This window comes from Myxocyprinus asiaticus, chromosome 24, assembly GCF_019703515.2.
Source record: "Myxocyprinus asiaticus isolate MX2 ecotype Aquarium Trade chromosome 24, UBuf_Myxa_2, whole genome shotgun sequence".
NCBI lineage: Eukaryota > Metazoa > Chordata > Actinopteri > Cypriniformes > Catostomidae > Myxocyprinus > Myxocyprinus asiaticus.
In genome coordinates this window covers 43,569,941-43,625,203 of record NC_059367.1, presented here as the reverse complement: position 1 = coordinate 43,625,203, position 55,263 = coordinate 43,569,941, and the positions used below count along the sequence as shown (strand labels likewise).

Here is a 55,263-nt window from a genome sequence, read left to right as displayed (position 1 = left end):
ATGTGCATGTGGTCAGGGCAGTAACATTTAGTAGCAGGTAAGTAAGGTATTTGCATTATTTCACTGAATATTCAGTATACCGAATATTCAATCGTTTGAAGCTTCACACGTCATGGATTATGCATATGTACTGTTGGTGTGACACAGGCTTCATCAGAAGCCTCTGTATCAAGCATCACATCATTATTTTTTTTGATCTGCATCTTATGGCATTCACCAATCCCATGACCTTTCGATCATCTAAGATTTAAAATAGAAAGAAAACAATTTAAAGGCATTTTCCATTCCTAGGACTCCATTAATATTTTATAAGTTTGACCTTAATGTTTACTTTTCATAATATATCATAGTTAACTGCCAAAATGTTTGCCTACTGCAGGGATATTGCACAAATTACATCACCCTTATCGTAGGGCTCAACGCAAATGTTTTTTGTCCTTTTGCAGAGATATTGCACAAACCATGCTCGCCTTTTTGTAAGGGCTCAATCACAATGCAAAGGCCAATCACAGGCATTTGTTACCCTTCAAAGATATTGCACAAACAAGGCTCACCCATTTGCAGGGGCTCAAACATTCTCATAAGCTAGCCTACCCTTCTGCAGGGTTTGGCTCAATAGTGGTATGTTTGTATAATCATATACAAATATGTTCACATCAATCATTTATATTTCCTCTTCTCTCAGATTTGTCCCTCACCTTCGGAAGACTTGGTTGTTGTCCTGAGTGTAATTTAAAAGTTTTGTGTTTTATTTTTGGGGGCATAGGTTTGAAATTAGGTTTTAATTCCTATTGGAGTAAGCTCCTCTTCTCTGCTGTCATCGCCTTCTGGCAGGAGCTGACAGTTCAAGCAAGTTGTATGTGTGACGAGGAGGAGGGTGTGACCAGGCCGAGAGGATGCACGCCCGGCACTGAGTTGTTCAATCAGCGGGAGAGAGATAAAAGGAGGAGCCAGGGATGCCAGAGAGAGAGAGAGAGAGAGAGAGAGAGAGAGATGCACACGAAGCCGAGTGTGTGTGCGTCAGTGTTTTATGTTGTCGTGTTTTCAGTTTAATGTTGTGTTGTAATTAAAGTTCGTTGAATGTGGATTCGGCTCCCGCTTCCTCCTTTCCCAGAAGAACAGAGATCCTTTACATTGGTGCCAAAACCTGGGAAAGGAGGAAGGGCACACTGTCCGGGAGAACTCGCCGCTGCCGCCCACCAGGAGATGGAGGAGCTGCTGCCATCCGTTAGGAGAAGGAGGATCCGTTGCTGTCCGCCAGGGGACGGAGGAGTCGTTGCCGTCCGCCAGGAGCCTGAGGAACCGCTGGCATCCGCCAGGGGGCAGAAGAGCGGCTGAGGACCGGGTGGGTGGCGTGCCCGCGGGAGCCGAAGAAGAGCGTTTTCTTTTCTCTCACTCTCCTCTATCTCTCTCTGTCTCTCCTGCTCGCTCTTTCTCTCTCCCCTCCCTCTCCTTGTCTCTCTCAGATTTTCAGGAGGCGGGGAGGACCATTGGGTGGCGGAATGGCCAGAAGCCAGTCTGGATGGTGCCCCGGCCTGAATCAGGCGGTGGAGGAGTGTGACAAGGAGGAGGGCATGGCCGGGCTGTGAGGATGCACACCGGCATTGAGTTGCTAAATCAGCAGGAGGGAAATATGGGAAGAGCTGGGGACACGCACGAGAGAGAGAGAGACACGGAGGTGTGTGTGTGTATGTCGACGTCTGTGATGTTATGCTTTCAGTTCAGCATTTGTCTAATTAAAGTCTTGTTGAATGTGGATCCGGCTTCCACATCCTCTTTTCCCAGATGAACAGAGATCCTTTATATTGGTGCCGAAACCTGGTACTGGTGGAGGAGAGCGTGGCTGGGCCGAGAGGATGCACGCCTGGTGCTGTGTTGCCCAATCAGCAGAAAAGAGATAAAAGGAGGAGCCAGGGATGCCAGAGAGGGAGAGAGAGAGACACGCGGCTGCTCTGTGTGTGTTTATATTGCTGTGTTTTCAGTTTGATATTCTATCTAATTAAAGTATTGTTGAATGTGTATCTGGCTCCCGTGTCCTCCTTTCCCGAGTGAACAGAGATCCTTTACAGTCTGCTTTTTTCTCACAGAACAACCTATTTGACAGACATCAGTCTGGATTCAAAAAAGGACTCTCAACAGAGACTGCCCTCTTGTCAGTAGCTGAAACCCTGCGACTGCAAGAGCTAACGCCAAATCATCTATCCTTATCCTCCTTGAGTTGTCTGCTGCCTTTGACACAGTGAACCACAAGATCCTCCTGTCCACACTCTCTGATCTGGGCATCACAGGAACTGCGCTAGGATGGTTTGAGTCATATCTCACAGGCAGATCGTTCAAGGTCTCCTGGAGAAGAGAAGTGTTCAAGACACACCAGCTGACCACTGGGGTTCCTCAAGGATCAGTGCTTGGACTCCACCTCTTCTCGATGTACACAACATCACTCGGACCAGTCATTGAGGCACATGGCTTTTCCTATCACTGCTACACAGATGATACGCAGCTTTACCTGTCGTTCCAGCCTGATGACCCTACTGTCTCAGCTCATTTCTCTGCCTGCCTCTCGGACTTTTTGGCCTGGATGAAGGAACGACACCTTCAGCTTAACCTTGACAAGACTCCTTGTGATCCCAGCTAACCCATCTGTTGACCACAACCTCATTTTTCATCTTGGTTCAACTACACTAACACCAACCAGCTTAATTTCACTGCACACATATCATATATTGCCCGGTCTTGCATATTTGTGCTTTACAATATCAGGAAAATCAGACCTTTCCTGTCTGAATATGCTATACAGCTCCTGGTCCAAGCTCTGGTCATTTCTTGACAGGACTACTGCAATGCTTGGTTGGCTGTGCTTCCAGCTAGCACAATTAAGCCACTGCAGATGGTCCAGAATGCAGCAGCACATCTTGTCTTCAATCAGCCAAAAAGGGCTTATGTCACCCCACTCTTGATTTCACTCCACTGGCTACCTGTAGCTGCCCGCATCAAATTTAAGGCTTTGACTCTGGCTTTCAGAACAGCCAATGGAACTGCACCCTCTTACTTCAATTCACTTCTTCAGGTCTATGCTCCAACTTTCTGTGGTCTATGAATGAGCAACACCTGGTGGTCCCATCACAAAGAGGCTCAAAGTCCATTTCACGATTATTCACTTTCTCTGCTCCTTTGTGGTGCAATAAACTTCCAACCTCCACACAATCTGTTGGTATCTTATCAACATTCAAGAACCAGCTGAAAACACATCTGTTCCATGAGCACTTAACCAACCTACACTAATTGCACTTACTACTGCACTTAACCTGCACTTACTGTACAAAAAAAAATCCTTGTCTGTCTCTTTCTTCTGTGCTAGCATCTTTACTACTCAAGCCACTGTGAGAACTTGGCAGTCCTACACTGCAGATGTTGTTAATCTTTGTATGACTAATTGCTTGCTACGTGTCTCATTTGTAAGTCACTTTGGATAAAAGCATCTGCTAAATGACTAAATGTAAATGTAAGTATCTGAGTGCTGAACCGTAGGACAGGGCTTACACTTAATGATCTAAATATCTCTACATTTGTATTAATTTTAATCATCCTGAGTTTTTTTTTTTTTATAGAAATGGAATCATAAACTGTAGTTCTATCAGGAAGACTCGGGATTTTTATGCTTTCATTCAATCAGGCATCTCATCTAATCATAATCCAGCCTCTGCTTTATAAGCTCTCACAGCTGCCTTTCATCGCTCATAATGCCTCATAGTTTTCACCCCCCACCATCCCAACACTACCAGTTTAGGTCCCATCCTGCCGTAGGGGTAAGCTCCTCTCCCCTGCTGTCATCACCTTCCAGCAGGAACTGACGGTTCGAGCAAGTACCTGAGCGCTGAACCGTTGGACGGGGCTTACCCCAAATGATCTAAATATCTCTACATTTGTATTCATTTCAAATATCCTGAGTCATTTCTGATAGATTTGACTTTATGATTTTTTTTACTAAAAAATGTAAATCTTTAGAAACAAAATTGGAATTATGGAACCATCTGACACAGCACCTCAGAAGACAGTGTCTCATACAGTATTATTAAATACAAGCCACTTCAGTAATTCGCTGTTATAATTCACAAAATGCTAACAAAAATTATTAAAGCACCAAAAGCAACAACATATATGCTAGATCCTATACCCACTAAGCTCCTAAAAGAGGAGTTTCCTGTAATCTCAGAACCTCTTCTCAAGATTATGAACTCCTTACTATATTTAGGACATGTCCCAAGAAACTTTAAAGGGGTCATGACATGAGGAATGAAATTTGAACATTTAAAGAATTACAGGTGCATCTCAATAAATTAGAATGTCATGGAAAAGTTCATTTATTTCAGTAATTCAACTCAAATTGTGAAACTCGTGTATTAAATAAATTCAATGCACACAGACTGAAGTAGTTTAAGTCTTTGGTTCTTTTAATTGTGATGATTTTGGCTCACATTTAACAAAAACCCACCAATTCACTATCTCAAAAAATTAGAATACATCATAAGACCAACAAAAAAAAACATTTTTAGTGAATTGTTGGCCTTCTGGAAAATATGTTCATTTACTGTATATGTACTCAATACTTGGTAGGGGCTCCTTTTGCTTTAATTACTGCCTCAATTCAGCGTGGCATGGAGGTGATCAGTTTGTGGCACTGCTGAGGTGGTATGGAAGCCCAGGTTTCTTTGACAGTGGCCTTCAGCTCATCTGCATTTTTTGGTCTCTTGTTTCTCATTTTCCTCTTGACAATACCCCATAGATTCTCTATGGGGTTCAGGTCTGGTGAGTTTGCTGGCCAGTCAAGCACACCAACACCATGGTCATTTAACCAACTTTTGGTGCTTTTGGCAGTGTGGGCAGGTGCCAAATCCTGCTGGAAAATGAAATCGGCATCTTTAAAAAGCTGGTCAGCAGAAGGAAGCATGAAGTGCTCCAAAATTTCTTGGTAAACGGGTGCAGTGACTTTGGTTTTCAAAAAACACAATGGACCAACACCAGCAGATGACATTGCACACCAAATCATCACAGACTGTGGAAACTTAACACTGGACTTCAAGCAACTTGGGCTATGAGCTTCTCCACCCTTCCTCCAGACTCTAGGACCTTGGTTTCCAAATGAAATACAAAACTTGCTCTCATCTGAAAAGAGGACTTTGGACCACTGGGCAACAGTCCAGTTCTTCTTCTCCTTAGCCCAGGTAAGACACCTTTGACGTTGTCTGTGGTTCAGGAGTGGCTTAACAAGAGGAATACGACAACTGTAGCCAAATTCCTTGACATGTCTGTGTGTGGTGGCTCTTGATGCCTTGACCCCAGCCTCAGTCCATTCCTTGTGAAGTTCACCCAAATTCTTGAATCGATTTTGCTTGACAATCATAAGGCTGCGGTTCTCTTGGTTGGTTGTGCATCTTTTTCTTCCACACTTTTTCCTTCCACTCAACTTTCTGTTTACATGCTTGGATACAGCACTCTGTGAACAGCCAGCTTCTTTGGCAATGAATGTTTGTGGCTTACCCTCCTTGTGAAGGGTGTCAATGATTGTCTTCTGGACAACTGTCAGATCAGCAGTCTTCCCCATGATTGTGTAGCCTAGTGAACCAAACTGAGAGACCATTTTGAAGGCTCAGGAAACCTTTGCAGGTGTTTTGAGTTGATTAGCTGATTGGCATGTCACCATATTCTAATTTTTTGAGATAGTGAATTGGTGGGTTTTTGTTAAATGTGAGCTAAAATCATCACAATTAAAAGAACCAAAGACTTAAACTACTTCAGTCTGTGTGCATTGAATTTATTTAATACACGAGTTTCACAATTTGAGTTGAATTACTGAAATAAATGAACTTTTCCACGACATTCTAATTTATTGAGATGCACCTGTATATTTTGACATATAAGAGGTCATTGTACTATAAAAACATACTGTACATTTTAATACTCAAAGCTTCCTCTCCAGTTCAAAAAGAGCATTTATTGTTTCCACCCTGCAAAAACTACTCATTTTGAAATCGGCTACATTGTCACAGTACAACATCACAGTAGAGTGTCATTTGCATAGAGAGAAAGCAGCTGGGGTACTGCAACACTGAAAGTGGTACTATTTTCACTGTAGTTTGCTTTTAACCAGTGAAAACAGTAAAGTTAGGTCCACAGATTTTGTTGTGTTACTGGTTGTGGAAAAACTGTATCTCTGCATTGCCTTCAAAAGAATCCCAACATTAGGAACGAGTGACTAATTCAAACAAAGTTCCTGAACGTGTAAATGTGTGAATAAATGTTTGGATTCGTTGGATTCATGGATGATTCTTCTAAGAAAAAAAGGATTCAGGCTTTTCTAAGAAACTTGTATTGAAAAATGTAGCAGTGTCAACAATACTGGACACAACAGCAACACTTGGACAGAGGGCCAAAGACAGGGTAAAAAAAGGTAATGTAATAATATATTTTGACTCTTATTTTTGTGCAAAAAACTGTACTAAAATTATAAGTGAATCTCAAAAAAATATTAATGTAATGACCTCTTTAAGCTGGCAGTTATCAAACCCCTTATAAAGTAACCACAGCTTGATCCTGAAGAGTTGGCTAATTATAGACCAATATCAAATCTCCCATTTATGTAGGAAAGACTAGAAAAGTTCCTAGTGCATTCTAGTGTCCTCCCAACTATTTGTTTTTACAGAGAAATGGTATCTGTGAAGAATCTCAGTCAGGATTTAGGTCCCATCATAGTACAGAGACCACACTTGTCAGATTTACAAATGACTTGCTCTTATCATCTAAACATGACTGCTTTTCTCTTCTAGTGCTTTTAGATCTTAGTGCTGCCTGCGACTCTATAGATCACGACATTCTCTTGGATAGGCTTGAGAATTATGTTGGAATTTGTGGGCAGGCATAAGCTTGGTAAAGGTCCTATTTATCTGACTGCTACTACTTTGTGTAAATGAGGAATTGTCAGAACAAGCTAAAATTAAGTATGGAGTGCCACAGGGATCAGTTTTAGGGCCTCTACTTTTCCATTTGTATTTGCTTCACCTGGGAGACATTATTAGGAACCGTGGAATTAGTTTTCACTGTTATGCCGACGATACTCAGCTTTACATTTCTTCAAGAACTGATGAAATTCCCCAGTTCTTCAAGTTAGCCAAGTGTATCAACGATATCAAAGACAGGATGGCTGAAAATGTCCTTCTACTCAATTCTGACAGAACAGAGGTATTGATTATTGGATCAAAAATCACTTAAAATAAGATATAAGCTTAAGCTAGTACATAATTTGTCTCTCGACAGATGTGGTTACATCTTTTTCTAAAGTTAAAAACGTGTTTTTTTGTTTGTTTGTTTGTTTGTTTGATAGAAATCTGTCCTTTGGAAATTACATTTCCAATGTTTGTAGAACATCATTCTCCCACCTCAGACACATGCTCTGTGTTTCTGATGACAAAAAACAAATTCATGTGTTCATGATCTGAAGACTAGATTATTGTAATGCATTACTGGGAGGACGTCCTGCAGGTTCAATAAATAAACTTCCATTTGTTCAAAATGCAGCAGCTAGAGTGCTGACTAGAACCAAAAAATATGATCATATCAGCCCCATTTTATCTTCGCTACACTGGCTACCTGTTAAGTTTTGTATTAATTTTAAAATTGTGCTAATTACTTACAAAGCTTTTAATGGTCTAGTTTCACAGTATTTAAGCAACCTTCTGTCATGGTATAATCCATTATGTTCACTACAATTGCAAAATTTCTGCCCGTTTAAAATACCTAGAATATCAGAATTCACAAAAGGAGGTAGATCCTTTTCTTATTTGGTTCCTTAACTATAGAATTGTCTTCCTAGCATTGTTTGGGACTCAGACACACTATCTCAGTCTAGACTAAAGACTCATCTCTTTACCCAGGCATACTCCTAATTTATCCCTCAACTGATAGTTATGCCGCATTAGACAGGTCTGCTAAAACCGGAAACACTTCTCATATTCTATAACTCTGCTTTAACCCTAAAAAGGGCAAGACCATAAAGAAACCTTTTTGACACATTTGGGCCCAAATAACACAATTTCATGTTTTTTCTTAAAAATATTGCTTTTATTTTAAATTTTACTGTTTGTATCCCCCAGGACATGCTGCCCCTTTAGGGTATTAAAAAAAAAAAAGTTAATGTTTGGCTGAGCTTCTTACCAGATTTAAACCCATTCACAAACATTTTTAAAACATTCGTTTGATGTAAATGTAAATGGTGTCAGAGCCTTTTATAATGCTTACAAAAAAGTACCATGGTATTACCTTGTTTCTTGGAAATGGTAGTATGACTATGCTTTTTTGGACATAGTGTTATGGTCTTTCATTGAACTGGTATCAGCCATTTCACAAGTTTCACCTCTTAAAGTGATACAGTACAATACAAACATAAATGTGTGGTGGATAAAACACTGGAATGATCATACTAAAATATGTAATTAAAAGTATTATTTATCTCCCTCAAGGCAAGTAATATTTCTGTTGTAAATGTTTAAATGAATAACATAATATCAAAGTGAAAATAGCACATCATGACTCCAGCTCTGCAGGTGAATATTTCCATATTGATCGTATACAAAGTCCGGGTAAGCTCAAACCATGAGATGCAGAAGAGCGGTGCAGAAACACAACTCACATAAAATGTTCCTCCGCAAGTTATTTGCAATTTTAGGTTTCAACCACAGATGTCGCTAGAAAGTTTTATACTGCAGCTTTAAATTCAACAGTGTTCCAGAGATACAGTAGGTTAAAGAAGAGCAGATCATTGGCGCAAGTGGTTCTGTGATGGCTTGTGTCACACTTGCACAAAAACCAGGCAAATCGCACCTCATAAATGCACGTTTTAGATTAAAAATATATTTAGCACATATAAAGCACAGAACGCAAGATGAATATAATAACATTTTCCTCATTGGCCCAACATTTCACTTGGGTGGCTGCCAAAGAAATTTTAATTGAGGAAGAACCCTGGCATTCTTCTTTTCCAAGACCCTATCCGAACAGAACTGTGACCCATTTTTGGGTCGCTACCCACCAGTTTTGAAACACTTTTCTAATATAAACGCCCCCTAAGAGACATGTCCGATTAGGGTCAGGTGAAACCGAATCTAGCCTACTTCTACATGGTTTCCTCAAGACCAATTAATCATTTATTTGTTCCGGTAACCCCCCGACTACTCAATTTTGAAAATGTGTAGTTTTGGCTACATGCAGCTGATTTAGACTCAGCCTTTTGTGCTGCTTTTGGTGTAAAAAGTAGGGTTGACTGGTGTGGTTGACTGGTCCGGTTGTAGTGGGACACTTTCGCAGGCATCTTCTGTTCCAGACTCTACACGCCCTGCACATGTGTGTCCTGTGAGGTCACAGAGTGCCCCTGATAATACCAATGATGCTGCCCTCATTTCCCTGGCTCGAATCCACCGTCCTGCTGTGCCCTGTCCTTTGTGAGCTCCACGCGTGAGCTCCAGCAGGAAGCCCATACTCTCAGAGGGCAAAATGAACAACGGCAGCCCCCGGAAAAACTCTGGGAGGGCTGCTATTGCTCCATGGGACCCAGGCGATCTCGCTTCAAACTCGGCCAGCACAAACCGTTCACCAACACGCCCCAGTAGATAGTCAGCGAGAATGCAACTCAACGATGCGGTAAAAACATCTGAGACCATTGAGGATCGCAAAAATTTGTTTATCTTCTTGTCTTCTTTCAGGTCTTTTCCTGCACCTCTGCAGCTCCATTCCTCGGCCCGTTCGCAGGCAGCTGGTGACAGAACAAACACGGCCTTGCCTCCGCAACGCTGTACATGGTCGAGACGGGAGCGCAGCCAGGGAACGGGACCCAACGTGTTGAGCTCTGAGCGGCTCCACAGGTCCAGGAACACACTGAAGCCGAGATTGGACAGACTGGAGCCGAGACGACACACTTGCTCCATGATGTTGTCCTCTGCATCGGGCGGATACACCAGAAGCACCTCAACACCACCTGCCCCACCTGACAGAGCACAGATACATTTGCACTAAATAACTACTATGACTGCACCAACTAAAGGAAGTATGCAGAGTAAAGTCATAAAAACAGTATAAGATGAAAAATTTGATTGTGGGAAAAAGAAACTCACTGTTCAAATCGTCCACCTTCAGCCATCTGAATACCCAATCTATTACGAAGAAACAATTAATTTCTTATTGTATTGCATTTAATTTAATTTTGTTTGTTTGTTTGTTTGTTTGTTTGTTTTTTAGGGCTGTCAATCGATTAATATTTTTCATCAAATTACATGGCATGGCAATTAATTAATTTTATTTATCGCAATTAATTGCATATCAATATTTTCTGAGAAGCCCCCCCCCCCCCCCAAATATAATGTAATATAAATAATAAATAAATAATAATTGAAATAATTTTATAAATATATAAGAAATGTATATATTGATATATTACAATTTAAATATATTACATTACTGTGGCAGATGTGTAAAGCATTGATTATACAAGCAAAAAGTGTCTTAAGAAATCAATATATTGTTTGTTTTATTGCCATATCACTGAACATAAGACTACAGTCGACAACAATCCATTTTGCAATTGATTTCGTCAATCTGTCCTGTTCTCACAGGGCGCATTCTATTGTTTAATTGTCGGTCTACGTACATATGCGTAAGCTATTATATGTGTAAAAATGAATTGCGTTAATATTTAAAGGTGAAGTGTGTAACTTTTTTATATCAAAATACAGTATGTTTTACTATCCCAGTTTATTGTTCACTGACAACTATAAGTAAACCATTCGTGTGTTTACCTTCCCCAAAATTATGGTGGAATAGTTCACCTAAAAATACAATTATGTAATCAATTACTCACTCTCATGTTATTCCAAACCCATATGACATTCAGTTACCATTCATCTTTTTTCATACAATGTAAGCGAATGATGACTGAGGTGGTCATTCTGGATAACATCTCATTTCAGTGAATAATGATTTAAAATTGAAGTCTAATCCTCACAAAGCATGGTGAATTGTATGAATTCAGAAGATATATATAATAATACAGTGGTGTGGACTACTTTGCATTTATGATACTGTTATGGTCCTTTATGGAGCTTCACAGCTCCAGTCCTCATTCATTTTTATTATATGAAAAAGAGCAGTCAGGATGTACTTTTAAAAAATCACCTTTTATGTTCCACAGAAGAAAGTAGATCATACAGGTTTGGAACAAACCTCATGAGGGTTTGTAAATGTGACAGAATTTATTTATTAATTTATGGGTGAACTATCCCTTTAATTGTCATTCTTTAATGGCACAATGCAAAAATCTTAATTGTCCGTAAAATAAAAAAATTATTTTATATATATAAAATATAATTTGTTATTGTTTTTCTTTCTGAAATTTGGGGTGAACTATGACCTGGAAATGTTCTTGACAGTTTTTGTGAGATTTCCCTGTATGCTTGTGTCAGTGTGTTATGCTCACTTTTTAGCGTACCCTGTACGGCATAGACTCCCAGCACAGACAGACACATAAATATGACACACACCAGCAGCGGGAAACTCCAGTGTGTCCTCTTCACTACAGAAGAGAAACAGAACACAATATAAAGAACAAAGAGACATACATTACATTGTGTCACAATCTGAACTGCATGATGTTCTACTATTCAATTATTACAGCACATTAAACATTGTTTACATGATAATGCCATCAAAAGTGAATTTGCTCCCTAATCAGAACAGTTCTTGCCTTCAAAAGGACATACTGGACCCAGATTACCATCCATTCCCTTCACTTTAACCTAAAGAAGAGACAAAATACAGTCAGGTTACCAAAACACAGTCGGAAAATCAGTCGGAATATTACTGCAAATATAGTAAAACACTTATTAAGTACCTGCACACATAATGAAGGGTGATGCTTCACTTCCAAAAACTCCCCTTGTAATTGCTGCAACAGATTAAATAAAAAACTAGTGTTAAGGCAAGCATCAGTATTAATATCTAGGATTTGAGAATTTTAACAAACCTATTACTCTAACTTTAGAATGTAATTTGTACCTTTTGTGATAAAGACACACTGGCGGCCAAAGGTTTGGAATAATGTACAGATTTTGCTGTTTCGGAAGGAAATCGGTACTTAAATTAACCAAAGTGTCATTCAGCTGATCACAAAGTATAGTCAGGACATTACTGATGTAAAAAACAGCACCATCACTTTTGAAAAAAGTCATTTTTAATAAAAATCTAGACAGACCCCATTTCCAGCAGTCATTACTCCAACACCTTATCTTTGAGTAAATCATGCTAAATTGATCATTTGGTACTAGAAAATCACTTGCCATTATATTAAACACAGTTGAAAGTTATTTGGTTCATTAAATGAAGCTTAACATTGTTTGTTTTTGAGTTGCCACAGTATGCAATAAACTGGCATGTCTTAAGGTCAATATTTGGTCTTTGAACACATGCACTTTATGTAGTAATGTGTTGGTCTTATTTAGTTCTGTGTATTCTCACATAGTTCTGTGTTTGTTTTTGTGTTGTGTTTATGTTGTTTTATGTAGCACCATGGTCCTGTACTAGCTGTATATGGTTGAAATGACAATAAAAGCCACTTGACTTGACTTAACTTGAGGTCAAAAATAGCAAAAAAGAAACAGCTTTCTCTAGAAAGTCATCAGTCAATCATTGTTTTGAGGAATTAAGGCTATACAATGCTTGAAATTGCCAAAAAACTGAAGATTTCATACAACGGTGTACACTACAGTCTTCAAAGACAAAGGACAACTGGCACACACATCTATGGCAAGTGCTACAGGAAGTGTGGGGTGAAATGTCAACTGAGTATCTGGACAAACTGACAGCTAGAATGCCAAGGATCTGAAAGCTGTCATTACTGCACGTGGAGGATTTTTTGATGAGAAATCTTTGTAGTTTAAGAAGTTCTGAATATTTTTTTCAAATTGTAATAGTAATTTTTCATGTTATTAATGTCCTGACTATACATTGTGATCAGATGAATGCCACTTTGGTGAATAAAAGTACCAATTTCTTTCCATAATTTGCAACATTATTCCAAACGTTTGGCTGCCAGTGTATACTGTGTGATATCTCAAATTATATGGCCTGTTGCAGAGAGTTGTGCAATTATTTTTCTAAGGAATCAGACTTTCGCCTGGCGGATGACAAACGCACATAAAAAAATAAATAAATAAATCCAGTAGACTTAAAGCAAAGGAGGGACCCACCTAGCAACCTCCCTGACCACCCTAGCAACCTCACAACAATGTGCTAAAAACACTTAAAACTATAGAAGCCTATTTCCACGACACTGAAAAATGTTTTGCTTAGGTAAGTCATATTTATGAGATAAAAAGTAATAATCATTAAATTCAAAGTCATTTTTGTGAAATAAAAAGTTATAATTATGCAATTAAAAGTCAAAATAATTAGAAATTGAGTCAATTATGAAATTAAGTCAAAATTATGAGATATTAAGACACAATTATAAGTTATATTTATGAGATAGTAAGTGATTATCACTTCACCTGTTTATCTCAATTAATGACTTATCTCATAAATATGACTTTTTATTTCATACTTATGACTTTTAATCTATTAATTATGACTTGTTTCCCATGGGCTGTTCTAATACTCAATTCTGATTGGCTGGAATGCGTGCGGTTCAAACCGTTGAATGCACAGGTAGTTCTGGTCAGTTTTAATCACCATTCGATATTAATGCGCTGTAGAAACATAAAATTACAGATCAAGCAGAGTGAGCTGTAGCAATTGAAAACATTTCCTAACCACTTTCATCAGCATAGCTAATTTAATGGAATTCAGCTCATTTTGCACGGAGGATGAAAAAGGAAATCAGGACCTATTAAATGTGTCTTTCATGTCCGGCAAGGTGATGCAAGATGATTTCAACTATAATGTGTTGTGTATGTTATGTTGCTGTACTGAAGTGCCGCTTATAGCCACTAGAGCCCCCAGTGCTCACACATCTCTGACTCAAACGCTGAAGGAGAAGCGCTGTTTGTTTGCATTTTGCGGTGAAGCGCTACTGTCCAAGGACAAATTGCGATTTCATTCTTAATTCATTCAGTCTTGCAGCCTTGATGGATACCATACCGATGTCTCAGAGGTCAAAAACGGCAGGAGTGTTTTGAATTGTTTTCCCCTATGATACAGTAAGTGCTACTGTCACTGCCACATTTGTAACATACATTTTTCCACATTAATGTGAAAATGACAATGAATGCAAATTAAATAATACATTTTCTCTGGAATGCCAACCCCTCTGCATTCTGTGGATATTATTATTTCTGGATTGTGCATTTAAATTCACAGTTTCAAGTGTGTTGTCGCACTACTTTTTCTCTGCGCTTGAATAGGCGGAGCTGTAGATCTAATGACCCTTAGATAAACTTACCTGTTATTTTTTACAAAACTGTTAACTGTTTACAAAATTTGCACTGCAAAAAATCAATGACAGCTGTTACTAATCAATTCTGGCAAGTGACCATGGGATAATCTACACTAGGTGTGCATTAAACTATTTTAAATGCACTTCGCGGAGGCAACCTTCTTCACCTTCACGTCGTGCATTTAAAAGTTTAACGCACACCTAGCTGTGGATTATCCCTTATTTATCTCACAGTTATTACTCAGTATCTGTTAAATATGACTACTATTTTGTAATATCTCAACATTTTTAACTTCTATATATATATATATATATATATATATATATATATATATATATATATATATATATATATATATATATATATATGACTTTGAATGTAAGCACTTTTTTTAATGTGGCTAAACGACCTGCATGAAGTTGGCCCCCCACCCAATGCAAAACGATGGCAAAATAGTGTCAATCGTTTGTGCTTCGTTTGTGCTGGTTTGTGCCAGAAAAAAAAAGTTTCATTTTTGCGACTGTCTTTTTTTTAACAGTACAGTTGAAGTAACAAGGTAAGATCCAAATGGCAAACCAAATCACATAAATAGTCGCATTCACTTAACTGTTACCTATCCACTGTGCGTTTTCAACTTTTAACGGACACAGCGGATCACAGGATGTGTGGAATGTAACACAAACTCCAAGGTAAGTGTTTTTACTTATTACTGTATGTAGTTATGTGAATAACAGTAGTAATATTAACATTGTCATAAATACAGCAACCATAATCTGTTTGCTGTAGCTCTGTGTTTATACATACATAGGCTGTGTGTGTGTGTGTGTGTGTGTGTGTGTGTGTGTAGGACTATACAGTACAGGTCAAAAGTTTGGAAACATTTGGAAACAAGATTTTAAATGTTTTTGAAAAAAGTCTCTTAATCTCACCAAGGCTGTATATATTGATAAAACAAAATACAGTAAAAACTGTAATATTGTGAAACAATACACTTTAAAATAGCTGTTTTCTGTTTTAATATAATTTAAAATGTAATTTTATTTCTGTGATGTCAAAGCTGAATTTTCAGCATCATTACTCCAGTCTTCAATGGTTTGTTTGTTTGTTTTGAATTTCGTTTTTGTTTTTCTTTATTTTACTTGTATTGTTTATTTTATAGATTATACTGTATATTCTTTTTTCTATTTGTAGTCTATATATATTTTATACTACGTGTTGGAATGACTATTGTCATGTTCATTGTTTGTAATATGACTGGCATAATAATAATAAATATAAAAAAAAAACTCCAGTCTTCAATGTCACATGATCCTTCAGAAATCATAGTAAAATGTTGATTTTGTGCTCAGCTATTATCAATTATTATTGGTGCTCAATTATTAAGAATGGTTCTTATTTTTTATCAATGTTGAAAACCATTTTTACATGCTTAATATTTTAGTGGAAACCGTGATGCATTTTTGAGTGGATTCTTTGATGAATAGAAAGGTAAAAAGAACAGCATTTATTTGAAATAGAAATCTTTTTAACAATATAAATGTCTTTACTCTCTCCTTTTGATAAATTTAATGCATCCTTGATGAATAAAAGTATTATTTAATATATATATATAATATATACAGCACAACTGTTTTCAACTGATAATAATAATGAACGTTTCTCAGCATATCAGCATATTAGAATGATTTCTGAAGGATCGTGTGACACCGAAGACTGAAATAATGATGCTGAAAATTCAGCTTTGATCACAGGAATAAAAACAACTGTTTTACATTGGAATAATATTTCACAATATTACTGTTTTACTGTATTTTTGATCAAATAAATGCAGCATTGGTGAGCAGAAGAGACTCCTTTCAGAAACATTAAAAAACCTTAATGTTTTCAAACTTTTGACTAGTACTATATATATATATATATATATATATATATATGTATGTATGTATGTATGTGGAAACTCGTGATCAATGAATTAAGAATGAAGCCAAAATGATTTTACTTTTGAAATTTAATTACTGTGTACTATCGAACATCCATTAACACAAATAATGGACCTTTAAAAACTTAAACTTAAAAACATGTGATGATTTATCACATGTGTCCAGATGCCAGGCTTAAAATTGTGTATTCCCTTTTTTGTGTTTTAAAGAACTTGTTGTTGTATTTAACCGTTTCAGGCATGAATTCAATCCATTTCTGAAATGGAACTTCAAGATCAAAAGTCTGGCAACCTGGAACCTGGCTCAAAATCAGTGTCATCACTACTGCCATTTGTTTCATGATCACATTCATCAGTAAACCCCAAAGCAGTCCAGATGTTGTGTCTATTTAATTTAACAAAAGTGTATAGAGCCTTTGTAGTGATCTTGTTTTCTAGCTGCTTACTAAGCTCTGTCCAGATGCTCTGATTAGGCGTAGCTATGTTGCCATTTTGGACTGTGGCCTCTTTTGATGAACACAGGACAGTGAAAATGGAATCTCTGTCGACTGCTGGTTTCTTGGGCATCTGGCATAAGCAAAACGTAATTACCCAATTAAATAATCCTGACTCAAAAAATGTCATGTTCAGTATAAACTTGTTTTCATGTATTACTGAATTGGTCAGAATATAAGGATAATATAATATAGTAATAATATATAAGGATAATATATCTTATATTAGGACCAATATGGTAATGTTGACCTCTAGATGCACAATGTATTCCAAAAATTTACATGGGTCACATGTGCAACTGTAATTAGCATATATTAGTATTAGCAATGAGTTTTCTGTTCAATAAACATTGACAATCTTAGCTCTCTTGAATATTGTACCATTATTCTTGAAGTTAACAAATAATATTGTAACTGACAGTGTTAAAACATTGTACTTACATTGGCCAGAAATTTGATTTAGTAATGACTTTTGTAGTTTGATTTATATTGACTTTTTCTCTACTAACTCTACACTAATTTCCACAAGAGCATCTTGAACAGAAGTGTCACTTGCACCTAGTGATGGCAGTGAAGTGTAGCAGATGATACTCCATGTAAATAAATCAAAAGTTCAATCAGGAAAGACCAGTGAATGAAGTAAAGATAATTGTTTATTGAACAAACAATGTGATGATTAGTCTTGACAGAAAGTCTTCGGCAATTGGACTCTAAAAGTGTGTTCACATCGAGGAGATTTGCGCTTTTGTTCTCGTGTCCAGAGCTGAGCGAAAGTGAGTGACAGAAAAAGAGTCCGACAGACACCAGATGAATATTGAGCTGCTGCTGTCTGAACACCAATAAGTTTTTAATGAACACCATAGCAACTACAAAAACATCGATAAGAAGGAGTTGTTGTATTAAAACATCTTCATCCAACATTTTGGTAAGAGATTGAAATGACAAACCCGAAATAAAATGCTCACTGCTCATAAATCGTACTGACTACACACAAAACAAGATAGACCTGTTTTACAAATATATAATATAGTAGCCTAATATATAGTAATCAGAATGACCGAGACTGCTACTAACCTATATTTGATTTTTGTGACCATTAAGTGATCTATTTTATTCTGTCAGTATTGTATTCAATAAATATCAGCATTTATAATTCGCCTGTAATTCAATGTCTAATATTTAAAAAACCGAAGCAGCACAAATGAAACTTTTACCGGCACAAACCAGCACAAATGAAGCACAAACTAACGAGACTATTTGGGGTGAATTTGGAGCATGTGGGGGGGCTGAGTGACCTCAGAATGACCTATAAATATTATTTTAATATCTAAAAAACCGAAGCAGCACAAACGAACATTTTTACAGTACAAACCAGCACAAATGAAGCACAAACGATTGAGACTATTTTGCCGACGTTTTGCGTTGGGTGGGGGGCCAACTTCACGCAGGTGCTGAAACGGGTTTGCATACAAAAACACCTTAGAAACCACATACAGAAGTAACGCCCTGGCAACCACCCTCAACAAATTAGCAGCGTGGTGGAGAGTTTTTCATGTTCAAGAACCACTAATCATTTTGCTCTGTGATGTGAAAATGACAGTTTACATTTCAAGTATTTCATTACATCATTTTAATTATAAATATTTCATATTTTGGCAAATAAATAAATGAATAAATATATTCGTTTTGCACCTCATTTATTTATCTGAGCTCACACTTTAGTGCATCTCAGTTCCCTTTTATGTACTGATTGCAACATTTCCTGATGCATTTTATTATTTCATCATATATTATTTTATTTAATTTTGTCAGTTATATCGCTCCATAGTAAAGGCTTGGTGAGAGATGTCTGCTCTATTTTCCATTTCAGTTTCATGAAATCACAAAATAAATTTGGCACCTGAAAAACATTCTTTCTAAAACAACTTCTCACCCAGAGTCTGTGTTCGGTGTTTGTCCATCGGTCATTCTGGTGGTGGTGAACATGAAGTGTGTTATTGATTTGATGGCAGCTGCTGCCGGGCGCTGAGTCTTTCATACACAGCCACAGTTCAGTGTGCAGCCTGCAGGGGGCGATAACGTTCCAGATCAGAGCTGTTATGTCATTGTCCGTCGCCTTATTATGAGTTGCAGTCTCAGCCACAGAGAGTGACACATTGCGGCTTGAGACAACTGACAGAGACAGAGAAAGATACAGTAAAATACATGTTGTCATCAGAGTTGGAGTCTTGATCTTGTGGTCTTATATAAACGCAGTCTTGGTCTAGGTCTGGGTCTCAACACTTAAAGTCTTGGTCTGGATCTGGGTCTCGGCTTATTGTTTTAGTCAAGACCTCAGTGTATTACCAGTGCACTAAATGTGATAATTATTTCAACCACAAGTTGGCATCTTCACCAATCACTTATGTTCAGCATGAACTCACTGACTGAGTTCTGCACTCTCTCAAAAACTCCCATTATAATCAATGAAGCTGTCTCCACTGTACAATAGATTTCTTATTTACATAGTTTCTACACCTTGATGTTTATAATGAGATCATTCACGAGAGTGCAGCTGAAGAACTCAGTCTGTGAGCCCATGCTGAGCGGATTTCTTCTGCACCCGTGACTTAGGGATAGTTCATCCAAAAATGAAAATTCTCTCATCATTTACTCATCCTCATGTCATCCCAGATGTGTATGACTTTCTTCTGCTGAACACAAATGAAGATTTTTGAAGAATATTTCAGCTCTGTAGGTCCATACAATCCAAGTGAATAGGTGCCAAAATTCTGAAGCTCCAAAAAGCACATATATCCATCATTAAAGTAATCCATACGACTCCAGTGGATTAATTAATGTCTTCTGAAGTGAAATGCTAAGTGTGTGTACGAAATAGATTTACAACTTTTTTTTTACTATAAATGTTCGCTTCCAGCCAGCTCATTGACAAGGGTGGAGTTCAAACTGCCTCTCGCATGACATAAGCGCATAAGCCTCTGCATAGATATTCATATGTAGATACCTTATTAGCAGCTGTTCCTATGGACTGCGATACTGTTTCCACACAAAAGCAGTTTATCTGAGCAAGGAACTCGGTCTGAGGCATATCCTCTATTCACCTGCATTCAAACCGATTCAAACAGCTCCAAAATATGCCGCAGTTGACGTATCCAAACCAGCCGAATTAGCCATCTACACTGTAAAATGTAATAAGCTGACTTTACTTAAATAAAGTGAGGAAACCAATTGCCTTAAAAATCAAGTAAATATACTATGAATAGTCCACTTTCCTTGAGCCAAATATGTACATATACTGCCAATTTACTTAAAGCAATTGGTTTACATGCTTTTTAAAGCTACGCTATGTAACTTTTGGCCCTGTAGTGGTTAAAAAATAAAACTGCATGCGTCTTGCTGAAGGACATTATGATGGTTGTGGTTCGGCTCTGCTCCTCTGCTCAAATGAATGTGGTTCGAGGCACCGGTGTTCACACGGATTCAGGACATCTTATCAGAGCGAATGGACAAATAAATAGCGAAAGAAAGGAAAAGACAGATATTCGAAAACATGTCATCTGAGCAGGTAAGTGCCATATCTTATGCTGTTGTTTTGACTTAATTGAAACATTGATGTTTTTAAATAAATTACGTTACAAAAGTTAGACAACATTCGTTAACATTAGACACAATGACTGCTATTCTGATAAGGTCAAACATTGTAAAGTATTTATAACTGCAGGATATTCTGGCCAAACAGACCACGGTAGGAATGAATTTATAGATTGTCATTGTTACCAACCAGTGGTCAACATAATTTCAATACTCACATGTCCTTGGCAAGCCCAGGACTAAAGGATTTATTTATATAAATGTTTGACTTTATAAAGAAAAATACACACGTGTGCTAGCAAGTGAAAAGTTCTGCACCGATTACAGTAAAATTATTGCATTTTACTACACACACACACACACACACACACACACACACACACACACAGACGTGTGTGTGTATAAACCATAATCAATAAAATATCTTACCTGTTGAGTAAGAAAAAAGCCATCTCTGGGTCGCTTTTAAATCCTTTCAGATCTCGGAGTGAAAAGTCAAGCCGATGTTGATTCAGGTTTTATTACGGACTCTGTCGCTTTCCCTTTGTGCTTGTAGACTCTGCTCTGTTCGGGGTTTCTTTGTTTTTACCACCGGTGATTCCCTGGAGGTTTGCCATTTTGAATGACCCATGATCAAACTTTCAGCTTCAGCTACTCCCACACATGTGCTACAGTAGCCGGATCTTATTTTCTCTGTGTACTGATATGACCCTCATGAATTTTTAGTAAAACATTTTCAATATTGAGTTATTTCTGACTATTTTGCTTCAGAAGACATTAATTAATCCACTGGAGTCGTATGGATTACTTTCATGATGGCTGTTTGAGCTTTTTGCAGCTTCAAAAATTTGGCACCCATTCTCTTGCATTTTATGGACCTACAGGGCTGAAATATTCTTCCAAAAGTCTTCATTTGTGTTCTGCTGAAGAAAGACACATCTGGGATGGGATGAGGGAGTAAATGATGAGAGAATTTTCATTTTTGGGTGAACTATTCCTTTAAACTTAAACACCTCTGATTGGCCATGCATTCATGTGCTAGACATACATGTCTGTGACTTTTAAAAATAAACATTGTTATTTTGTTATATTAATAGTGCATATGAAACAAAATTCTCAGTTACCCGTGGTTTTAGGAAGTCCTGCGAATCAATTCTTTCAAACTGTTCTTTTCAATTATTACATCAGATTTGTTGATATTTGAAGAAGTTTCTTCAAATATAAATTCAGCATCTTGGTTAACTAAAATGTACTGCCTGGTTCTTGGACTGACATGTCTTGGTCTGGGTCTTGGTCTTGAAGGGTCTAGTCTTGGTCTGGGTCTTAGAGGATCTGGTATTGACTACATATCTGGTTGTCATACAGGGCAGATTAAGTTGACAATGTTTGCAATAATCACATTGATATTTACAACTTAATGTCAATGGACAGCATTTGTACTTTTGATTTCCGAAAACATGTTTGCGCAGTAATACACTTACAATGGTAGTCCATGGGACAAGTGTACTTTGTATTTTGTAAGTAAAGAAAATGTTACTTGAGGTAAACCTTCCTTTTAAAGTAGAAGTGATTTTCTAGGTGGAGAAATGTATGGTTATGAGTTAGGCTAATAATGGCTTTATTTTCTAAATAAAATAAAACAAATCTGTAACAATGAATACATCTATCCATCTATCCATCCATCCGTTCATCTGTCTATCTATCTATCCAAAATATACAGTATATGTATTTTTTATTTTCTTTGATTCTGGGATGAAATGTGACATGTTTATGTAAGCTTTACCCATTAGGGAGTAAATACCATACCTGTTTCATTCAAAAATGGACAAAATTCTTGTCGAGGAAAGTCCCCCCAAATCTACAAAAAGGTAAAAAGCAAATATAAGCGTGTGTATCAGCTAAAGAAATCAAAATGCTACCAGAATAACCTTTACTTGCTTCCCACTTTACTACATTTATTTGCATTCTTGGCAGACTCCTACATGAGTGAACAAATATTGTGTATGTAAACATTACTTAAGTAGGCAAGTGTACTGAAAAACAGACAATGTTACTGTTTACTATCTATGTAGTGTCACATCTTTATGTTTGCATGCATGATTTTAAATGTGATCAAATTAAAAATTGTAATTGATAAAAAGTACAAAATTTGTTGGCCCTACCTCAAAGCACAGACAGGGGGCGACAGAGCCGAGAGAAATCTCAAACTCACGCCTCGCATCATCCTTTACATGAGGAGAAGGCAGAAATAGAAGTTAATTGTCACAAAATAATGTAGGAGAAATAACCAAATTTGTTAAGTTGTTTTGTTGACGTACCCATTCCACCTTTTCACAGCCTCCTTCCCGTTCCAACTTCTGGCACGTCTGGAATTCTCGGAATCTCTCTTTATCTGCATCAGCCACATACAGTTTCACCGCTCCTGTTAAATGGTCAGTTTCTTTGCGCAGTTTGGGACCGACTGTAAAACAAGCAGCCAATCAGTTGAACTCACAGTAGCCCATTGAAGGGCAAGATGGATTTTAATTAATTAGATTATGAGCTACAGATCTATTAAAATCTATGGGGGAAATAATGTGACTGAAAAAAAAATTAATTAAACGGTTTGGCAAATGCTTTAATCCAGATTGTAGGGACTGTGAGGGAGGTCAACAATTTGAATCTTTATGGATAATTTTAACAATCTGATCAGTTTGTCTTGTACAACCCAAAGGAATGTAGGTTTTGCTTTCATTCAACATGTTTAATTGCATTTATTTGATACGGAAGCCCTGAACTGCACTGTGAAAAAAATAAAATAAAAAATGTCTTATTGCCTTCCTGTGCATATGACCTACATATATTTCGTTTTCTCTATCATGATGAAAGCATGAAATCTTACAAGGTGACAGATGACAGCTGTGGTACTTGATCTATTGATTTATAGTTGAAAACACTGAAACTCAAAACACAGCTAGTGTCATCGAAACGAGCAAAGACATCTATGTAGCACATGTTTACATGGGCCAACAAATTAAAAAAGCACATTATCAATAGCAGCATCCATATTCCCGATGGTGAATGTCATCAGACAACTAGAAATAACTCCTGTTGAGAGAGAGAAAAAATTTAGATTTTGTTTTCTTCTTTTCTTTTTTTTTTCAGAGAGAGAGAGAGAAAAACACATTTGTAGGACAGGCTTAGGAAGGCACCCAAAAAAATTAAAATAAATTGCACATATTGAAATTATTTTTTCACAGTGCGGTTCAAGGCTTCCGTAGTGAGAACTCTGGCATGATTTTTCAGCAACCTCACAAAAAACTCTGGTGTAATCTGACTTGATCACAAACTGTTGCTATGACCATGAGGTAACCATTAAACAAGTACACAGACCATATATCGTTACTCACTATTTGGCATGTTTGACATTTTATTTTTGAATGTGACCTGAATGGAAGGAGATTTCAAAGCTTCAGCAAACTTAAATGTTAACTTACCATTACAGAAGATGATATCTAAATTCTTGGAACACACTGAAAGAGGAAAACATGTTAGTACAGTACTGTCTATCGTTTAAATCAATTCAGTTTATCACAAATAACAATGATTACAAAAGTGAAGGATGCCTATGTTTTAAAGCATGTTTACCTTTCTCTTTTGGAGGAATAATGACTTGTTTAGTAGATTTTGTGTATGAAGAAAAGACTACAACAGGACTGCCAAGATCTGCCTCCCTGATATCCACCAATAAAGACGTCCGCACCTACAACACATACGCATTAACCAATCAGTTGATAAAATGTTTTTTATTTATTTATTTTTTTAATGTTTTTTTTATGGCCAATTAAAATGAAAGTTTTGTTGGCTTAACAAAGCCTGGCCTACAGACAAATGGACAGGATATAATTAAAAAAAATTCACCTTTTGTGTTCCACAGAAGAAAATAAGTCATATAGGTTTGGAACAACATGAGGGTGAGTAAATGATTACAGAATTGTTATTTTTGGATGAACTATACTTTTAAAAATACAACCCATGTTACCTGCAGTGTGGTGCTGTCTTTAAATGCTGAAGAAGGGAATGTGAATTGCAGAATGTATGAATCTGAGTGTGAAGGGCTTCTGTAGCACACAAAAGTGGAAGCAGCAGTCATGTGATCTTGGTCTTCATGATGAGCGTTTCCATGTATTTCCTCTGCATCTTCACTGCTGGCATCACCTGGCAGTTCAACATCCACAGGTTGACCAGCATCTAGCACAGAATCAATGCACCATATGAGGTTATCTTGTTGGTCAGACTGGAGAGATATTTAGACTAAAGGCCAAAACATACTCTGGACAAGTACGTGAACGTAAATGCGTCTAGCTCAACAAGCTTGATTTTGTTGCATTTCGCAATGCGTCAGACCGAAGTTCATAATGCAGTACAAGTATGCATTATGTTCTCAGCATAGCTGAGAGGGGCACTTTGGACAAAAAAACTGTATAGAGCTGTTCAGGTTGTAGTCCACAAACCTGGAAGAGAATTCGCCATGGGTTCCCTTGGAATTTTCCTATAGGTTTTTACAATGGGGTTTTTGATCTTATCAGTAAAATAAGGTCTGTGGTAAACATTATTTGATGAAACGTTTGTTCTACAACATAAATTACACACAGTTATACCTCAACCGTGAATTTTTTTCACATTACGCCTCTTTGGACAGTTGGATGCCACATTCAAACACTGTTTGTTGTGTTTATTTGGAGTCCCGCAGCAACCATACACCTACACCTATCCATAACTCTAAATCTAACAGTAACCACAAAGATTTAAAAAATGAAAAGTTATATAATAAAATAATAAAATGTATAATTATACCACCGTGTCACTAGGTGACGACAGTGAGGAGAAATGTGATGAAAGTGAAGAGAAGAAGAAGCTAGCGGTATGCTAAGCTAATGCTGCTTTCCATTCAAAGTCAGATGTTGGATATTCCTACTTGATATCTCCAATCTCCGACCATAAATGCATTACATTGCCAGATGCTCAGAAGATAACGTGTAAGGAAACAAAACTGCAATGCTCCTGTTAGCCTAGCAGGGGTTCGACTGTCACCAGAGATGTCTCCTAGCAACCCAGTTGATAAACAATGCTGCAACGCTAGCATTTGTTTTACATGTTTACTAATATCAAAAGAGAGTATAATTGACCATGCTTTGCACACCTGTTTTAATATCATGTAATGTAGAATCTTTGACTCATTGATTGAAATTATTTAATAAAAGTGAATGTTTATCACTTAATTTGTATATCTCCATGGGTGCCGACAGGTTTGTGTGACATCACGCACCTGCATCTAGGCGAAATCGGAGTTGAAAATTTCCACACGACTTTCCAAGTTGGAATTCCGACTTCAAGTGGTGTTCCATTGCACTTTTCCTAGTAGGAAGTTGGAAATTCCGACTTTCCAAGTTGAATGGAATGCAGCATAATAGGCTAACTAAGTAGCTTGTGAGCTAACTGGAGAAAACAGAGCAGAGAACTGTTTATCTTACCATTTATATCTTTTTTATCATTGAACAAGCAGAAATTGTGCAAACACCTTCAGGAATAGAGTAAAGAACACTTCCACAAAATTCACATTAAACAAGTAAGTTCAGTTTACTATTTATATCTTCCGTTTAATAATATGATATGTGACATATAATTTAAAAGTTATTCTTTGTCATATTTAAAGAGGAAATTAATCATACAGCAATTGCATGGGATTTTAAAAGTTCTTGTAGCCAATAGAATCGCTTGATGATCCAAGGGGGCCGTTACGTGTAGCTGGTGTGTCGTGAAGTGGGTGTTCCTTGTAGTCTTGTGGGACGCAGACAGATACACTTGGAGCCAGATGCATAGTCCAGAAACAAACGAAAAAAAAAGGATCTTTTTTTATTTATTTTAATTAATTCAAATAAATGTTATCTTATCGCACTACTTTATCTCTGTGTCTAATTTAGAACAGGCAGAATGCTAGATCTAACAACCCATAGATAAAATAACTAACAAAAGTAAATTTAACCGTTATTTTTATTCTTCAAATCAAAATTTATGCTGCAAAATCAGTGACTTTTAAAAATCAATTACTTTAACTTTTCATTGTTGGCAAGTAGCCATGGTATTAGCGGGATAATCCTGGGCAAGGTGTGCATTACACAATTTAAACACACTCCGAAGATTATGGTACATTTACCTTTGCAAATTTCTACAAATGTACCTACTCTATACAATATTCTGTCTTTTTATATATGTCATTTTGTCTGTGATAGTCACCTGCTATTTCTACCTCGTTTACTGTACACTGCGCCATCTGTAATATATACTTGTCATTTGCACTGACTGGTCTCTTACAAACTGCACCTCTTAACACTTTTTACTATCATTAAAGGTGCACTCTGTAATTTTTTCCTCATTAAAAAAGTTTAACTCCTAAAGACATGAATTGTAATTTTAAAACATACACTATATTGCCAAAAGTATTCGCTCACCCATCCAAATAATTTAATTCAGGTGTTCCAATCACTTCCATGGCCACAGGTGTATAAAATGAAGCACCTAGGCATGCAGACTGCTTCTACAAACATTTGTGAAAGAATGGGCTGCTCTCAGGAGCTCAGTGAATTCCAGCGTGGTACTGTGATAGGATGCCACCTGTGCAACAAGTCCAGTTGTGAAATTTCCTCGCTACTAAATATTCCACAGTCAACTGTCAGTGGTATTATAACAAAGTGGAAGCGATTGGGAATGACAGCAACTCAGCCACGAAGTGGTAGGCCACGTAAAATGACAGAGCGGGGTCAGCGGATGCTGAGGCGCATAGTGCGCAGAGGTCGCCAACTTTCTGCAGAGTCAATTGCTACAGACCTCCAAAGTTCATGTGGCCTTCAGATTAGCTCAAGAACAGTGCGTAGAGAGCTTCATGGAATGGGTTTCCATGGCCGAGCAGCTGCATCCAAGCCATACATCACCAAGTGCAATACAAAGCGTTGGATGCAGTGGTGTAAAGCACGCCGCCACTGGACTCTAGGGCAGTGGAGACGCGTTCTCTGGAGTGACGAATCACGCTTCTCCATCTGGCAATCTGATGGACGAATCTGGGTTTGGCGGTTGCCAGGAGAACGGTACTTGTCTGACTGCATTGTGCCAACTGTGAAGTTTGGTGGAGGGGGTATTATGGTGTGGGGTTGTTTTTCAGGAGCTGGGCTTGGCCCCTTAGTTCCAGTGAAAGGAACTCTGAATGCTTCAGCATACCAAGAGATTTTGGACAATTCCATGCTCCCAACTTTGTGGGAACAGTTTGGGGATGGCCCCTTCCTGTTCCAACATGACTGCGCACCAGTGCACAAAGCAAGGTCCATAAAGACATGGATGAGCGAGTTTGGTGTGGAAGAACTTGACTGGCCTGCACAGAGTCCTGACCTCAACCCGATAGAGCACCTTTGGGATGAATTAGAGCGAAGACTGCGAGCCAGGCCTTCTCGTCCAACATCAGTGTCTGACCTCACAAATGCACTTCTGGAAGAATGGTCAAAAATTCCCATAAACACACTCCTAAACCTTGTGGAAATCCTTCCCAGAAGAGTTGAAGCTGTTATAGCTGCAAAGGGTGGGCCGAAGTCATATTAAACCCTATGGATTAAGAATGGGATGTCACTTAAGTTCATATGCGACTAAAGGCAGATGAGCGAATACTTTTGGCAGTATAGTGTATATATAAAATCATGATCACTCACATTAAAATGAAGACTTCAGTCATATCAGTAGCCTTATAAAATCTGTTTTATTCTACATGGAGAGGGTCCGCACATGTTAGAATCACATGACCAGTTGAATACTACTCACTTAATCTCAGTAACTGTCCTGTTATTGGACACTTTCACTCATTGATTAAAGTAATCATGGCTGACTGTGAATAATACATTTCTACAATGGCATCAGAACCTGAAAACTTTTGATTTTGAATGATGCTGCATTCAAGCCGCTAGGTGTCACTGCAAGTCCTAAATGACACAAGCAAAAAGTTATTGAGTGCACATTTAATTTAAATAATATATTATTATTTGCACCTTTGGTTTATGGAAGCCCATTTATGCCACAGGAAAAATAAATGTTTTAGTAATTCATATTTATTTAAACTGTGGACATGTTTTTAGCTAGCTAACTGAATAAGAACACATCCAGTTTACTGCCACAGACAAACTCTATCGCCCCCTTGAGTACTGAGGCAATGCAAGAACAGATATTAAGAATGCAACAAGACCCTGCACTTGCAATGTATTGGCCAAGCATTGGCATCTGTGTTTGTGTACTTGATTAAAGAATGTTTCTGGCCTTATTGTGAAAAATTGTCAGCCGCACAAAGCCACTGTGATGAGGTACCTCTAACAGTGAGGTTCACCAGGATTTTCAGGCACAGACTCAAGATCTTCTTCTGTGTTTCGCATGGCACAATGTATGCATCTAGACTGCTCACATATACATGATCATCATGACCAATGCAAGTAGGGCTGCCTTAAACAAACAGACAATTAAACAAATTAAGTCGTTGTTGTGGTGAATGTTAGCTCAATAAATCAGATGCAGTGAATGTTTTGTTTTCGTCTGTCAAACAGTGATTTACACATTCACACATTTCTTACCTTGTTTTACTTCACAATGAATTATACCCTATCGAGAGATATAAACACACAAGCATGAATGATATTACATACATCAGTATAGAAGTGCATACAGTAAAAGAGTGTTGTGAAGGATTGAATATGCTTATTATGCATATTAGACCATAACAAAACTGAGACCCTATTTTCTTTATACACACAAACCTGGTCTTATTGTATTCATCAGTACACATTTTTCCAAAGAAAAAAAAAAGTTTGTCTGGTAATCAAAATGCAATAACTTGCTCAGTCTCAGAAAGAACTTTCCTTTTCGACCAATGTCAATCAATCCATTTTATTTTCAGCACCTACCTATGTAACGGTAGCCAGCTGGTACGTGATAGCTGTGCAGTGTGTAAACCTCACTCTCCTGGCCTTAAAAGACGCCAGCGACCGAGGCTAGAGGCCATGGCTTTTATAGCTTCCTTGCTAGCATGTCTGATTCCCATGCCAGGGATCAAAGGTTCGAATCTTGCTCGGGGCTGGTCAAGTAGGACCGCTGACACATACAATCATCAGTCATATAGAGCTGTTCAGTCATGACGTCGATTTGTAGGTCAACCCAGAGGTCTGAGTCCCCATGGGTTCCCTTGGGAATTTCCAATGGGTTTTTCAAATATCGGTTTCAGATTAATAGGTAAAATAAGGTCTGTGGTTAACATTACTTGATGAGATGTTTTGTTGTACAGTATACAGTAAACTGCACACAGTCATACTCAAACGTGAATTTGAAAACCATTGTGTGCTTTAAAAATAGAAGTCAAAAAACGTATGAGTGTAATCGCAATTAAATATTCAAATTGAGAGCCCTAGTTTATGTACCCAAAAAGATAGATGTTTTTTTAATTTGATTACATAATTTGCAATTATTCATGGGATGAAATATACATGGATATACTTAATTTTGTTTCAAATGAAAGTTTGTAATGTTGTGATCCACCTCAAAGCTAGTTGGGTTCATGGCTTCCAACTTTTTAATCTCTATGAAGAAAATGAATGGGAAAGATATTACTGTGCACTATAGAGACCACTTTCCTTGATCCAACCAGTTCCAATTGATAAATAAAAAACATAATTTCTCATAGAATATCCTGTCTCACAACACTGTCTCGTTGACATCAACAGCCATTCACCTTACAGTGAAATCTTTTTTGGCATGATTATGTTATTCCTCAAAGCAAAGAGGAAGACATTTTGACTAGAATGTTTTTATTTTCTGCTTTGCAGATGCAAATCTAGTGGTATTTATGTGATGATGTGCATAGATTGTTGAAAGATCAAAGCATGTATCAATGGCTTTTGCATGAGAACACGGAATACCTTCAGTCTATAAAAATGACATGCATGCGTGCGTGATACAAATACAAAAATGCATGCAACTGAAGCAAATAATCAAAATAATCAAATCATTTGTTTAAGTTCACAATGAGATCAAAACATACAGCCACCCACTCTATAACTGACACACAAACACACCCACACACACACTCACGCACGCACACACACGCACACACACATGTTGGTGCAGCTATCATTATGAGGACTCTCCATAGACATAATGATTTTTATACTGTATGAACTATAGATTCTATCCCCTAACCCTAACCCTACCCCTAAACCTAACCATCACAAAAAAAATTTCAATAAAACATTGTTTAGTATGTTTTTTAAGCGATTTGAATTATGGGGACACTAGAAATGTCCTCATAAACCACATTTATAGCACAATACCCTTGTAATTACCAGTTTGTAACCTAAAAAAAAGTCCTCGTAAACCACTTAAACCTGCCTACACACACACACACACTCACACACACACACACACACACACACACACACACACACACACACTCACACACAAACACACACACAAACACACACTCACACACAAACACACAAACACACACACACACACACACTATACTACACCTCAGCAAACAGCCAAATTCCCTGTAACTGTGTTTTCCATGCAGAAACATGCCTGGGCTGGAACACCTGTCAATCTACTGTACTATATTAACTGTTAAAGCATAAAACTGACAAAAAGATTTGAAACAGGATAAAACATTTACAATGTTGTCAAATAATTAATAGTTCATTAAAAATAAATAAGCAGAAAAATAGACAGACAGACCGACCGATAGATAAATAGACAGACAGACAGAAAGAAAGAAAGAAAGACAGACCGTCCGAAGGACGGACAGACAACCAGACGGATAGATTAGATAGATAGATAGACAGACAGACAGAAAGAAAGAAAGAAAGACAGACCGTCCGAAGGACGGACGGACAGACAGATGGATAGATAGATAGATAGATAGACAGACAGAGAGAAAGAAAGAAAGACAGACGTCCAAAGGACGGACGGATGGATGGACGGACGGACGGACGGATGGATGGATAGATAGATAGATAGATAGATAGATAGATAGATAGATAGATAGATAGATGGATGGATGGATGAACGAAATGGAAACTCCTGCTCAAGAACTGGAGATGTTTCTTCTGCGTTAGACTCCTGACAAAAACTATTTCAAAAAGTGGTGGGGACAAAAGTGGCCTAGCCTAGGCTAAAAGTTCTGGGTACATGTCCCGCAAACAATGTCTGTTATCAAGTTAAAAATCATGTCATTTTTAAGCAAGTTTTCACTGGTGTTTTGATACTGGTCTTACCTGTCCACAGGTGTGTGTGTACTCCTCAAGAGGTTGATTTCTCTCCAGTGTGTGTGTGCAGATGGACAGCGGCAGAGAGAACAACAGCAGCAGTGTGCACAGACTCATGACACACACTCAACTGATCCTTCCATGCGGATTCTCCAGTGAAACTCCTCAAGAGTGCATGAGAGTCATCACTTCACTGGATTCTGACAACAAACACATCATTCCAGTGAACTTTCAAACAATGAGATTCCTACTGAGAGAAAGAGGAAGTATGACACACCTAAACGAGTTACTCAAGATCTTTAACACATTTTGATCAAAAAGTACTAAACTAACATTTTTATTTGCTTCCATATAATGCCTACATATGAATATCTTTACATTTTTTTAATTGGTAAAACTGGAGTGGATAATGAAGAAAAAACAGCCAACAAGTGTCCAGCATACATGAGAACTCCTTCAATACTGTTTAAAAAGCATCTCAGGATATAGCCAGTTGAACTGACTTTTAATCAAGGATATTAATTATAGATATATACAAATATATATTTTTACTAGTAAAAACGTCAATTCTTGATATAAAAAAACAACTTAATTACTCTCAGAAATACACATTCTTGATATCAAAAATGGAATTTCATCTAGGAAAACGTGTAATTCTTGATATGTGCAACTGCATTTTTTACAAGTAAAATTTCACAATGATGTGTCATTCACTCCTGTTAAACACAAAAAACACAATTATAGATATCTATCATTAATTTCTTACTAGTTGAAATTCCAGTTTCACGTATTAATAATGCACTTCTTACTAGTAAAAATGATATTTTTTATATCAATAATTACATTGTTACTAGTAAAAATCTTTATTTTCTCATATCACAAATTGAATGACTAGAAAACAAATTATATCTGTAATTTTATTTTCACTATGACAATGTTAATTTCATTATTATGTAATGTTATTGTAACTAGTAAGAAAGCCTTTATAGATATCTTTAATTACTCTTCTTGATATCTGAAATCTATTTTCAGATATCTGAAATACCAAACGGGGAAATACATTTGCAGATATCAAAATGTTTTCCTTTTCACTAGTTGGAATGGATATTTATACTATTAACAAAAAAATTATTGATTTTAAAAAAGGATCATTTTTACTATAGTAAGAAGTGCATTGCTGATGTGTGAGGTTGTAATTTCAACTAGTAAGAAATGAATTATAGATATCTGTAATTGTGTTTTGAACATGAGTGATTGACAGATCACTGTGAAATTTTACAGGAGAAAATACAGTTACAAATATCAAGAATTAAGTTGAAATTTAATTTTTGATAATAACATTTTTATTTTTGCGAGTAATTATGTAATTTTTGATATCAAGTATTACATTTTTTACCAGTGCAAATATAATTATTCATTAAAAAAATTAGCACATTTATTAGTAGTAATTCCATGGAATTGTTGATAGCTATAATTCATATCCTGCACATTCGGCTTGCCATACTCAGGATGCACCTTATGAATTACCAGAGTGTGCATTGCATTAGTGTTGCTACTTTGAAGAAGCTCTATTATAAGATTTTTTAAACACTTTTTTTGTCACTACATACTTACTATACTTTCATTTGTGTTATTTCATAGTTTTGTTGACTTTACTATTATTCTTAATCATCTTATATTAAAGGTCATATAGATGGACGAAACACTAAATGTTAATAAAATATTATGGTTCATCATTTGAGATTTGAGTTGAGAGTTATAAAAAGTAAAATAACTTACCAGTGGCTGTCTCAGAAGCATGTAAATATCTCTAATGTGTTGTTCAGGAGAGAATGTGATGAGGTGTGGAGATCATGTTACAGAATAACAGCTGTTTTACATGCAAACTGTTCGGAATAACAAATACCCTCCACCCAAAATCACCACAGCAGAGTAAACACAGTATAGGGTTACTCTTTTCAGTGTTTCATATTAAGTATATTAAATGTTAAATTAATTCATTGTTATAAGAGTATCAATAACAACAAGTAATTACAAGCAGCACCACAAAATAAATATTTTTTAATTATTGTAACTCATTATTTATTATGAACACTGTAATGTAAAGTGTGAGCGGTTATAGTCTCTCATCAACTATAAAATTAGTAATATAGAATTTAAAAGAAGCTCCCTTCAATGATTAAATAAATATAAAATACACAAGCAGTCAATGCATTGCACACAAATGTTTGGAGATGAAAAGAAGTGAGCTACCATGCAATTTTATTACACTCTAACAAACTTGTAAATGTAGTTGGTCATATAATGCAAACATTAAAATATATCAATTTACAAGTCATGTGCTATATTAAAAGTGTTCAGATGTCATGAGATAGCATTGTATGAGGAACAGGGTGAAAAGTATGTGATGAACTGATACTCTGACATTTTAATCGTGATTTTTGTGAAAGTGAATAAATGTAATTTTTGTTTTAGAGCCTCTAGTGTTCTAGTATTTCACCAGGAAACTGCCCAGATATGTACAACAAGCCACATCAAAATCATTTTGCAAAAATATAGGTATAGTAATGTGACTCTATGAGACCAGGTTGGTTTAAAAACAGAGAAGGTAAGTACATTTTGAAGGAAATATAAAGCTGATTATCATCAGCATAGAAGTGAAAAAATTTTTTGATTACTAATATCACTAATAGAATTAGTGATTCTAATTAATCACTAATTTCCCGATGTCTCCTAATGAAAGCTTATAGATGAAATTACCATGACATCAAACAACCGCGCTTCCGGGTTTTTCAGAGCAGCTGATTTCAATAGTGGATATTAGCAGCTCTGCAGTTTTAAGAATCTTTTAAGAATCATATAATGTAATCATGTTTGTTTATGTTAATAAAAGCTATTATAAATGGATTTCTATGGTTTACAGTGAAGAAATATGTGCAGGTTCTTTCTGAACTTTCGACAAGACAAGTTTTAACTTTGTTCAAAATGCCTTTGTGATTATGTTGGACATGTAACAACAGAGACTATTTAGTCCGAGACAGAGCACTTGTATCCACTTATATATCCATGGAAAATTGTTGCTCGGGAGTGTTCATAAGATGCCAGCCGAGTGGACTGACTTGCATTGAAAGGGACTTTGATTACAGGTCTTTTTCATATAAGATCATATTAAGATCATATTTGGCCTCATTTTTGTCGTAGCAATTGCTTTTAGAAAATTGTCGTTTACGATCAGAGTTTATGTGATTCCTTTGTGAAAAGTTCAAATCTGCCAACAGCAGCTGCAGGACAAATGGTCAGTAACTTCATCTATACAAGGAGAACAGCAGAGGACCCAATACAGAGCCTTGTGGCACTCCATACTTAACTTGTGTCTGATCTGATAGTTACTTATTTACGCAAACAAATTGGTAGCATTTTTGTAATTTAACCAGTCTACATTTACAGTGCATTTATCCATTATCTGTTTTGAATGTGTTTCAGTAGTGTTACATAAAAATAACAATAGTGTTAAAGTTATTCATGAATTTACACAGTTCTGTTAATAAAGTCCTTTTCTGTGTAATTTGATCAGTCATCTGAGGAGGTTTGTTTGTTCCCTAAGTATCCATTTATAATCGATACTGAGGTATAAGGGCTGGTATCGTACTGAAGACAAAATGTTGGTATCGGAGCAACCCTATGGTCTATCTGTTGTGTCAAAGGCAGCACTAAGATCTAATAGGACAGGAAGAGAGATGCAGCCACGGTCAGACGATAAGAGCAAGTAGTTTGTCACTCTGATAAGAGCAGTCTCTGTACTATGATGGGGCCAAATCCTGACTGAAACTCTTCATAAAGGGGTGGCTGTGGCTCAGGTGGTAGAGTGGGGTTGTCCACTAATTGCAGGGTTAGCAGTTCGATTCTCTGCCCACATGACTCCACATGCCAAAGTGTCCTTGGGCAAGACACTGAGCCCCAAGTTGCTCCCAATGGCAGGCTAGCATCTTGCATGGCAGCTCTGCTGTCATTGGTGTGTGAGTGTGTGTGTGTGTGTGTGTGTGAATGGGTGAATGAGACCCAGTGCAAAGTGCTTTGTAGAATCGCTAAGGTTAAAAAAGGCACTATATAAGTGCAGACCATTTACCATAAATACCATTCCTCTCCAAAAATAAAAATAAAATAAAATAAATAATAGATCAAAATCAAATGATCATAGTTGGGAGTACACAGATTTTTCTAGTATTTTTAACATAAATGCGATATTTCAGATGTGTGTGTTATTAATCAATTCACCAGGATGGAGCTGTGGTCTCTTCAATAGGGGGTTTGATAACTGCCATCTTGAAAGTTTTTGGGACATGTCCTAAAAACGTAATTTTCATTTTTGGGTGAACTATTATTTTAAGGTAGGGAGAGTCAGCAGACACCACAAATGGGGCCTCCCCTGGTAGTCGGGAGCCCTGGGCTTAAGCCATGCATTAATCTGGCCCTGTGTGGAGGAATATCAGACTGTTTATCTTGTTCACACAAGAGCGTCCTCAGTTCTGTGTCCTGTGCTTTGCATATTTGTGTGTGTTTGTCACGCAAGTGTCATGCCAAAAAGTCTTTATGGATCCTATGCAAATTCATGAACACATTTTGAGACGCACATGTTACTTAGGGGCTGCTGCACATTCGAGCTCAAATGGTCTTAAGAAGATAAACTTGTCTTTCCAGTAGCTGTATTGTGCAAGGCACCAATGCATGACATCATAACTGCCGCCCCAAACACTAATTTAAACCAACTGAAAACTTCAATGTTTACATCAGCAACACTTTGCAAGTGTTTTTGCAATTGTTCAGTGTCACAGTTATTGGTTGACTCTAGATAATACCTTCATGTACATTTTAACAGACTTACAAAAAATTAAAAACCCAGACAGCATGTTCGATATGGACAAATCGTATGTTTTGCAGTCCCTACCTTTCATTTTCAGAACAAACATTAAGGCATAGTGAAAATTCTGTCATTATTTACTCACCTTTTTTATGTATTTATTATTTAACTAGGTTATTCCTATTGAGATTTGAATCTCTTTTACAAGAGAGACCTGGCCAAGAAAGGCAGCAACCAGAGCTAGACAGTATACCACATAAATACATAAATGAACAGCTTATGAAACAACATATAAAAACACAATCATTAACAACAGTTACAATCAAACAATTGTAATTCATTGGATTTAACAATCATTTTAAATTCACTAAGAGTAATAAGATAACTTGAAGTTTAGCACAGATTGCAAATTCAAACCATTATGTTGTTCCAAACACATATGACTTTCTGTCTTCCATGGAACACAAGGGGATGTTTAGTAGAATGTCAAAGCTGCTCTTTTCCATACAATGAAATAATATAGTGACCAGTGGCAGTCCAGCTCAAGAAAGGACAAAATATCCACAATTAAAGGAATATTACGGGTTCAACACAAGTTAAACTCAATCGACAGCATTTGTGACATAATGTTGATTACCACAAAAATACATTTAGGCTCTTCCCTCCTTTTTTTTTTTTTTTCCCTGTTTCACCCAATTTGGAATGCCCAATTCCCAATGCACTTTTAAGTCCTCGTGGTCATGTAGTGATTTGCCTCAATCCGGGTGGCGGAGGACGAATCCCAGTTGCCTCCGCGTCTGAGACCGCCAACCCATGCATCATATCACGTGGCTTGTTGAGCATGTTGCCACGGAGACATAGTGCATGTGGAGGCTTCATGCCATCCACCGCAGCATCCATGCTCAACTCACCACGTGCCCCACTGAGAATGAACCACATTAAAGTGACCATAAGGAGGTTGCCCCATGTGACTCTACCCTCCCTAGCAACCGGGCCAATTTGGTTGCTTAGGAGACCTGGCTGGAGTCACTCAGCACACCCTGGGATTCAAACTAGCGAACTAGTGAACTCCAGGGGTGGTAGCCAGCGTCTTTTACCACTGAGCTACCCAGGCCCCCCTCTTCCCTACTTTTCTTGTAAGTGTAAGAGACACTTACAATGGAAGTCAGTAGGGCCAATCCGTAAACATTAAAATACTCACTGTTTCAAAAGTATAGACACAAGACATAAACAATATGTCTGTTAACATGATTTTAGCAGCACTTACTAATCTTTTCTGTGTAAAGTTATATCCAAAATTGCAACTTTGTTATCATGATGACATAATGATGTAAACCTTTTAATCCCGGTAAATGATGATTTAAACAACTTTACAGCTCAAATAATACACACATTTTAATAGAACTATTCTAAAATTATAAGCTTCACATTTCTGCCGTTAATTCTGCCTATAAGTACCTCACTGCAGTTTTTTTTTTTTTTTTTTGTGCTTTTTTTTAAAAGGCAAGGCAAGTTTATTTATATAGCACATTTCATACAAAATGGCAACTCAAAGTGCTTTACACATAAATTTTAAAGAAAATACAAGATACATAAAATCTTTTTTTAAAAAAACAAGTAAAATGAGAAAAAGTAAAATAATAATAATAATAATAAAATAAAATAATTAAAATGAAAGAAAGACAAAAGCAAAATTATTCAGTGAAATCAATAAGTGCAGCTCAGTGCTCAGTGAATAAATACAGTTGAACAGATATGTTTTCAGTCTGGATTTAAATGTGGCTACTGTTGGGGCACATCTAACCTCTTCTGGAAGCTGGTTCCAGCTGCGGGTGGCATAATAGCTAAACGCTGTCTCACCTTGTTTTGAGTGAACCTTTGGAATTTCTAACTGACTTGATCCTAATGATCTGAGAGGTCTGTTAGGTTTATATTCAACAAGCATATCTGAAATATATTTAGGACCTAGGCTATTGAGCGATTTATAAACAATTAATAGTACTTTAAAATCAATTCTAAATGTAACTGGAAGCCAGTGTAAAGACCTGAGGACTGGAATAATATGCTCAGATTTTTTGGTTTGGGTGAGAATCCTGGCAGCAGTATTCTGAATGAGCTGCTGGTGTCTAATGGTCTTTTTAGGAAGGCGAGTTAGGAGTCCATTGCAGTAGTCTACCCTACTGGTGATGAATGCATGAACAAGTTTCTCTAAGTCTTGACTGGACACAAAACATCTTATTCTGGCTATATTTTTTAGATGATAGTAGGCTGATTTAGTTATTGTTTTGATGTGACTACTGAAACTAAGGTCTGACTCCAAAATGACACCAAGATTCCTTTATTTTAAGGCCCTTGGAGTCAAGGTCTGTGTTCACCTTTGGAATTTTACCTTTGTTGCCAAATACAACGACCTCTGTCTTGTCATTGATTAACTGAAGGAAGTTTTGGCACATCCATCTGTTAATTTCATCAATGCACTGACACAGAGAGTCTATGGGGCTGTAGTCATTTGGCGATAGGGCTAGATACAGTAGATCTGGGTATCGTCTGCATAGCTATGGTATGCAGTTTGGTTCTTTTTCATAATTTGGCCTAGTGGGAGCATATACAGGTTGAACAGGAGCAGTGCAAGAATTGAGCCTTGTGGGACTCTGCACATCATGGATGTCCACTACCTTCTAGATATGACCTGAACCAGCTGAGGACCGTCCCAGAGAGCCCTACCCAGTTTTCCAATCTGTCTAGAGAACGTGTCAAAAGCAGCACTGAGATCTAATAATACCAGCACTGATATTTTGCCTGAATCAGTATTTAGCCAAATATCATTTAGGATCTTTATGAGCACCGTCTCTGTGCTATGATGCGGTCAGAAACCAGACTGTAAATTGTCCAAGTAGCCATTCGAGATTAAGTATTTGTTCAGCTGATTGAAAACAACTTTTCAATGATTTTGCCTATGAAAGGAAGATTTGAAATTGGTCTGTGGTTGTTCAATATCGAGTTATCTAGATTGTTCTTATCAAAAAGGGGCTTGACAGCTGCAGTTTTCAGGGACATCGGAAACGTGCCTTGAAGGAGTGATGCATGTCTAGCAGATCTTTTTCCAGACAGTTAAACACATTTTTGAAAAATGTTGTGGGGAGTATGTCAAGACAGCAGGTTGAAGTTTTAAGATGCTGTACTATTTCTTCCAGGGTTTTGCCATCAATTTCCTCAAAATTGGACATAGTGACTAATTTCTGAAGTGTCTGTGGTGGATGCTGTCTGACCTCAGTGCAACATGAGGACGAGCTGATCGCCATTCTAATATCATTGATCTTCTTCATGAAAAAATTTCTGTCAGAGAGCATTTCACAGGCAACCTGTGTTGGGGGGTTTGTTAGTCTCTCTACAGTAGCAAAAGAGTGAGGGTGTTGTTTATATTGCTGTTAATAATGTTTGAGAAGGTCTGTCTAGCTGTGCCTAATTCCAAATTGAAAGCATGAAGGCTGTCTTTATAGATATTATAATGGACTTCAAGTTGCGTTTTCCACCACATTCATTCCGCTTTCCTGCATTTTCTTTTCCTGTTTTTCACTGCTGTTTTGTTTCTCCAAGGTGCTTTATGCCTGCTAGTGATCGTCCGGACCTTTACAGGAGCAATGCCATCAATAGCATTTGTAACTTTTGAGTTAAAGTTATCGAGGAGATCATCAACACAGTCTGCGGATATACTCGGTTTCAAAGATATAACTAGGGTTGCGGAGAAACGGAATACATGTAATGGGAATACGTATTTAAAATACAAAATATAAGTAACTGTATTCCACTACAGTTACAGTTTAAATCATTGGTAATTAGAATACAGTTACATTCAAAAAGTATTTAGATTACTGAAGAGATTACTTTGCATTTTATTGTCATTTGTTTCATTTAATATTTAGTCCTTTCAGATTGAAAACATTTATACATATAAATGATGCGATCCAAAGTGCATTTGAACAGCAGTGATACACTTTCTTGTGATGTGTTACATTCATACGAGCAGACAGAGAAGTAAGTTTGAAGTTTGGAGCAGAAGAAATAAAAAATAAACCTTGTGTAAACTGTCGGCTTTGCGTTAAGCTAAAATGATATTTCTAGCCATTTTACATGCACATGTTACCAGGCATGATCATATTTTTTTATCAAGAAAATACATGGTGGATCATAATTTCTTTTTTTCTAGTAAGACATAATTTTTCTTTGATAAAAAAATTGATAATTTTTGTATTGTTTTGCTGTAAAAATATCTAAAAATCCTTAAACAAGATTTAAGGAATCTTGTTTTAGAAACAACACTGCATAAGATATTTAGGTTGAGAATGAGAGTTTTTATAGTCTAAACAAGTGAAAAAATCTACCAGTGCTGAAGAAGTAATCCAAAGTATTTAGAATACGTTACTTGGACTCGAGACTCAAGATGGCGCCGAGTATGGCTGCTGCATTGCGAGCTCTGACACAACATAGCAATGTTTTGTTTGTTTTGTTCACAATTCTTGTTTTTTGTCTTGGATGTTGTCTGCCTTATTGTCTACGACAGACAAACACTTTTGGACATTGGTTCAGCGATCTCACACCAAAAACCGGACTTCACATTCCTCAATGCCGACCCGCTGTTTACAAACACGCAAGCAGAGCCCTTTGTCTGGGCAGCACGGCCATGGAAACGCAGGAGGAAAAGGGGAAACAGAGCCGGCGTTCGCATCAGAGTAAGACGCCGCGCAAATTGACCCCCGCTACCCACTATTCTACTGGCAAATGTTCAGTCTCTGGATAACAAGCTCTGCGAGCTGAAAGCGCGGATCTCTTTCCAATGAGAGACGAGGGACTGCTGCATTATCTGCCTAACAGAAACCTGGATGTCTGCAGAGATTCCAGACTCAGCCATTGAACCCGCGGGGTTCTCCGTGCACCGAGCGGACAGAGCGAAAGACCTCTCAGGTAAAACTAGAGGAGGTGGTGTATGTTTTATGATCAACAAATCCTGGTGTGATCAGAGGAACGTACATTCCATCAAGTCTTTCTGTTCTCCTGATCTGGAATTTCTCATGCTTCTGTGTCGACCATTCTGGCTACCGAGGGAATTCACAGCGGTCATTATCACTGCTGTGTACATTCCCCCAGAAGCCGACACAGACCGGGCACTCAAGGAACTGTATGGGATTATAAGTGAGCAGGAAACCGCGCACCCTGAGGCCGCGTTCATTGTGACCGGGGACTTTAATAAAGCCGGTTTAAAATCAGTCGCACCAAAATATCACCAGCACATTAGTTTCAACACACGAGGGGACCGGGTTTTGGATCATTGCTACTCTCCGTTCCGGGATGGCTACAAATCCCTCCCCCGCCCACCATTTGGCAAATCGGACCACTCTTCCATTCTGCTTCTGCCCGCTTACAGGCAGAAATTGAAACAGGAAGCACCCACCCTCAGAATGATCCAGTGCTGGTCGGACCAATCAGACTCTATGCTACAAGACTGTTTTGATCACACGGACTGGGAGATGTTCCGGTCCGCCTCTGATGACGACATCGAGCTTTACGCTGATAGCGTAATGTGTTTCATCAGAACGTGCATAGAGGAAGTGATTCCGACCAGAACTGTACGAATCTATCTGAATCAGAAGCCATGGATCAATAGCGATGTTCGCGTGGCACTTAATGTGCGGACCTCCGCTTTTAATTCCGGGAACGCGGAGGAGCATAAACAAGCCAGTTATGCCCTCCGAAAAATTATCAAAACAGCAAAACGCCAGTACAGGAGCAAGATTGAAGGACAGTTTAACACCACCAACTCTAGAAGCATGTGGCAGGGAATTAACATCATCACGGACTTTAAAGGGAATAAAAACTCCGCCATGAACACCGCTGCCTCTCTACCGGATGAGCTAAATACTTTTTATGCTCGTTTCGAGGGAAATAACACCGCCCTCGTGGAGAGAGCTCTCGCGGCCGAAGCTACAGAGGTTAGTTCACTCTCCGTCTCTGTAGCGGATGTAACCCGATCCTTCCGACGGGTGAATATCCGCAAAGCCGCGGGCCCAGACGGCATTCCGGGCCGCGTCATCAGAGCGTGCGCGAACCAGCTGGCTGGTGTTTTTACGGACATTTTCAACCTTTCCCTCTCTTTGTCTGTAGTCCCCACATGCTTTAAAACATCCACCATTGTGCCTGTTCCAAAACAATCAAAAATAACTTGTTTAAATGACTGGTGTCCTGTTGCTCTGACCCCCATCATCAGCAAATGCTTTGAGAGACTAATCAGAGATTACATCTGCTCTGTATTGCCACTCAATCTTGACCCGCTGCAGTTTGCTTACCACAACAACCGCTCCACTGATGATGCCATTGCATCTACAATACACACTGCTCTCTCCCACCTGGAAAAAAAGAACACTTATGTGAGAATGCTGTTTGTAGACTACAGCTCAGCATTCAACACCATAGTGCCCTCCAAGCTAGATGAGAAACTCCGGGCTCTGGGCTTAAACAGCTCGCTGTGCAGCTGGATCCTGGACTTCCTGTCAAGCAGATGCCAGGTGGTTAGAATAGGCAGCAACATCTCCTCATCACTGACCCTCAACACTGGAGCCCCACAGGGCTGTGTTCTCAGCCCACTACTGTATTCCTTGTACACACATGACTGTGTGGCAACACATAGCTCCAATGCCATCATTAAGTTTGCTGATGACACGACGCTGGTAGGTCTGATCACTGACAATGATGAAACAGCCTACATAGAGGAGGTACACACTCTGACACACTGGTGTCAGGAGCACAACCTCTCCCTCAATGTCAGTAAGACAAAGGAGCTTGTGGTGGACTTCAGAAGAAAAGACAGAGAACACAGTCCCATCACCATCAATGGAGCACCAGTGGAGAGAGTCAGCAGCTTCAAGTTCCTGGGTGTCCACATCACTGAGGAACTCACATGGTCCGTCCACACTGAAGTCGTTGTGAAGAAGGCTCATCAGCGCCTCTTCTTCCTGAGACGGCTGAGGAAGTTTGGAATGAACCGCCACATCCTCACACGGTTCTACACCTGCACTGTGGAGAGCATCCTGACTGGCTGTATCTCCGCCTGGTACGGCAATAGCACTGCCCACAACCGCAAAGCACTGCAAAGGGTGGTGCGAACTGCCAGACACATCATCGGAGGTGAGCTTCCCTCCCTCCAGGAAATATATACAAGGCGGTGTGTGAAAAAAGCTCGGAGGGTCATCAGAGACTCCAGCCACCCGAGCCATGGGCTATTCTCACTGCTACTATCAGGTAGGCGGTATCGCAGCATCAGGACCCGCACCAGCCGACTCCATGATAGCTTCTTCCCCCAAGCAATCAGACTTTTGAACTCTTGATCTCCCACGATCAATATACATCAGCACTGCACTTTATTACTCTTACTCTTATATCTCACACTGGACTGTCATAAATTATATAATTATTATATTATATTCTCTCTTAACAACTGACTATCAACCGACAGCCTGAATGGCAATACAGTACAATACTGTACATTCTATATATATATATATATATATATATATATATATATATATATATATACATATTTTTTATATATATTTTTATTTTTAATTTTTATTGAATAATGTGTATCTATATAGTAAAAAATAAAAAAATAAAAAAAAACAGCGTATTGTATACTGTACAGTGTATGTTATTATTTTTATAGTGTGTTGTGTGTAATTATGTGTAGATTAGACTTTAAATTGTGTTGTGTTAATTTGATGTTTATTGTAAATTGGTACATGTCTCATCACTGTCACGACTGCTATGTTGATCGGAACTGCACCCAAGAATTTCACACACCATTGCACTTGTGTATATGGCTGTGTGACAATAAAGTGATTTGATTTGATTTGATTTGACCTTGAGTAATCTAACGGAATACGTTACAAATGACATTTTACAGCATGTATTCTGTAATCTGTAGTGGAATACATTTCAAAAGTAACCCTCCCAACCCTGGATATAACCTTGATAAATTGCACACTACATGTTGAGTCAGATCAAAAGTGTTTAAAACTGTTTTGAGTTCTTTGGTAGTGTTGTGTTCAGGATTATCTATATGAATGTTGAAATCCCCAGCAATAACAAAATAGTCAAATTCAGAGGAAATTGTTGATAACAGTTCTGTCATCAACAAAGCCATGAGAGTATTTTGGAGGCCTATAAATAATTATAAATAGAATGCATGGAGCACCTTTTTTGAACTGTTGCCTTCTGGCCGGCGCTACAGAGCTCTGAGCACCAGAACCGTCAGGCACAGAAACAGTTTTCCCCTCAGGCTATCCATCTCATGAACAGTTAAAACTGCCCCATTGTGCAATAATTATGTGCAATACACAGCTTGGTCTGTTTATATTTATCCAACATACCATACCTCTTCTGCCATTACATTCCCTTGCTTCTGTATATAACAGATTTTTATTTGTATACGTATATATATATATATAGTGTTATTGGGTATTTCTATATATACTTTATTGTCTATTCACTTTTTATTTTTATTCTATTTGTTTATTATTATCTCTGTCTTGTTGCTATATTGTTTGTGCACTGGAAGCTTCTGTCACCAAGACAAATTCCTTGTATGTGTAAGCATACATGGCAATAAAGCTGATTCTTCTTCTTCTTCTTTTAGTATAATACTTAGATATTCAAAGGTCAAGTAATCACCAAGTGACACTTGCTTGCATTGAAAGACATCTTCATACTGTATATTGCTACTAATCCTCCACCTCTCCTAACTGCTCTGCAGACACTCAGGGGCTGATTCATCGAGGACTGTTGCACTGCAGCTGTTATCTAACCAAGTCTTATTTAGAAACATAAAGTCCAGGTTGTTTGTGGTGATGAGGTCATTGACTAGAAAGGACTTGTTCTTGAGTGAGTGGATGTTTAAAAGTGCTAACTTGACAGTATCTGTTTTTGGTAAAGGTGAAATGTTTCGTCTTGGACTTGGACACTGACACCTACTGGTGTGGTTGCAGCATCATTTAAACATAATAGTTTTCAGTTTCAGATGCAATTGTAGAAATTCACTTTTCACAGTCAGTCATGATTAATTTAATCAGTGAGTGAAAGTGTCAAATAACAGGACGGTTACTAAGATTAAGCAAGAAGTATTCGGCTGGTCATTTGATCCTAAAATGGAGAGAAGACCCTCTCCATGTAGAATAAAACAGCTTTTATAAGGTTACTGATATGACTGGAGTCTTCATCTCACGTGAGTGCTCATGATTTTATACATTTGTTTTAAAATTACAATAAATTTCTTTAGGAGGAAAACTTTTAATGAGGAAAAAATACTGAGTACACCTTTAAAAAAAAGCAGGCATGAGTCATATTTAATTTTATTTATTTTTGTGGTAATCAACATTATGCCACAAATGCTGTCGATTGAGCTTAACTTGTATTGAACCCAAACTATTCCTTTAAAGTTTCACAAAAGTGGTCCATAAGACTCATGTTAAAGTCTTCTAAAGTCATATAATAGATTTTTGTGAGGAACAGACCCAAATTTGTTATTCACTAAAAATCTTTCACATATTTAATCTTGGAGACTTCAGATGCGTCATGGCAAGTTTGATGTCAGTGACACAAATTTACATTGTTTCTCCCATGCCTTGATGCACTAGGATTGACTACTTGCAAACCTGCCCTTTTTTGAGCTTGATGGGTCCTGGTCATGGTCAATTTTGTTGTATGGAAAAGAGCATCTTGGACATTCTGCAAGATTTCTCTTTTTGTGTTCCACAGATTTGGGATGGAACGAGTGTGAATAAATGAAAAAAAATTTGATTTCAAGGTGAACTATTCCTTTAAAAACTGCAGGTGTCTGTTTTTTACTACCAGAATATAGCGGTCAAAGCATCAAAACACAAATGCTATTCGGAGTAGCAAACTACTATATTATTACTATTTCTGCTATTTAAGAAATATCATACAACAAAGAGTGCTGTTATTCTGAGAATCACTTAAGTTTCAGATAAAATCTGGCCAGTCAGTTTGTGCATTACTTCCCAGCCAGCAAAAATAGTTCCAAAAGAACCTGAGCACCAAGCACAATTCAAATTATTTTTAGTTGTATAGCGCCTTTCACAACACACATCATTTCAAAGCAGCTTTACAGAAAATCATGCATTAACATAAAATGAAACTGTAATATCTATAAAGTCTCAGAGTCATCATTGTGAAGTTTGATTAAATATGATTATGAAGTGTGTATAAAAATAAGTAATTAAATAATAATTGTATTTATAACCCCAGTGAGCAAGCCGAAGGCGACTGTGTCAGGGAACACAAAACTCCATAAGATGTTGGTTAATGAAGAAAAATTACTTTGGGAGAAACCAGGCTCACTGTGGGGGCCAGTTCCCCTCTGACTAAACATCATGAATATAATGCCAATATTACTTATTTATGTGCAGTGCAAGTCATAGTTTAAAATTATTAAACTAAATAAGTGTTAAGGGTCAGTGTTTAAACAACAATTTTGAAAGAACTGTACATTTAATGACTAATGTCTTTGAAGTTCATCCTGGATTAACTGCAGAAGTTCATACAGATACACTTTGTTAGTTGGCTGATGAAGGGTTTTGTTGGCAATTTATTGATAGTCTATGGATTCCATTTTAAGAGTGTAGTCCATCATTAGACCAGGGTGATGCAGGCCGAGATCAGTGAGGTGCTTCGCAGTTCAAGTAATTCAGTAATTTCAGTGAGGTCTATTCTAATTCCAAGGTTCAGGCAATGGCATATGAAGTATGGTTGGAGTTGGCATCAATTCATCCTCCGAGGTCCATCGTAATAGACTGAAGTGCTGGCACCGGCTGCCTTTTGTCGTCATCACTCAGAGGCACGTAGCAGTGGAGTTCGATACCAAGCAGGAATGGAGCTGGATTTGGCCGGTTCTGGTGACCTCAGGATAGGAGTCCTGAGGTTGATATATGGAAACAAATATATTAATATTAGCATAGATACCATTCCATTTTAAGCAGACTTATAGATCATGATCAGTGTTTCAGGTTCCGGCATACCTAACTCAAGCAGCCTAATTGTGTGGTGAAGAATAAATTAGGTGTATGCCTGGCTAAATAGATGAGTCTTTAGTCTAGACTTAAACTCAGTGAGTGTGTCTGCATCCCGAACAGTGTTTGGGAGACTATTCCATAATTTAGGAGCCAAATAGGAAAAGGGTCTACTTCCTTTTGTGGATTTTGATATGCTAGGAACTATTAACAGGCCATGGTTTCGAAGTAGTGTTGTTTTGTTTATGAACAAATCAGTGTTTTTGAATGGATCTCAAACAAATTGTTGTCATTTGCTTTCGGTGGAGAATGACTCTGTGTTATTATTTAACAGATCAGTTGAGTTTAGAATTTAATGACTAACTAATAAAAAGCTAATTTGTCACCACCTACACTTTACTTTCTATTGTGATTTCATTGCGTGCATCCACTTTTCTGCTTTTTTCTCCTCTATGCTTTTTTATTGTGAGTTATCGTGATTCTACTGCTTGCATACATTCTTATCTGTGATTTTTTATATAGATTATTGCACTGATCTCAAACCCCATGCTGCTCTGGAACCATAAACAGGAACCACAAACACCTTTTCATCAAAAAACTGTGGTAAGTGATGGCACCATTACATGTCATCTTCGCCTGCACTATATGCCACATGTTTTGCATAGCTTCATCCATCAGCAGTGAGGGATTCACATGTGTAAATTTAAGGAATTAGTTAGGCTGATGGAGAAGATTACTGAGATAGAGACATGCATCTGAATGCTAGTGGTGGTCCGTGAGAAAGAGAAGCCATCAGATACTGTTTCGGATGTGGCCAGTACAGTGAGCCATGTACACTCTTTGGTTCCGGTAGAGCCCCCACAGCAGAGCGAATGGGCGATGATTCGGTGGCATAACTGCAGGGCAAAGTTCCCAACAGGTTTCTCCCACTCAGTGTAGCACCGACTTCTGAATCCTGTTGAAAGTGTCCTTGTTATAGGAGATTCTATTTTAAGAAACGTGGAAATAGAGAATCCAGCAACTTTAGTCAAATTTATCCTGAGGGTGAGAGCGCCTGACATCAGAGCAAATATAAAAGTGCTGGCTAAAGCTAAACATAGATTTTCTAAGATTGTTATTCATGTCAACACTAAAAATGTCAGGCTTCGCCAGTCGGAGATCACTTCAGATAATGTTAAAGTGGTGTGTGAACTTGAAAAAACGATGTCAGATACCGTAATATGCTCTGGCCCAATTCCTGCTTGTCGCGGTGATGAGGTTTATAGTAAATTAGTGTTACTGAATGGCTGGATGACTGAGTGGTGTCTGGAGAATAGCATAGGATTTAAAGACAATTGGGCAAGTTTTTGAGGTAGACCTGACCTGCTAAATATAGACGGAATCCATCCCTCCAGGGAAGGTGCCACTCTCCTCTCTAGTAATTTGGCTCAAAATCTTAATAGTGATAGTTTTGACTAACAGGGGCCCAGGTCAGGAAGCAGACAGACTGGCTAATCCGACCGTCTGCTAGCTGCCTTGAGACGTCACACAGGTCGTATAAACTCTAACACATAGAGACTGTACCACCTAGAGCAGGGGTTCTCAACAGGGGCATTCAAAGGATGCCAGGGGGTGCTGAGAGCAAATTAGTTGAGAGGTCACAAATGGGGGGGTGTTTATCAGTCATATTAATCAATTCTATCGTCAAGTTCCTCATTGCATAAACACATTAAATCTAGACTTGGAATATATAAGTTCTCCATTATATGGATTGGTAGGCATTTGTAATGCGCTCATCTGAAGTATCTGGTTTAATGCCGTCAAATAGACAGGTGGAGTCACAACCCTCACTAATGCACCTGTATGGCTCTGTAGATGGCTTCATGGACAGAGCAGCACGAGCCCAGAGCAGGTGCGTTTTTATTCACAGACTGGTCTCAATTTTTCAAACGCGCACCTCTGATTGTTACAGCGCTGTGAGAACCATGGCATGAGATACAGAAACCATTTGCATTCGCCACAGAATTTTATGGTGCAAACCTCTATGAAAAGTCTCGGTGAGTAAACTAGTTTAAAACCACATTAAACAGCCTGACATTCTAAATAGGACTGGCAAGATGAACAAGAGAAAACACTGTGACATGCACAAATTACAAGTCTTTTCACACATCACCACCCTTGAACTTACTATAGTAACACAAAATTTACTTTAGACAGAAAAAGATACATAATAAATATGATCATATCACTTCAGCGCTACATTAGGGGAGTGAGGGAATAAAATTAATTTTTTACTAATACATTTTTATATTTTGTATTAATTGTTTTTAAATGTGTTCAGGGTAGACCTACTGTTTATAATTACAAAAATGCCATAGTTTGTTTTATAGAAATCATGTTCCATCTAACCATGGTAGTGAACATCCATGCTTCCATGTTCTTACCATAGTCTTGTTACAAATACCACTGTTTAAACTATATATATATATATATATATATTAAAAAAACAACTATGATACATTTTCATAAGAGCAAAATGCACTCAGTTTTTTAAAGATAAAATAGAAATGCTTAAATCTTAAAAAAAAAAAAAAAAGTCTAAAATATTATATATATTTTTTTCTAATGAAAGAAATTATATCTGGATTTGTTCACCTTCAGACATTCCAAGAGATGACAGAGTTTGAATCGATATAAACTTGGAGGAGAGTTACAACTGTCGGAATAATTTAGTCACATAAATTATGTGTTAACGTTTCATAGATGTCATAGATAACCTTACTGTTGTTAATATCAGTAAATTTACATCTGCATCCCACTCAAAATCAGTGCTGTACTGTAGAAAGAGCATTTCAGTGGGACAAAGTATGCAATATTATTGGTCATTTCCCTTATTTTTGAAATATAATAATAATAATGTCACTTTCATTATTAATTTGTTCTCAGAATTTTAATTGTATAGGCCCCAGATATATCCCTCCATCTTCTTGCATTAAAGAAATGCAAGGTTTGTTCTCACATTCTTGATGCATAAGCCTGTGGAAAATATTAAATAACAAAACTGTAAAATTATATAATGCATCGAAGTTGCATCAAGGGGTTGGGGGGGGGGGGGTTGCTGGGGTCAGAGAATGACGCTGGGGGTTGTTCAAGACCGAGATCATAAAAAAAAATAGAATACAAATAAAAAGTGAATAGAAAATATAAGTATATATAGAAATACACAATAAGACAAATAATAATAATAATAATAAATAATGTATGTACAAATACAAATCTGTTATATACAGATAGTGCAAGGGAATGTAATGGCAGAAGAGGTAGGATATGTTGGATAAATATAAATAGACTAAGCTGCGTATTGCACATAATTATTGCTCAATGGGGCAGTTTTAACCGTTCATGAGATGGATAGCCTGGGGAAAAAAAAAAAACTGTACTTGTGCCTGACGGTTCTGGTGCTCAGTGCTCTGTAGCGCCGGCCAAAAGGCAACAGTTCAGAAAGGTAGTGGGCTGGGTGAGTGGGGTCCAGAGTAATTTTTCCAGCCCTTTTCCTCACTCTGGAAGTGTATGGTTCTTGAAGGGAAAGCAGGAGGCAACCAATAATCCGCTCAGCACTCCGAACTGTCCTTTGTAGTCTTCTGATGTCCGATTTCGTAGCTGAACCAAACCAGACAGTTATTGAAGTGCAGAGGAGAGACTCAATGACTGCTGAGTAGAACTGTGTCAGCAGAGGCTGTGTCAGGTTGAACTTCCTCAACTGGTGAAGGAAGTACAACCTCTGTTGGGCCTTTTTCACAATGGAGTCAATGTGGGTCTCCCACTTCAGGTCCTATGAGATGGTAGAGCAGCACACTGCTGCCACAGTGCTGTTCAGAATGGTGAGTGTGGTCAATGTTGGGGTGTTCCTCCTGAAGTCCACAATCATCTCCACTGTTTTGAGTGTGTTCAGCTCCAGGTTGTTTTGACTGCACCAGACAGCCAGCTGTTCAACCTCCCTTCTGTATGCAGACTCATCATCATCCTGGATGAGGCTAATGACAGTAGTGTCATCTGCAAACTTCAGGAGCTTGACAGAGGGGTCCTTGGCAGTTCAGTCATTTGTGTACAGGGAGAAGAGTAGTGGGGAGAGCACACATCCCTGGGGGCACCAGTGCTGATTGTACAGGTGCTGGAAGTGAATTTCCCCAGTCTCACTAGCTGCTGCCTGTCTGTCAGAAAGCTGGTGATCCACTGACAGATAGAGGTGGGAACAGAGAGTTGGTTTAATTTAGTCTGGAGCATAGCTGGGATGATGGTGTGAAATCCTAACTGAAGTCCACAAAAAGGATCCTTGCATATGTTCCTGGTCTGTCCAGATGTTGCAGGATATGATGCAATCCCATGTTGACTGCATCATCCACAGACCTGTTTGCTCGATATCAAATTAAAGGGGATCCAGAAAGGGTCAAGTGATGTCCTTCAGGTGGGCCAACACCAGTCTCTCAAATGACTTCATGACCATGAGCGACGGGTCTGTAGTCATTAAGTCCTGTGACTTTGGGTTTCTTTGGAACAGGGATGATGGTGGGGCATTTGAACATGCTGGGAACTTCACACTGCTCCAGTGATCTGTTGAAGATCTGTGTGAAGATAGGGGCCAGCTGGTCAGTACAGGATTTTAGACAAGTGGGTGAAACACTGTCTGGGCCCTGTGCTTTCCTTATCTTTTTTTACGGAAGTCCCGGCATACATCCTCTTCACAGATCTTAAGTGCATTCCAAGTAGCAGGACGGGGGAGGAGGTTGGTTGCAGGAGCCGTTGATGTTAGTGTGAAGTGAAGGTCAGAGCGGGTGTGGGGTGTGAGACTGGGCTTTTCAAATCTACAGTTAAAACACATTCAGGTCATCAGCCAGTTGTTGATTCCCTGCAGTGTTGGGGGATGGTGTCTTGAAGTTAGTAATGTCTTTCAGGCCTTTACACACTGATGCAGGGTTGTTAGCTGACAACTTGTTTTTCAGCTTCTCAGTGTAGCTTCTTTTAGCCACACTAATCTCCTTTGTCAGTGTGTTTCTGGCCTGATTGTACAAGATTTTATCCCTACTTCTGTAAGCATCCTCTTTGGCCTGATGAAGCTGCCTGAGTTTTGCTGTAAACCATGGTTTGTCATTGTTGAACATTAAATAAGTCCTAGCAAGTATGCACATATCCTCACAGAAACTGATATATGATGTCACAGTATCTGTGAGCTCATCCAGATTGGTGTCTGAATCTTCAAAAACACTCCAATCAGTGCAGTCAAAGCAGGCTTGTAGTTCCAGCTCTGCTTCATTGGTCCATCTTTTTACAGTCTTTACTACAGGTGTAGCTGATTTAAGTTTCTGCCTGTAGGTCCGAAGAAGATGAACCAGACAGTGATCAGAGAGTCCCAAAGCTGCTCTAGGGACAAAGCGATATGAATCCTTAAATGTTGTGTAGCAGTGATCCAGTATATTTCTGTCTCTGGTGGGGCATGTAATGTGCTGTCTGTATTTTGGCAGATCACCGGTGAGGTTGGCTCTATCAAAATCGGTGAGAATAATAATAAGTGAGTCCGGTTATTGTTGTTCCGTGTCTGTGATCTGATTAGCCAGCTGTTGCAGCACTGCGCTCACACACGGTTATGGAGGAATATGAACACTCACCAGAATAAACGAGGAAAACTCCAGTGGTGAGTAGAAAGGCTTACAGTTGATAAAACCACTTCCAAATTAGGACAGCACATCTACTTTAACATTGTTACATACCGTACACAAACTTTCATTGATGTAAAAGCATGTTCCACCGCCTCTCGTTTTCCCCATTAACGCCGCAATGCGATCCGTTCTGAACAGTTGGAAGCCCGGCAGATGTAATGAGCTGTCTGGAATGGCTTCATTCAGCCAGGTTTCTGTGAAGCATGTGGCAGCAGAGTTTGAAAAGTACTTGTTTGTATGGGTGAGGAGATGTAGTGGATCTGTTTTGTTAGGAAGAGAGTGGAGATTCGCTATATGAAAACTCGGCAGTGCTGTTCGAAAGCCGTGCTGCCAGAGCTTGACCTGCATGCCGGCTCACTTCCCTCGCTTGCATCTCACAGCGCGCTTGAACAACACAGCTGCGCCTCTGACTAAAATGTCGAGCAAAATGCCCGAAGTGTCAAAAACTGGGAAAAGATTGTCCGGTATGTGCTGCCAAATGTTCAGCAGTTCATCCCTGGTAAAACCTATTGGAAAAAAATTACTAAACAGAGGACAAACAAACAAAAACAACAAAAGAATTGGAAAGCTCCACACCGAGGCTGCCATCCGTGATGCCATCTTGTATCAAACATACCTAGATATCATATGTTTCTGTTCCTAACTACAAAATACAAAACCTATAAATTATTTAGATTTTTTTTAATGATATCAAACTAGAAAATGACAAAAGAAAATTGAACATAAACATCTAATAAAATTTGGCCTATTAAACATAAGATCACTTTCATCCAAAGCACTAATTGTAAATCAAAATATTACAGTTCAGAGTTGGGATTTGCTCTGTTTGACTGAAACCTGGCTTAAACTGGATAAATATATTATTTTAAATGAGTCTACTCCCCAAGGTTATTGTTATAAACATGAGTGCTGCCTGAAGGGTCAAGGAGTAGGTGTTGCTACAATTTACAGTGATGTTCTTGGTGTTACTCAGGGGTCAGGATACAAGTTTAATTCTTTTGAACTGATAATGCTTAATGTGACATCGTCTGATATAAATAAAAAATGTACCACCCTTGAACTTACTATAGTAACACAAAATTTGCAGAAAAAGATACATAATAAATAGGATCATATCACTTCAGCGCTACATTAGGGGAGTGAGCGAATAAAATTAGGATTTAGGCCCCATCATAGTAGAGACTGCACTTATCAGAGTTACAAATGACTTGCTCTTATCATCTGATCGCAGCTGCATTTTTCTTCTTGTTCTTTTATATCTTAATGCTGCCTTTGACACCATAGATCACAACATTCTCTTGAGAACTATGTTGGCATTTGTGGACAGGCATTGGCATGGTTTAGGACACAGCTGTCAAAATCAAGGCCCCGCAAGCTTATTTCAGAAACGTCCTGGTTACTTTCGTAACCTCCGTTCCCTGATGGAGGGAACGAGATGTTGTGTCGATGTAGTGACATTAGAGGTCACCCTTGGGAGCCCCAAACACCTCTGATCTTTGAGAAAAGGCCAATGGGAATTGGTGAGTGGAATTTGCATGCCACTCCCCCAGACATACAGGTATAAAAGGAGCTGGCTCGCAACCACTCATTCAGGTTTTGTGCTGAGGAGCCGAGACAAGGTCCCGGCCATTTCAGCAGGTAGTTCAGTGTTGTGGCAAGAGGGACACAATGACTCATTCAGGGAACGGAGGTTACAAAAGTAACAAGGACGTTCCCTATCTGTCACTCACTCGACAGCTGAACTGTGTTACGTGGACTGGCGGTGTGAGATGGGCAGACAGCTGTGTTCCTCGTAGCCAGCGCATTAGGCCGTCATAT

At 38.2% G+C, this 55,263-nt stretch overlaps 1 protein-coding gene across 4 annotated transcripts; it reads right to left on the bottom strand.

The window, feature by feature from the left end:
• Positions 1-8,116: 8,116 nt before the first annotated feature.
• Positions 8,117-33,669, bottom strand: LOC127414900 (uncharacterized). Of its 4 annotated transcripts, none has more exons than XM_051653281.1 (16): positions 33,599-33,669; positions 31,829-32,019; positions 29,138-29,165; positions 28,878-29,009; positions 24,517-24,725; positions 24,123-24,237; positions 23,972-24,007; positions 22,814-22,956; positions 22,658-22,720; positions 22,302-22,353; positions 18,838-19,076; positions 11,933-11,986; positions 11,786-11,837; positions 11,519-11,614; positions 10,161-10,199; positions 8,117-10,033 (listed from the first exon to the last, which is right to left on the bottom strand). In XM_051653281.1, exons 2-16 carry the CDS (start codon positions 31,934-31,936, stop codon positions 9,273-9,275), a joined length of 2,127 nt encoding a protein of 708 aa, XP_051509241.1. In that variant the 5' UTR covers positions 31,937-32,019; positions 33,599-33,669; the 3' UTR covers positions 8,117-9,272. The 4 variants fall into 4 exon arrangements, with proteins under 4 accessions (XP_051509241.1, XP_051509243.1, XP_051509242.1 ...); XM_051653283.1 differs by having other exon boundaries at positions 11,531-11,614; XM_051653282.1 differs by having other exon boundaries at positions 31,829-32,012; positions 33,599-33,639.
• Between the last annotated feature and the right edge of the window lie 21,594 nt (positions 33,670-55,263).

Bases quoted from the DNA above. Each gene is read 5' to 3' on its own strand.
- LOC127414900 (XM_051653281.1), bottom strand. From the start codon at position 31,936: ATGAGTCTGTGCACACTGCTGCTGTTGTTCTCTCTGCCGCTGTCCATC. The intron at 29,010-29,137 runs GTAAGAAATGTG...TGTTTGTTTAAG, and splicing joins TCATTGTGAAGTAAAACAAG to GCAGCCCTACTTGCATTGGT. The intron at 22,957-23,971 runs GTAAGTTAACAT...CTTGTTTTACAG, and splicing joins AGATATCATCTTCTGTAATG to TCGGTCCCAAACTGCGCAAA.